The 72089-nt window shown below is 42.5% G+C and overlaps 2 protein-coding genes across 2 annotated transcripts; one reads left to right on the top strand and one right to left on the bottom strand.

Annotated features, from left to right (window-relative positions):
- Positions 1-23950: 23950 nt before the first annotated feature.
- Positions 23951-28942, bottom strand: ALG2 (ALG2 alpha-1,3/1,6-mannosyltransferase). Its single transcript, XM_063082188.1, has 2 exons — positions 28595-28942; positions 23951-26295 (listed from the first exon to the last, which is right to left on the bottom strand). The coding sequence occupies exons 1-2, from the start codon at positions 28940-28942 to the stop codon at positions 25393-25395; spliced, it is 1251 nt and encodes a 416-aa protein (XP_062938258.1). The 3' UTR covers positions 23951-25392.
- A 233-nt stretch (positions 28943-29175) lies between these two features.
- On the top strand, positions 29176-38561 carry SEC61B (SEC61 translocon subunit beta). Its single transcript, XM_063082575.1, has 4 exons — positions 29176-29405; positions 29579-29676; positions 34725-34826; positions 38288-38561. The coding sequence occupies exons 1-4, from the start codon at positions 29403-29405 to the stop codon at positions 38373-38375; spliced, it is 291 nt and encodes a 96-aa protein (XP_062938645.1). The 5' UTR covers positions 29176-29402; the 3' UTR covers positions 38376-38561.
- The last annotated feature ends 33528 nt before the right edge of the window (positions 38562-72089 follow it).

Below are 72089 nucleotides of genomic sequence, written 5' to 3'. Positions count from 1 at the left end.
AGGGGCTGACCTGTAAAAATCTGTCTGTGATGAAAACTCTGATTGCAAATGCTGGAATGGGAAAACAATCTGAATTTGAAGAATTGAATTGGGAGGCAGGGTTGCAGTGTTTAGAAGCTAATATTTTCTGACCACAAATTTGTATGCTGTTCAAACACTTTTAGTCACCAACTCAAATAAATATGATAGAGACTAGGAATTTATATCGACGGTCTATAGCTGTCCAAGTTCTGTAAGTAGGTTGTATGAAATGGAGCAGTTCCATTTTCTAGGATCATTGAGAGAGAGTCCCTTGCTTGCCCTTCCTCTTTCCCCATTAAGGTGAGGAGCAGGTGGGAATACTCTACATGAGGGGCAGAGGCAGCCGTGCAGGCATTCAGAGCCTGGCAAGACTGCAGGGAGGTGGGCAATTCTCACGGAGAGTGCACCACTGTGGGAGTGAAGACCACGTTTGCCTCCCAACTTGTTAGTCCTGTGATTCTTACATATTTGGACCTGGTCGGGCCTCTTTTTGGTTGAGAGCCCATCACAGACTGCCCATGGCTTCCAGAACAAAGTCCAATGCTCATGATCTCTACACGAACACCACAGAAAGGAACATGTTTACTCACTGATGATTGTGGCCTAATCATACATCTAGCTCCAAAGCAGCGGTGACAGAGGAGGCAGCTGGTGGCAGCGGCTGTAGGACAGCGGGTGGCAGCAGTCAGCACAGTGTGGTAGTGGTAGTGATGCAGGCGGCAGGGGGCACCAGACTCTGCTCTTCTTTTAAAACAGCTCAAAGGTCATCTTCTCTCTGAAGCCTTCTCAGTCCCCAGGGAAGAGGTACTTTCTTCTTCTTTCAACTTTCTAGTAAACCTCGAAGATCATTCTCTCCCTCTGTGACTTTGCAGTACACAGAATGAGTATATGTATGAATATGATATATGTCCCCATCTCGCTGGTGTAGGATTTGGCTGAACAACTTGTTTAGACTGGTAGGGTGTGAATCTGAGGCAAGTCCTTAAGTGGCTGCACATTTGCTATGTTCTGTTGCATTTCCTTGATCCTCCATGAGAAGAACAGGTCTTTGGTAGCTGCTGTTCTGAGGGGAATATGGAGTCCTGTGGAGCAAATCTGAACCCAACTCAAAGCTAGAACCAATGCCAGCTGAACTGTAGCCTGAAGAAGAGCTGCCCAGCCTAACCACAGACTTGTAAGAGAAAAATAAATGCTTGCTGCTAGAAGTCACCGAGTTCTGAGGTGGTTGTTATGCAGCATTAGTGTGGCAATAGCTGACCAATGCACCATCGCCTTGGGCCTGAACCTCAGAGAGGAAGTGTATGTAGAAGAAAGCAGGTCCTAAGGCTGGAAGAATTAAAAGCTATTAGGGCTGGTGCTTTGAGCTTCTCAGAGTAGTCTGCCTTTGGTGTGGTGCCATGCCCAGTATGGTATGGAAGTGGTGCAGCAGCACTAGCGAGGCAAAAGGTCTGGAGAGATGGGGCAGAGATGGTGCTCCTGGATTAAGAGCCGATTCTTGGACAGAGATCCAGGAATTCCAACACGCCTGGTGGGAGATGTGGAACCTTTGGGAGAACTATTTGACTAATATAGGGTAGGGGTCAGCATAGGAGAGCTACAAAAAGCCATCCCTGGGACTTTGGGTAATGGAAGGATTTATCTGCCTGATACCCTTCGACCAGCCACCTCACTCCAGCACAGGATGCCCAGAATCCCACAGGACATGGACATAGAGGCCAGTGAAGACCTAGAGGGGAGCATAAGGACCAAAGGTCACTCTTCGCATCACTGTGCTGGTATCATATTGGAAATGAGGCGGTGGGGAGTGGACAAGCTATGAATGGAGAAAACAAGACTTTATGGATTTTGATTTTAAATATACTGAAAACAGATCCAAAATAAACTATTCTAAAGGGGAGGAGACTAAGTTACCCTTACTTAAGAAGTTTAAGTGCCCTGCCCTAGGCTGAGTTCCCCTATAAGAGGAAAGAGTAGAGGCTTGTTATAGATAATAAGGTTATTACTATTATCATTATTTGGACATCTAAGTTGTAGTGAGTAATTGTTGACCCCACTTGCTATGACCTGAATGTTGGTTTCCCTCAAAAATTCATGTGTTGGAACTTTACCCCCAAGGTGATGGTATTAAGAGATGGGCCTTTGGGAAGTGATTAGGTCATGAGGGCTCTGCCCTCATGGATGCAATTAGTGACCTTATAAAAAAGTGCTTGAGGGAGAGATTTTACCCTCTTTTGTCCTTCTCTGAGGACACAGAGAAAGTGCTATCTATGAAGAACAGGCCCTCAGCAGACACCAAATCTCCTGGCACCCTGATCTTGAACTTCCCAGCCTCCAGAATTGTAAGCAATACATTTATGTTTATAGGTTACCCAGTCTAAGGTATTTTGTTACAGCAGCAGAAGCAGACTAAGGTATCACTGTGTGCGCTCTGCATTGCTGGTACTTCGGAGGTTGAAGGAACTGGCGTTCGATGTGGGCTGAAGAGCTGTGGGAAAAGGGCAGCTGTCACATGTCACTGGAGTTGAAAAGTAGAAAACTGGATATTTATGTGACTGAGAAAATGGAAGTCCTTTACCCCTGAAGATCTTTAGTGATATTGGGGAGATTCTCTCTCTCTTATTATATAGAGGTTGAGGGTCAAAGTCATTGTACTTAAACATTAGGGCAATGTACATCAACAGAGGGCTGGAGGACCTGGGGGCTCCCAAGCTGCTGGCTCTTGAGTTTCATGGCATTGAGGAGGAACCCGGGATTAATTTCAACACATCCCTCCAGACAGGGATGGAAGGAAGTGTGTGTGGGGGTGATCCGGGAGAGTCTGAGAGGGATCAGCCTGGGACTGCATTGATCACATGTTTGGAGGAAACTAGCAGGCAATGGGATTGGTTAGTTTCCAAGACTTTTAAGTGTCAGAGTAGGCAGGAGGCCACTCCTGACGGGGGCCTGAAGTATGGGGTGGGGATGACTCAGCAGATTCAGTGAGCCCTGCTCTGCACGTTGCATTAAAAAGCTGCATTGTAAGCTGAATTATGGTCTCCCAAAGATGTCCATATCATAATCCCTGGAACCTGTGAATATATTACCTTACATGGTAAAAGGGTCTTTGCAGATGTGACTAAGGGGAGATTGTCTTGATTTGGAGAGATTATCCTGGATTATCTGGGTGGGCCCAATTTGATCACAAGAGTCTTTATAAGAGGGAGACAGGGGTAGCAGAGAGGAGATCATGGAAGCAGAGATTGAGTCATGCAGTCACATGCTGAGGAATACAGGCAGCCTCTAGAAGCTGGAAGACGCAAGGAACAGATTCTCTCCTGGAGGCTGCAGAAGGAACCAGCCCTGCTGAAACCTTGAATTTAGCCCTGGAAGACTCATGTTAGGTATCTGACTTCCAGAGCTGTAGAAGAATAAATATATGTTGTTTTAAGCCACTAAATTTGTGTCAATTTGTTAGAAGCAGCAACGGAAAATTAATATAAACTGGAAGCAATATAATGATCTAACAGTAGGAGATTGTGTGATAGAACCTTGTTTTCATAAAGCAAAACACATGTGGGGGATAATGTGGAGCTGCAGTTACAAGTTCAGGCTTTTGAGGTGAACAGATGTGGGGATCTGACTCTAGTTCCACCCTTGCTAGCTGTGTAATCATGGGCAAGTGAATTATCCTCTCTAAAGCTTAATTTATTCATCTGTGAAATGTGGATACCTGCCTCATAGCCTTTGGGAGGACTAAACTATGCCTGATGCACAGTGAGCACTCACTAAACAGTAATATCTACTGTCAATATTATTATCATAGAAATGGAATCTGAAAGGACCTACAGCAACATGGCAGACATCTCAGGGTGAGGATGATTTTATTTTTCTTGTCCTCATTTTCTGATTTTTCTAAAACAGATATAAGTACCTTTGGAATAAGAAAAAAGCAATAAAAGATCTGAAAAATCTGAAAACGAATCCGAAAATGTTTAGAGCTTTAAAAAAGTCTTACTCATTCTCAGTCAATGAATGAGAGTCCATTGCTCTGCTTCTTGGGTAATGTTTTCATTACTTCCAGTTTTACAAGTTAGTTGCAAATAAATGTTTGCTATCGCCAATTCTTTTAAATAATTTTTAAAAGTGTACAACATGTATACCATTTTCCATCAAACTGCTTTTGTCCACCTGGTTTGCTCCCAAGGTCTTGGTGTGGAAAGGTCCCCTAGTGAGGGCAGTGGGCACGCAGAACTGTAAAAGGGCGTGCTGGGCGTTCCTGAGGATGGAGGGACCGGCCGGAGCAGGCTGGGGCAGAAAGCAAGTAAGCTCCTGTTCGAAACTTGACTCTGGGAGGAAAAATTGATGTTAAATTGGGATTTTAAACAGATTACGTTTACTTAAGTAATTAGTTGTGGGTATTTCCTTGCAAATGGCTTAAAACCGAGTCTTAGTTATTCAGGTATTAGCAGGTAAAGAGAATTTTATTTTAAATTTTCTTCAACAAACATACTGAGTGCCCACTGTGTGCTGGGCAGACAAGAGGACGGATTTGGGAGGGGAGTGGGAGGTGGATGAAGAGAAACACAAAAATGAATAACTGAAGCTCATTAGTTTCAATGAGCTTATTATCTAGTTTCATATTTTTTTCATATATGCTTTATGTCTCTCCCTATTTCTTTTTAAATTTTTTTTGAAAAATGACTTAAAAGTAATTTTCAGACATCATGACCATCATTCCTATATATTTCAGCATAAATCTCTGCTATGGAATGAATTGTATCTTCCCAAAATTCATATGTTGAAGCCCTAGCCCCCAGTGTGATGGTATTTGGAGATGGGGACTTTGGGCGGCAATTAGATTGGAATGGGGTAATGATGGTGGAACTCTTACGATGGGATCAATGTACTTATAAGAAGAGATGCTAGAGAGCTTTGCATACTCTCTCTTACTCCATCATGTGAGGATAGAGCAAGAAGGCAGCTGTCTGTAAGCCGGGAAGAAAGCCCTCCCCAGAACCCAACTATGCTGGTACCCTGATCTTCCAACCTCTAGAACTGCGAGAAAATAAATGTTGTTTAAGCCACCCAGCCTGTGGTATTTTGTTATGGCAGCCAGAGCAGACTAAGACAATCTCCTAAGATTAAGAGCATACTCCTATAGTTTCATATACTATTATCATTAAAATTAATAATAATCCCATAATATCAAGTCTTAATTCAAATGCCCCAAAATGGGTTTTACAGCTATTTTACACTTGATCTTGGCCAAAAGGCTGAGAAGTGATTACACCTGTTTTATTTCAATCTACTCTGTTTTTGTTGTTGTTGTTTTTAATTATCTGGAGTAAAACTGACCTTTGATCAGTGTTGCCAATGGCATTTCTGTTCACTGTATAGCATTTGCAGGGTCCTGTTTAAAAGAAGTCACCAGACTCTGCAGAGCTTGCGCTGTATATTCTTGTTAAGTGGCATCAAATGCCATGCCTCATAAGAAAAGCTGGACCCTTTGAACTCCCCTTTCTACCTGCACCTAGGAGGAGCTCAGGCTCTCATCTTACAGGCCATCTGCTATCCACTCAGGTAGGATGGAATGGGGTGCAAGAAAGTAGGTTCTTAGGATCTTTCTACAGCTGCCAATTTTGAACTGATACCATTAGATTCAACAAACATTTATTAAGTGTCTACCACGTGCCGGGCCCTATCACACGTTAAATGCTCTCAGAAATACCGCAGAGCAATATAATAGGTATGAGTATCTGTTTAGAACCCCAGGTGTACAAGAAATATTGTTATTCTTTATTTCCTTTAAGTCAGCTTTGGATCTTTGAGTTCTTATTTTACCATTCTGCTTCAGTTATTATTGAGGTCTTCTTCTGCCTTGGGTTGAATGTCCCCTCAACACTTAATTCTCACTGTAATTGTTGAGGGTGGGAAATCCTATTGTGGTAATTGAAAGGGGGGGCCTTGAAGAGGTGATTAGATTGTAGGACCATGCTGTTGTGAATGGATTAATAATGGTGGCCAGGGGTGTGGTTCTGAGGGCTTTAAAGGAGAGCATGTGAGATTCTCTCTCTCTCTGTCTCTTTCTCTCTCTGGCTCTTTCTCTCTCTGTCTGTCTCTCTGTCTCTCTCTCTGCTCCTCAATCTTCTGCCATGTGAGACTCCTGGGTCACTGTCAATACCACCAAGGCCTTCACCAAATGTGTTCCCTGGACTTTGGACTTCCCAGCCTTAGAAACTGTAAGCAATACATTTTGTTTTCTTTATAAATTACCCAGTTCCGTGTATTTTGTTTCAAGCAACAGAAACGGACTAATGTGTATTAGTCTTCCCTGTCTTCTTTCTTCCTTCCTTCTTTTTCCAGCCACTCCCTTTAGTCTCCCCTACCCCTTTCATCTCCCTTTCATCTGTCCTTCTCCACCTCCCACCACACCCCACCAGGTCCCCTCTTTCTCCTGCCCTTCCCTCCCTTCTGCCCTCTCAACCGCACTGAGCTCCCTGAGGATGGGTTCATGGTACTAACTGTAAATTCCCATTTATTGAGTGCTCGCTGCATGCCAAGCATAGGGGTGATTCTAATTAGTGCTCACGACGACACTATGAGACAAGTTTATTGGTTACAATGCTTTAGGCTGCCAGCAACAAAAGCCCAACCAACAGTAGCGTGAACCATGAGGACACCGATCCTTTCCTTAACAGATGGAGGAGGAGGACGTTGCTGGCCTTAGTTTGGCTGTCCAATGGTGGCATCAAGGACTCTGGCCTTCTGCTCTGCCATCCTTCCTCGGGCTTATTCCTTCATGATTGCAGGGTGAAGACTGGGCCCCTCATCTGCATCAAAGACAGGAAGCAGGGCAGAGGCTATGGCTGTGACAGCCTTTCTTTTCCTGTGCTTATCTCTCTTTAGAGAAAAAAATATGTCTTTCCCTAATCTGCCCCCCACCACTCATTGCCCTAAAATCACTTACATGGCCACTACTAGTCACAAGGGAACTGGGGGACTGAGTATTTAGCTTTTTTAACCTCTGTGGTGGTGAGAAGAGAGAAGGGAGCTGGGAATTTCCTATGGTTAGTGCTTTTACACTGTCTGCCTCATTACTGGCCCCACTTTTACAAAGGAAAAACCGAGACTCAGAAGACTTATTACTCACCCCAAGGTCATGGTGCTAATAAGTGGCAGAGAAGAATTTGAATCCACATCTCTTTGACTTCAAGTTCCCAAAAGTTTTCCAATAAGCAATTCTTATTGACCGAGGGCACTCTATAAGGCACAGAGCTCTGTCAATATCCTCGCACACACACCTACAAACATCTCTGAGTGCTACTGTGCACTAGCCCTGGGCTGGTCCAGACATGGATGAGGAAGGCCCAGTCCAGGGGGCTCACGGGCATGTTAACCGATGACTCCAGCAAAGAATGGTCAGTGCTTTCGTGGAGCCTGCGTGTGAGCGTGGATGAAGAGGATTGTGAACAAGTACGGCTCAGAAACATACCTTGCCCAATGTCACCAGATAGAAAGTGGCAGAGCAGGGACCCAAAATCTGAACTGTCTAAGTACAAAACTGGAAATTTCCCTCTCTTCCTTTGCACCTTCTGCTGTGCACAGCAATCAGGGAGTGAGCGACTCTGACATCTAAGCAGACAATGGAACCCAGCTCAGTGCAGTGGTTCGTGAATGATGGTGGGTCTCCTTAAACATTCCAGAGAAAATGATGACATGAGCTCAAAGAAAATAAAAGCACTACCATCTTCAGAATAACTCCCCTTGCAACCCTGTTCAGTGTTTTTACTAAAAAAAAGTTTTGGTCCCATCTAAGTTGGGCTTAGCACAGTATAGATGGCCATCTAGATGTTCATATCCTAGATATTTTTTTTTTCTTCAATGGCATTTTCCCCTTTAACTAAATTCCCTCAGCTGTCCACTTGGCTTTACCTGTGGTTGTAGGCTGTAAGTGAAAGGAATGACAATTTCTTACAACTTGGAGAAAACCCAGCTCAGCCTTCAGTTCCTCCTTGAAGTCTTCTCCACTCCCTAGAAAGATAGTACAGAGTTCTCATATACTGCACACCCAGTTTCCCCCAGTTATTAACAACTTACATTAGTATGGTACATTTATCACAATTAATAAACCATTATTGATACACTATTGTTAACTAAAGCCAAACATTATTCAGATTTCCTTAGTTTTTACCCATTTTACCCAATGTCCTTTTTTGTTGTTGTTGTTGTTGTTGTTGTTCTAGGATCCCATCCAGGACACCACATTACATTTAGTTGTCGTCTCTCCTTAGGCTCCTCTTGGCTGTGAGAGTTTCTGACTTTCCTTGTTTTTGATGTTCTTGACAATTTTGAGGAGTGCTGGTCAGGTACTTTGTAGGATGCCTCTCTACTGGAAGGTGTCTGATGTTTTTCTCATGATTGACTAGGGTTATGGGTTTTAAGGAAGAACACCCCAGAGGCAAAGTATCATTCTCACTTTATGATATCAAGGGTACATCCTATCAATGTGACTTACGATGTTGACCTTGATCACCCGGCTGAGGTAGTGTTTGTCAGGTTGCTCCACTGTAAAGTTACTCTTTTCCTCCCTTTCCATACTCTACTCTTTGGAAGGAAGTCACTATGCACAGTCCAAAATTAGAGCAGGGAATTATGCTCTACCTTCTTGAGGCTGGGGTATTTACAGAATCTGAAATTCTTCTGCATGGAAGATTTGTCTATTCTATTCGCTCCCATTTATTTATTTGTTCAATCATTTATTTATCTCAGTAGGGACCAATGAATATTTATTTTATACTTTGGGTTATACTTGAGTACTACTTTATTTTACTGCTCTTGTGTCCCACTGAAATACTCTCTATCATGTGACCTTTTTTTTTTTTTAAAAGCACTTCCTTATTTTCTGGCATTACAAGATGCCCCAAGCTTATCTTGTATATTTCCTGCACCATCCTAGAATTAGCCAGGGTGTCATTGCTACTGGAGTATCTTCACTTCTAGGCCCTTTCAGCTGACAGAGCAAGAGAATATATACATATCTATGAATATACAGATATAAATATTTCTATGTGTAACCATCTGGATCTATATTGTTAAACATGAGTTCATCCTGATGTCTCCAACTCTAATCCACATGGACCATTCTAGCATCCTCCTCTTTGCTTACCTATAAATTCTCACTCCAACAATGAGAAACCTGGATTCCACCATCTGCCATCCACCTACATAACTGTTCAGTTCTAGAATACACATATACTGGTTTCAGAATTGTTAACCCCCTCCCCCATGGGAAACAACTTTGTCTACTAGAGTACAGTGCTTATGGGCCGTTCCTTGTGCCTTTATTTTGCAGACCTCACTCATTTCCAAAGTTATTTAAGTTGGCACCTTCTTCCCTCTCCCATCTCAGTGAGGATGTTTCATACATTTGTATAAAATTCCTTTTCCAGTCCACACAGAGTCAACCTTGGACAGTCTCCTGGGACCCCTCTTTCTCCTCTCTTCCTCTTTTCTATCCTTCTGCCCTCCTTCCTGAAACCCTGGTGTAGGCCGGGGAACACGTGTTTGGTTTTTATCCTGAGGGAGCAAAGGTGAGTTCCTACAATCAGGTGACGATGCCCCACAGACATCTGGGGGAGCAGGTCTGGGGTCCTGGGTTGCCCAGAACAGAGAACCTATGAAACAAGAAAACCTTTCTATTTCTGATGTTCATGGCCTATCATTATATTACTTATTATTATGATAACTTAACCCCCATCCACAGATACATGGATAGAGGGGAAGAAAGGGGAGTGAATGTGGACAAAGAACACCCTCCTGCCACATGGAAGACTGTGAGGACTGGCCACAGAGCAGGGTGGGACCCAGTCATGCCACGGCCATACCACAGAATATAGATTTTTCAAAATCAAATGATTTCATTTGCCTGAAAACATTTTTCTTCAAATTTCTCTATTATGCGTATTTTTAAAAAATCAGATTATTAGAAGAGTTTGAAAAATCACTTTGAATGGTGATCTAAATAACATTCTCATAGTTATAATAATCCCTGTGGCTCTGGGGTGGGGGGGTCTGAAGCTTCAAGTGACATTCGTCATCAGTTGTCCCTGAGGATGAAGTGGGAGCCTGGCAGCTGATCACTTCCTGCCTCTGATGAGCACCTTTCTTATTCTAATTACACCTTTCCCTGAAGTAACTTTCCCAGCTTCTCCCCCCACTCCGCCCCTCACATCCCTTTTTAAAAGGAGCTTATTCAGGCAGTTTGTGAACAATGACGCTTGGGATGGTTTAATGGGGACAGGAAACCTGTGGAGAGTCTTATCTGGGGTGAGGTCTCAAGTATCCAAGATTATCCCCGTCACCCCTTGACCCATCTCCTTCATGCCACTTTTTAATTTTGGTAGCAATTACGGTGTATATAGATAATGCTCATTAGCATATTCATGGTCATCGCTTCATATTTATTGTCCGCACAACTCATTAATCTTCATCTACTTTGTGTGCTTGACAGCTCAATCTATTTTGCAATCTCTGAGAAACAGCCATAGCCCCCGAAAGCCTTTGTTTCCCTGTAAATAAACTGTGTTGGGGACCAGAGGACAATGGTGCATCCTGTGGTGATTGACACCAGCCGTGGCTCCTAATCAGGATGGGACTTCATCACCAGCTGAGTCGAGTGCATTATGGGGCCATTGTTCCAATGCTGCCAGGGCAAGAACACACACAGCCAGTCACCTTCGCAAGATGGGTCGATTGTTCTTCAAGATTAGACCGAGTTGCCTTATTATCCATCCCAGACAACAAGGCATCTCACCCAAACAGACGCATTTGCAGGAACGGCCAGTACACTGGCCAAATTTGAATTGCTAATGTATAATCTGCCCAGCACAGATGTGCAATGAATATCTGGATGTTGTTCTGCCCATCAGTTGAGGAGGATGAATTGACGAGGTGATGAGGATTCAATGATAGGTCCTGGACGCTGGCCAGCAGGAGAGCTTGAGCACTTGCACAGAAGGCAATCAGATCACCCCCCAAAGTGCCTTTGCCATAGTTCAGTGGCAAATTCTGTGACAGTCCAGCAGGGCATATTTCTGGTTGGTGGAAAGTTCCCTTTCTTTTCTGGTGCAATTAGATGTTTTGCAAACTTGGGAAAGATAGAAATTGCCTTTATTTTGCCCTTACCTGCCAACTCGTGAGGCTATTAGTACCACGGGAGCTAATTGCTTGGGTTTGAATTTGGCTCCGCCATTTTCTAGCTTATTTTCTTAAGCTCTTTGTGCCTCAGTTTCCTAATCTTTTAAAACAGGTAGAAAAATCCTACCAACTGTGTAGAGCTCTTGTGAGGATTACATGAGTTGATATATACAGACTAAGTCCTAGAACAGTGGCTAGTGCATAGTAAGTGCTTGACAAATGTTGCCTATTACCATATTATTGGTCATTTTGCTTTCTCTCAATATTCCTGTGATCAAACAGCTTGGATACACTGGAAATAAAGTTAAGCTGCCTTCATTACCTCAGGATGTCTCATGGCCTCTGTTACGCTACTTTGTTCCATTTCCAATAGAATAGAACCTTTCCTGTGTTTATATGACCACGGAACCCTTTTCCTTGAAGAATTTTTATAGCTTATTTTCCCTCACAACATACTATAGGAAAAGCTGCCTTGGAAGATAACCCAACATTTACAAAGCTTTGTAACATGTGACTCAAGAATTTTATATACAATAAACCTATTTATGTAAAGACAATGGGAATTATGCAAATGCATATATTCTCTCTGAAAAAATGTAACTCAAAGATGCTTTCCACTGGAAGGGAACAGTGAATCTAAGGTAGGAGGAACTCAAGAATGGCAGATAAAAACTGGTAGGAAATGGTGAGCAGCTGATTGTACTGAAATAAGTCCAAACAATTGAAGCAAATATATTGTCAAAATTGAAATCAAAAGATTAAATTGATTAAACTGATCGAAATAGTGGGGTAATGGCATGATACATCAATGGAGATCAAAAGAATGAAGTAAGGGGGAAGGGAAAGCAAGTGTCTTTTTTAAGAAAAAAATGAAGATAGAAAAGATATATATCCATCTATATTCAGGTGTAATAAGAGCAACCCCAGTAGTCTTTATTTTTATTTTTTATTGTCTTTTTGCATTAGCCGGTAAGGGAATACGAACCCTTGACCCTGGTGGTGTAACACTGCACTCTAACCAACTGAGCTAACCGGCCAGCCCAGTAGTCTTTAATAAAGCATTAAAGGCCAAAACTATTAGATACAAGAAAAAACAACAACCTCTAAATACAAGATATCTCTGCTTATTAGACAAACCAAAAAAAAAAAAAAAAATTCAAAATCAAAATATGATTATTCAAATGTGAACAAAGAGAAATTTAGGTCTGGGAATACTAATATCAAGTAGTGCAGAATTATACAAGTCAAAAAGTATTAGACTGTTAATTTCATTTCTTTATCTCTAGTCCCTTGTACATGATAGGACCTTAATATATATTAGTAAGATGCATTGTGGAAGTAGAAGCAATAGGCAAAAGGTATGTGGGAAGGGATGGCTTGCCTGCCAGGGCTCCTTGGGTATAAGTTTTAAGAGATCTCCATTTTGGAATACTGGAGAGGGCACATACTTTGTCTGCCGAACTCACCTTCTTCTGGGAACTGCTTCCTCTTCCTTCCTCAGTACGCTCCCTGTGCGATCTTGGATCCTGGAACAGTTGAGGAATTCAAGATTAGGTTCCTGACCTGAGCCTGACAAACCATAGGACCTTGTCTCTGAGCCTTGCTTTGTTAATTTATGGGAAGGCACCTGAACCAAGAAGGGGCCATCATAGTCCCTTGCTGATGTCTTTTCAAACTCTGAAAAAGAAGGCCAGTTAGAAACAGTAAGATGGGAGGTACTGGCTTGCTATTGGTGCCCATGTTTCCTGCCACAGGGAAGAAACTAGTCTACAATGAAAGAGAATGAAATATAATACAAAAAAAAAAAATGATTTTCTGGTGGCATTTAAATTTCTGGTTCCATTTAAACCTCAAGCCTACCTATGTCCCTGTGCTTCCCCTGGTTCAATTGTGGGACTTTTTCTTGAATTACATGATCTATCCCAGTAGCTTCCTAAAAATTTCCCTTTTCTGCCTAAACTAGAGTTGGGTTTCTGTCACTTGCAATCAAGAGAGTCCTGACTAATACAGTTACCTTGTTAAAAAATTTAAATAGTGTTACATATGTCCTGATATATGCTATTGTATTACTCAATTGAATTGAAGTGTTAAGCCAGGTTTCCAGGTCCCACAGTGCAAAAAGAGCATACAATTTGGCTGAAAGCAAGCTAGTTATCATGGTAATTTGGTTTAAAAGTAATCATTGTGAAGGGGTTTTTCAAGATGGCGGTGGCTGCGGCGGCTGGCGCGGAGTAGCTGAGGTGGAAAAGGTGGCCATTGGGCCTCAGGCAGCCGGGAAACTTGTGGACATTCCTCTCACCATCTCTTAAGGGAGGACCGCTGCTGCTGGTCGGTCGTGGGGGCTGAACGCCACTTTGCTCCTGGCAGGAGAGACTGCCTCACTTACAGGCAACAGCTTTGAAGTGTGGAGCAGGAAAAGAACTGTTTCTTAGCTGCAAAAGCGAGTCTCTAAACAGGGAACACGGCGCCAGGGCTGCTGTGGATGCAGACAGGATCCCGGAGGCCGGGGCCGCGCTGAAGGCGGCCAGCTGCCCTATTCAGGATTCGAGGTTTCACGCCGGCATTAAAGAAGATTCCTGGGAGCGCTCGAGCCGCACCGCGACAGAACAGCCTGAGGCGGCAGCGGCTGAGAACAGGGAAGGTGACAAACCAGAGGCAGAGAGTGAGCGCCCGACCTGGCACAGCACTGTGAGTGACCCCTGGCACAGCTCTGTTCGGGGGGCGGATGCCCACCAGGCTCCTGCCTGCACGACCAGGCCACTCACCGCCCCAGGGCTGCCTCCATTTTCCCAGGTGCGGGCAGCCCCGCCCGGCTCGGCCATCACTGAGCCTTCCCACTTGCTTGGCCCGGCGCGGGGCTTTCTGGAGCCTGCCGGCCGGCCTCCCCTCCCACTCCCTCCACGGTTCTCTGGCGGGGCTGGTGGTGGGGGTCATCCCCGGCCAGTGTCGGGAGGGCAAGGAAGTACAGGCGGGCTGACTGTCACTCCACCACACCCTGGACTCCAGCCCCCGGTAAACTTCCTGTTACTGGGAGGCAGATACCATCTCTGCGGCCACCAGTTTGGAAAAAAGCCTCACCAATTTCTGGTTGGGAATAGTGTGGTAGGAGAGTTCCCAGGTCTGCTTGAACCTGCCGGAGAGCAGGCTGCAGGTGGGCGCTAGACTCGGTTTATACCGGGGGGATACAAAGGTGAACAAGACCCGAGAAAGATCTATATAGTGCTACAAAGGCACCCAGAGAGACCGGTGGTCTGTGCCTAGCAGAAACCTGGTAGACTTCCTGGGCGAGGCGGTGCCGAGCAGGGTCTTGAAGGCCCAGCTGATAGACGAGGGGTGCAGAAGACACGCCCCAGCCCAGCACAGTGTGCACAGAGTGGGGAGACGTGCGGCCAGGGAGGCGGAGACTCGACAGAAACCACACACCCGGTGGGGTCGCCACTGCACGATCTAACAGCCTGGGCTAGAGCACACGGAACAGGGATAAGTCCTGCACAGGAAGTGAAAGCTCAACAGAGATCACACACCCTGTGGTACGTGATCCACCAGCCCAGCAGAGTCCAAGCTGACCAGAAAGGTGGCTCCGTGGAGAAGCCCAAGACCCGAGGCAACCACACACACAAGGCACTAGAGGCCAACTGAGCAGTCACGGAGGGAGCCATACGAAATTGGCAACCACAGCAACATCCTAGTTAGTCATTAGTCTCAAACCGGTGGACTGTGAAACCCCCTGCCACAATGAATAAACACCAAAAAAAAGATACCAGAAATACAAAAAATCAAGAAAGTACACCACCAAAAGTTAATAAATCTCAAACTCTAGATCCTATAGAACAAGAAGCCCGTGAAATAACTGACAAGGAATTTCGAGTGATAATTCTAAGGAAACTGAATGAGATACAAGAAAACTCAGCTAGATATCATGATGAAATGAGGAAAAGTATACAGGACCTGAAAGAGGAAATGTACAAGGAAATCAATGTCCTGAAAAAAAATGTAGCAGAACTTGCTGAACTGAAGAAGTTATTCAACGAAATAAAAAACACAACGGAGAGTTTAACCAGCAGGCTTGTCGAAGTTGAAGAGAGAACCTCTGAACTTGAAGATGGGCTGTTTGAAATAACACACGCAGACAAAAAGAAAGAAAAAAGAATCAAGGACATTGAAGAAAATCTGAGAGAGATATCAGACAACCTTAAGCGATCAAATATCCGAGTCATGGGTATTCCAGAAGGGGAGGAAAATGGAGATTCCATTGAAAACATATTCAACAAAATAGTGGCAGAAAACTTCCCAGGTATAGGAAAAATCACAGATCTTCAGATCCAGGAAGCTCAACGATCTCCAAATGTATTCAACCCAAAAAGACCTTCTCCAAGACATGTCAAATTGGCAAAACTCAGAGACAAAGAGAGAATCTTAAAAGCTGCAAGAGAGAAGCATCAAATCACCTATAAGGGAGCCCCAATCAGGTTAACATCAGACTTTTCATCACAAACCCTAAAAGCTAGAAAGGAATGGGATGATATTTTCAAAATACTAAAAGACAAAGATTGCCAGCCAAGAATACTCTACCCTGCAAGGCTATCCTTCCGAAATGAGGGGCAAATAGTATATTTCTCAGACAAACAAAAACTGCGGGAGTTCACTACCACATGACCACCCTTACAAGAAATCCTCAAGGGAGTACTGGGTTTGGTTCCTGAAAAATAACTACCACTGCCATAAAAACCCAAGAAAAATCTAAACCCGCTAGTATAATAAAAATGGCATTCATGAAGAGAAAACAAGCTAACAAAAACACTATCTACAACCTAAGGAACCAACAAACACAGAAACCAAACAGCAAATCAGAAAGCAAGGAACAAAAGACACCTAAGACAACCAAACAACCAATAAAATGCTAGGAATAAATCAACACATTTTAATAACAACTCTTAATGTAAAAGGCTTAAATTCCCCAATTAAAAGACACAGACTGGCTGACTGGATCAAAAAGCAGGACCCAACTATATGCTGCCTACAAGAGACCCACCTCACCCACAAAGATTCACACAGACTAAGAGTGAAAGGATGGAAAAGGATTTACCATGCAAACAGAAAAGAAAAACGAGCTGGAGTAGCTATTCTTATATCTGACAAAATAGACTTTAAACTAAAAACCATAAAAAGAGACAATGAGGGACACTACTTAATGATAAAAGGACTGATCCATCAAGAAGACATAACAATCATAAATATGTACGCACCCAATGTTGGAGCAGCCAGATTTATAAAACAAACTCTATTAGACCTAAAGAAGGAAATAGACACTAATACCATAATAGCAGGGGACCTGAACACCCCACTGTCAATATCAGACAGATCATCTAGGCAAAGAATCAGTAGAGAAACACAAGATCTAAACAAGACTCTAGACCAATTGGAATTGGCAGATATCTACAGAACATTCCACCCAACAACCTCAGAATATTCATTCTTCTCATCAGCACATGGATCATTCTCCAGGATAGATCACATATTAGGTCACAAATCAAGTCTCAATAAATTCAAAAAAATTGGAATTATCCCATGTATCTTCTCAGACCACAATGGATTAAAACTAGAAATTAATAACAAATGAAACTCTGGAAACTATACAAACACATGGAAATTAAACAGCATTCTACTTAATGACATATGGGTCCAAGAAGAAATCAAGCAGGAAATCAAAAAATTTATTGAAACTAATGAAAACAATGATACATCATACCAAAACCTGTGGGATACTGCAAAAGTAGTATTGAGGGGAAAATTTATCGCATTAAACGCTCACTTCAGAAGAATAGAAAGATGGCAAGTGAACAACCTAACACTTCACCTTAAAGAACTAGAAAAACAAGAACAATCCAAACCTAAAGTTAGCAGACGGAAAGAAATCATTAAGATCAGAGCAGAACTGAATGAAATTGAAAACCAAAAAACAATTCAAAAGATCAACGAATCAAAAAGTTGGTTTTTTGAAAAGATAAATAAAATTGACAAACCATTAGCATGGCTAACAAAAAAAAGAAGAGAGAAGACTCAAATAACAAAAATTAGAAATGAAAAAGGCGATATTACAACTGATTCATCTGAAATACAAGGAATCATTCGAGACTACTATAAACAACTATACGCCAACAAATTTGAAAATCTGGAGGAAATGGATAAATTTCTCGACACACACAAGCTCCCAAAACTGAACCGTGAAGACGTAGAAAATTTGAACAGACCAATAACAATAAAGGAGATTGAAGCTGTTATCAGAAGGCTCCCAACAAAGAAAAGCTCAGGACCAGATGGATTCACAGCAGAATTTTACCAAACATTCAAAGAGGAATTGACACCGATTCTTTAGAAACTATTCCAAAAGATTGAAACAGACGCAAGTCTTCCGAACTCTTTCTATGAAGCAAACATCATCCTGATACCAAAACCAGGTAAAGATATAACCAAAAAAGAAAACTACAGGCCAATATCCTTGATGAATATAGATGCAAAAATCCTCACTAAAATACTAGCAAACAGAATACAGCAACACATACGGAAAATTATTCATCACGATCAAGTGGGATTCATTCCAGGGATGCAAGGTTGGTTCAACATACGCAAATCAATAAATGTGATACACCATATTAATAAACTCAAACACAAGGACCATATGATCATATCTATAGATGCTGAAAAAGCATTTGATAAAGTTCAGCACTCATTCATGACAAAGACCCTCTATAAGTTAGGTATAGAGGGAAAGTATCTCAACATAATTAAAGCCATATATGCCAAACCCACTGCCAATATCATCCTGAATGGGGAAAAGCTGAAAGCTTTTCCTTTAAGAACAGGCACTAGACAAGGATGCCCACTCTCACCACTCCTATTCAACATAGTGTTGGAAGTACTAGCCAGAGCAATCAGAGAAGAGAAGGAAATAAAGGGCATCCAGATTGGAAAAGATGAAGTCAAACTGTCCCTGTTTGCAGATGACATGATCCTATATATCGAACAGCCTAAAACCTCTACAAAAAAACTCTTGGAATTGATAAATGATTTCAGCACAGTAGCAGGATACAAAATCAACACACAAAAATCAGTAGCATTTCTTTTCTCCAATAGTGAACATGCAGAAAGAGAAATCAAGAAAGCCTGCCCATTTACAATAGCCACCAAAAAAAATAAAATACTTAGGAATTGAGTTAACCAAGGAGGTGAGAAATCTCTATAATGAGAACTACAAACCACTGCTGAGAGAAATTAGAGAGGATACAAGAAGATGGAAAGATATCCCATGCTCTTGGATTGGAAGAATCAACATAGTGAAAATGTCCATACTACCCAAAGTGATATACAAATTCAATGCAATCCCCATCAAAATTCCAAAGAGATTTTTCTCAGAAATGGAAAAAACTATTCAGACATTTATATGGAACAATAAAAGACCACGCATAGCCAAAGCAATGCTGAGCAAAAAAAATAAAGCTGGAGGCATAACACTACCTGACTTTAAGCTATACTACAAAGCTATAATAACCAAAACAGTATGGTACTGGCATAAAAACAGACACACTGACCAATGGAATAGAATAGAGAATCCAGAAATCAACCCACACACTTACTGCCATCTGATCTTTGACAAAGGCACCAAGCCTATTCACTGGCGAAGGGACTGCCTCTTTAGCAAATGGTGCTGGGATAACTGGATATCCATATGCAGGAGAATGAAACTAGATCCATACCTCTCACCGTATACTAAAATCAACTCAAAATGGATTAAGGATTTAAATATACACCCTGAAACAATAAAACTTCTTAAAGAAAATATAGGAGAAACACTTCAGGAAATAGGACTGGGCACAGACTTCATGAATACGACCCCAAAAGCATGGGCAACCAAAGGAACAATAAACAAATGGGATTATATCAAACTAAAAAGGTTCTGCACAGCAAAAGAAACAATTAAAAGAGTTAAAAGACAACCAACAGAGTGGGAGAAAATATTTGCAAAATATACATCTGACAAAGGATTAATATCCAGAATATATAAGGAACTCAAACAACTTTACAAGAAGAAAACAAGGAACCCAATTAAAAAATGGGCAAAAGAGCTAAGTAGGCATTTCTCTAAGGAAGATATACAAATGGCCAACAGTTATATGAAAAAATGCTCAACATCACTCAGCATCCGGGAAATGCAAATCAAAACCAAATTGAGATACCATCTAACCCCAGTTAGGATGGCTAAAAGCGGAGAAAAAGGAACTCTCATACATTGTTGGTTGGACTGCAAAATGGTGCAGCCTCTATGGAAAATGGTATGGAGGTTCCTCAAACAATTGCAGATAGATCTACCATACGACCCAGCTATCCCACTGTTGGGAATATACCCAGAGGAATGGAAATCATCAAGTCAAAGGTATACCTGTTCCCCAAAGTTTATCGCAGCACTCTTTACAATAGCCAAGAGTTAGAACCAGCCCAAATGCCCATCATCAGATGAGTGGATACGGAAATTGTGGTACATCTACACAATGGAATACTACTCAGCTATAAAAACGAATGAAATACTGCCATTTGCAACAACATGGATGGACCTTGAGAGAATTATATTAAGTGAAACAAGTCAGGCACAGAAAGAGAAATACCACATGTTCTCACTTATTGGTGGGAGCTAAAAATTAATATATAAATTCACACACACACACACACACACACACACACACACACAAAAACCGGGGGGGGGGGGAGAAGATATAACAACCACAATTATTTGAAGTTGATACGACAAGCAAACAGAAAGGACATTGTTGGGGGGGAGGGGGGGAGGGAGAAGGGAGGGAAGTTTTGGTGATGGGGAGCAATAATCAGCCACAATGTATATCGACAAAATAAAATTAAAAAAAAAAAATAAATAAAAATTCAAAAAAAAATAAAAATAAAAATAAATAAAATAAAAATAAATAAATAAATAAAAGTAATCATTGTGAGTTAGTGATTTTTTATTTTTTGAGAATTGCTACTTTTTTGGTGTACAGCAGTACACTAGGCAGTTTTGCAACCTTTTCACATATCTACTTTTCCCCCCAGATTTTCCTACATTTCTGCTTTTTAAATTTGCTTTTTAAAAATATTTGATTTTAGAATTTAGAGTCAAGTATTTTTCCTCTGGGCTCCTTGTAGAAGCAAAAAGTTGGAGCAATCTCAATACATAAAAATACGGGATTAGTGTAAAAGAACGAACTGTACATCTCAAATAGGGCATTAGCTGGAAACACAAACATCTAATATGTTGTAAAAACATGTAAAAAGTGTTCCGGAGAGAAAAGAAGTCATCAGGTATTAGCTTTTCAGCAGTTAACAACAGCTTTGGCCTTATTAATTCTGATTTCAAAGGAAAGCAGTTTATGCTTTTTAATGAAAGGACCTGTGTTACAGGCAGTTCATACCTCTGTGGCCCAGAGAACACCAGGGAGGTGGCTGCCTATGTCTGATTATAAAACTCTACCCAAAAACTTTCAGTAACTTATTCCATTTTAGTAAACATTTCTTATATTAAACATCTTTTGCTTTTATATCATTCCAGAGAGAAGGGTCTGATCTGATGACCATAGTACAGAAAGTTAAGGATGCCACCTACTGTGGCCCCACAGGAGATATTTTTGAGGAGAATAAGGCCTTTCTACCTGATAGGCTTACTGAAAGTTCTGCAAGTTCCCCACATAGTAAGGTCTTGGGAATTTCCATGGGAAAGCTGTTACAGACTGTTACAGTGTGTTCTAGCACCCCCATTTTGGTAAGGCACCTGCCTCAAATGTTAGCTTTTCTTTTTCCTCAAAGTCTATCCTGATCTTCACAGTCCCAGCCCTCCCATCTAAAAGTGACCTCTCCCTCCTATGAAATCCCTGAGAGCACACATTTTTTTTCCATGCCAGTTCACTGTGTCCCTTTAATTGATTATATCTGCCGGCACCATTGGTAAGCTTGCTTTTATTAGGTCAGTAGAAACCTCTTTTCTTCCTTTCAGTCTGCCCTTTTCTGCTTCATTACTATGGTACTTCATACATCTCTCATAAATTGGTTGAGAAACTAGAACATTTTTAGGGAAGTCACTCAATCTCTCCAGGCCTTGGTTTGCCCATCTGTAAAATGGGAGCTATATCACCTGTCCTCTTTGCCTTTCAGAATTATTATGATGAAAAGGACACATGAAGGTACACTGAGAAGTACAAAGTGCTCCACAGGACAAATGGTCACCCAGACAGAGAGTGAGTGAAAAACCTCAACCCACAGTTAGGCCCTAGAGCTTTTCTGTGCCTCTGATGATAAAGAGTACATTCTACTTTCTATGACAGTTATTCGAAGACATGCATTATGTCTCCTATTAAAGCCTTTCGAAGGTCAGGACCATGTCTGATTCATCTCTGTGTCCTTCATAGTACCTCTCGGTAATAGTAACTAGCACCTCCCAAGGGTTGCTGTTTAATTAAGGGCAGGTTGGAAACTGAGCTCACCATTGGGAAAGCTCCCACCCCTCACTAGCAGGCATGAGACACTGGTGTCTGGATAGAGGCACTCTCACAGGCTACTGGGGGGAGAGCTGCAGAGGGTTGAGGTTAGGGATGAAGGGGTAGGGAGGTCAAAGGAAGTGGCAGGAGATAAGGGGTTTTTGATAAGAGCAGAGGTGGTGTGAGGGGGTTCAGTCCCTCTGTGTGACCTCAGGCAGGTTCCTTCCTCTTTCTGGGCCTCAGTTTCCCCATCTATGTAAGAGCAAATCAGGTTGGGTGACCTCTGGGGTCCCAGTCAGTTCTGACTAGCTTTGATTTTGAAGGTTGGAAATACAAAGAAAGGAGGTCTTAGGACAGTTAATGACCCTGTAGAGGCAGACACAGAAGGGTTGATGATTGTGAACAGGGATGGGGGCAAATACAGAGCAGGGCAGAGAAATGCTCGGGTGCACCATTTTCTTTATGGAGAGAGATGAGGTGGAACAAGTGGAAGTGAGGTTGGCATCTTGGGCAGGTTAGAAGGTGGTGAAGCTTTGGCAGAAGAGGCATTAGTAGTACAATTCAAAGAACTGTAGAACACAATGGAATACTACTCAGCTATAAAAACGAATGAAATACTGCCATTTGCAACAACATGGATGGACCTCGAGAGAATTATATTAAGTGAAACAAGTCAGGCACAGAAAGAGAAATACCACATGTTCTCACTTATTGGTGGGAGCTAAAAATTAATATATAAATTCACACACACACACACACACACACACACACACACACACACACACACACAAACCGGGGGGGGGGGAGAAGATTTTTGGTGATGGGGAGCAATAATCAGCCACAATGTATATCGACAAAATAAAATTAAAAAAAAACAAAAAAACAAAAACAAAGAACTGTAGAACTGCAGTTGGACAGACCTGGGTTTGAATTATAGCTCCACTGCTTCCTCGCTGTAAGCCTCAGATTGTCCACCTGTAATAATGTCTACAATAATTACCTGGAAGGGTGCTGTGCAGAGCAAATGAGACACCCAGTAATAGCTTTGCAAACCCTGAAGGCTGTCAAATAGGGGTTCAATAGTCACTGGATCATTGTCAAACAGGAACTACAAACTCCCATGGCCCATCGTGTGTGCGTGCGTGTGTGTGCGTGTATGAAGGATGTGATATTTATGTGAATCAAAGGGAAGCAGACTGAGAAATTCCAGTATGTGCAGAGTCCTGGCTGGATCAGGCACCATGGGTTGAAAGCCGGCTTAGTCACTTTTCAACTGCATGCCCTAGGGCAAGTCTTTCACCTCTCTAAGATTATTTGTGTATAAAATGAGGATGAGGGATAATCATACCCACCTCACAAGATTGCACCTAAGATGAAAAGGGAAAGTGAATAGCAAAGCCTTTCTAAATCTGCGGACCCATACAAGTGAACTGCAATGCTGCAGGGAGAGTTGCACTGAAAAACACCGCAAGGAGTTTGCTTAGGGCCAAGGCAGAGTGAAGAATGGTAAATAAAGTGGTTGGACTTTAGAATCAGAGAGCCTTGAGACTGCCCATCCTTCAAGGCTGTGACACAGGCAAGTTGCTTAACCACACTCATCTATGAAAGCAAGAATATCTACACCTCACAAAACTGTTGTGAGGATTAAATGAGTTGTCTGCTATGCACCTCATATCAACCCTGCACACAGTAAGCGCTAGAAGAATTGCTATTGATAAGGTCCCCAACAATTCACCTTCAATGTTCTATGCTTATATTTTCCTTAACATCAGCTTAGTTTTGTAAGCTGTGAACACCTCCCAGGTCAAGGAGCCAGGAGTTAATGTGTCAGAAGCTGGAAGCTCATGGCAGGCAGGGCTCTGCATCCCTCCCAGACCTGTGAAGTCTTTCTGTGACCAGCTGGGGCTTAGGACAATGAAGAGAAGTTAAACTAAAGGCCCATGAACCATGTAGTCCACGTAGAAGGACCTGCATAAAAATGGTCAAATAAGCAAAAGTTTTAGTGCTTGTGTAAGCATCCAGTTATGGATCAGAGCATGACCAAGTCTGTCTGTGCTAAACCCAGAGGTCAGAGCCATCAGGCCTTTCTGGAAAGGCTGCAGTTCCTAGAAACACATGAGCCAAGCCACAAAATGGGGATGACCTACTTTACTGTACAGTAAGCTTTCACAATGCCAAACAAAACCAAACTCAACAAAACTTTTCATTCCATAAGACTCAATATATTTGACACCCTCATTTCATAGCACTCTTTTTCACAGTCATTTTGATAACATGCTCCTGTGATACAGAGGCACATGATAAATAACAAACTGAAATTTCCTCCTCTGTAAAGCTTCCCAGAAGAAAGATAAAGTAGTGTGGCATGAACCCACATGAACTCCTATGGTAATTTTCAATATCCCCAAATTGCAAAATAGTAATAGCTAACATTTACATACTACCTGCTCAGTACTGTTCTCAGAGTACTTTACATATATTATTGCAATCTGTCATAAGCACACTAAGAGGAAAGTAGTATATACAATTATCCCACTTTACAGATGAAGAAACTGAAGTGCAGACTAATTTGTCCAAGGTCATTTAAGCCGACAGGCTCTCAACTTGATTAATGTGGAGGCTTTGGCTAGTAATCTTTGCTATTTTTAATTTAAATGAACTTAGCTTTAGAGGTATGTTGAAGACTGCTTTATTATTTGTACTACACCAACAGGTAAGTAATGAACTCTAAGATTGGTCAGTGCCTTGACACGGCTAGAGTATACAGAAGGGAAAGATCACTTCCAGTTTGGGAGGTGGATGGATGGTCAAGGCAGGCTTCACAGCAATGGCATCTGAGCCAGGCCTTGAAAGATAAAAAACATTGTGTCCTATACTTAGGAGCTCAGTCAATACAACGCAAATATTAACAAAGCTGAGACAACTGAGATGACAATAAAAAACATGTCCTAAACAAGATGCACACCGTATATGTGACACTTTTTCCTCTTCATCCCAACACCCACTTTAATTTAGTTTTCTGACTTCAGGTCTGGCTCTCGTACCTATGTTCCAAATACAAAAATAGATCATGGAGACCAAAGTCTAATTTTTTTTTGTCTCTTTCTATGATAAATATCTTTTATTGTCATGTCTCAGTAAGAATAAATCATCTTTGTAAAAAAAAAAAAAAAAAATAGAGCAGTCTTGCTATGAATCCAGGCAAAGGTATGACTAACAAAATTTCCTAACAGAAGACAGTGAACACTGTGGCAGATTAATTCTGGAACTACAATAACCCTGATCTCATTATGCTATGAAGTCAAATTAATCAACTTTGATAATTATGCACCTAAACTATCAAAACCAATTAAGGCAAAATATCGTTCAAAATTTAGACAGAGCAACAATAATCCAGATTATTAAAGTACTCTGCTGAACGTGGAATTGTACCATATTTATAACTCAACACTGGTAAGAGTTGGAATGATTACAGCATAAAAGACATTCTTTTTCTGATAAAGTAGACAGGGACGTGTGGCATACAGGAAGGTGGCTCAGATTCAAGACTCAAGTTTATTTTTAAAAAATCTCTTCTGCACTAGGTTCCAGGTTTCTTTTTTGGTTTCAAAACTGGTCTACAACCCATAAAAATGGCATTAATGAATGTAGCATGAAGACCTCAAAAAGAATTTGGTTATTCTGGCAGTTTGGTGACATATGAGTAGAGCTGTTCTGTAAATGCTTCAGAAGAAAATTTTTCCTTCACTCTGGCTCTTCCAGCCAGGCCCATTCTGGCTTTTAAGGAAGGTTCACGGATGAACTTTTCTATTGCTTCTGAGAAGTGCAGTGGGTCAGGCTCACACAGAAACCCTGTGATGCTGTGGACGACGGACTCCAAGGGCCCACCCGAATTAACAGCAATGACAGGGCACTGCATGTACATGGCCTCCAAAGGAACAATACCAAAGTGCTCATTGCTCGGTGTGTAAAGCACACATGTGCAGCCATGCAGGAGTGAGATTTTCTGTTCGTCCGAGAAAGACCGCAGGAAGGTCACATATTGGTCAAGGTTATACTGCTGGACCATTTTCTTCAATTCCTGATAGTGTTCCACATTCTCCAGGACTCTCTCGTCATAACCACCTGCTATGATCAGATGAACTCTCTCCCAATCTTGGGATGTCAATCTTCCACGCAGCTGTACTAGGGCTTCCAGTGCCAAAGTCAGATTTTTCTTCCTTTCATATCTGTTGATGGAAAGGAACAGGAATTTTTTTCCCTCAGGGACTAAGTCATCAAGCTTTTCAGGAACAGCTGAGTCAAAGCTGGTGACATTCAGAGATGGGTAGAGGATGTCAGGATCTATGTGAGACAGAGACTTGAAGGTTTTCTTAAAAATGGCAGCTGTGAACCGGCTGTTGACCACAATGCAGTCTGCCATGCCTGTGGTGTATTCCTCTATCCAGTCAATTGGGGCCCTGTACAGCCGTTTAAGAAAAGAATCTCTCTTGGTGAGAAGCAGATCTGGAAAGTGACAGTAAAACAGAATCTTCTTACGCCGTCTGGCCAGCCTGAGCACTGGTATACAGGCAGATACCTAGTCAAAGCAAAAATCAACAGCAGATAAAGTGACTGGTGAATTCAGCTTCAACCAAACCAAAAGCACAGAGACCCATCCTGCCTGCTAGTCTGTGGGCTTCTCATGGACAATGTCTCATCCTGCTTTGTTTTCCCTGACTCTCACCCAGTACAATGCCCGGTGTATAGAAGGCTAGTAGACGTTTGCTGGATGTGTTCTAAACATTTAAAGCTTCAAGTCCAATGGTTTTCTCTTGAATAATGCTGTCCAACAGAAATAAAATAAAAACCTAGTAACATTAACAAATTTTTTAAGGGTGAAATTAATATATTTTACTTATCCAAAATACTATCATTACAAAATGTAATCAATACTAAAAAATTTTAATGAGATACTTTACATTTTCCTTTTTTCAGATTAAATCTTCAAAATCAGGTTTGTGTTTTACATTTTAGCACATCTCAGTTCAGACTAGCCACATTTCAAGGGCTCAAAAGCTTGTGGCTGGTGGCTAACATATTGGACAGTGCAGTTCTCGGATCTTTCTTCTCCTAAGGAACTGAAATGAATAAACTATAGTAGTTAAGAGCATGGGCTCTGGAGTCAAGATTGCCAAGGTTTGAATCTCAACTCTACTGTGACCAGGATCAAATAATTCATCCCTCTCTGGGCCTCAGTTTCCTCTCTGTAACACGGTGACAGTTATAATTCAAAAAAATCTATATGGTTGTTGTGATTATTTAATGCACTGATAAATGTAAAATGCTTAGAGTTTAGTACATAGTATGTGCTCAATAAATATTAACCATAATCACTGCTGAGCAAAAACTACATGCTTGCATTACTAGAGACTGTCTTGTTGAGTAATCTCTACAAGTCGCTTAATCCCCAGCTCACTTAATTAATACCTCAAGAAGGTCAGTTTTAGGCATATTGTGAAACTTATCCAAGGCTACTTAGCTAAAGCGGCAGATATGGAACTCGAATCCAGGTCTCCTACTTCCAAGCCCAGAATTTCTTCTCTACACTACAGTCTCAGCTGCCTTGTGCCTACACAAGTAGGATGTTTGATAAATGTCCATATTTCTTAAAAACAAACAGCTCCCACACAAGCAAACATGATCAAAAGTAGCTCAGGAGACACAATTAAAGAAACACAAATACAAATGTGGTGCCATTTCTACCTATCAGTTTGGCAAAGATGAAAATGGTTGACAATATTCCATGTGTACAAGAGCGTGGAGTAACAGGCTCTGTCACACACTGCAAAAGAATAAATTGACCCACCAACGTTATTTCTAGAAATTTACTCAAAAGACATGCTTGCAAGAAAAAAAACAAAAACAAAAACAGATATTCATTACAATACTGATCTATTCAGAAAAAACTGATCACAATGTTAGCGTCCTTTAATAAAAGAATATATAAATCAAGGTACATTCACACAAAAGTGAATTTTAGCCACTACACAGAATGAAGTGAATCTCTAATACTAACATATAAGCATGTCCCAAAGAGAAATCTTTGCTGAAAAAAAGCCAGGTGCCCAATGGTTAAATATGTCATAATCCCAATTATGTACAAATAAGATATTTCTGTAAACGACACACATATGCTGTGTAGCCACAGACAACTTCTGGAAGGATACAGGAGAAACTGTTAATAGCGGCTATTTTCAGGGAGAGAAATGGGATGGGACTTTTATATTATACCCCTTTATATTATTTTAATTTTTAGGGCTGAGCGAATGTTACTTTTTGAAATACATTTTTCTGGGGGGTGGGGGGAACATAAGAAGAGTCTAAAATAGCACACCCATGTGGATGTTATTTACCAAGGTAAAGAACGTGGACTTTTCTCCAAAGACCAGTGGGAAGCCCTGCTAAAGTTTTAATGGGGGCAAGTCATATTTAGCTTGGTTTTTAAACACATGTCACTGTTTAGAATCAGAGTGGCCTGGCTGGAAGTAGAATTAACAGAAATAATAGAGAAAAGCGAAGACAATACAAGAATTATTTTTAGAACGAGCCCCAAGGCCTGTTTGCTTCAGAATCATCCGACGACCCAGTTAAAATGCAGATTTCTGGGCCCCCCTCAGGGATCCAGGATGAAAACTTCCCGGAGCATGGGGCCCTGCAATGTGCACCTTTAAGGGGCCCACACTTAAGGTGCAGAACCAGTCTCACTCCCAGCTCTGACTTCTTAGGTCAGTTCCAAGCTTTCCGAACCGCAGACGGCAGAGGTCCTCCCTTAGAGGCCATGCGTGTCCTCCACAGTGAGGCCAACACTCGCGCGGCCGGCCCGGCGACCGCCTCACCTGGTCGCACACGACCACGTCGAACTCCTCGTCGGCGAGGAACAGCACGTAGAGCGCCAGGAAGACCATGCGCACGTAGGCACAGACGGCGGCGCCGCGGCCGCCCCAGCCCAGGCTGCGCGGCAGCCAGTCCCCGGCGCAGTGCACCGGCAGCTCGCGGCTCTCGGCGAAGCAGTGGCGTGGATCGTAGTGCGCTGTCCAGATCTTCACGCTACATCCGCGAGCCTGCAGCGCCAGTGCCGCGTCCAGCACCAACCGCTCGGCGCCGCCCACGCCGAGGTCTGGGTGCAGGAACAGCACCGACGGGCTGGGACCCGGCTCCAAGTTCTCCTCCTGCTTCTCCTCCATGGCCCAGGAGCTGCGCCTGCGCCCTGCGCGCAGAGAGGGCTTCCGCGCAAGCTCCGCCCCCTGGCTCCCAGCTGGCACCTGCGGGTCGACCCCGCCCTGCCGCGCGTGCGTCATTTAGGCCACATCAGCGCAAATCAGTGGGCGCCTAATAACCGCCAGAGAAAGTTTCTCGTCTGACCTTGGCTATATCCTTTCTTTGGTAGGAATTGGAGACTGTTAAGGACTCTGTAATTCAAAATAAGGAGAAGGAAGGTCTGTACTTCCCACACTGCAGCTAACCAAGTCGCTTGTAGAAGACTTTCTACAGGCATATCGTGGGACAACCCAGGCGTCCCTGGAGTCAGCGAGGACCTTGCCCGCAGGTCTGGGGGCGGAGCCCGACCCATTCTCTCCAGCTGCAGGACCTTTGGTGGCTCCCAACTTACTGAGCGTCAGCGCCTGCCACCCTCCGGCCTCCAGCATGGTATGGCGGCCCTAGCTTCCTCTTCTTGGTCCCTGCCTCTTCCCGGCGCCCTGACTCCTGCCTTACTCCTTGTCCTTCTCTGTGGCTCCCTTGCTTTCCCCAGCGTCCGGTGCGGGTGTCGGTCTCGGGTGCGGGTCCGTGGCGCTCACCCGTCTGTCTGTCTCTCTCTACAGCCTGGTCCGACCCCCAGTGGCACTAACGTGGGCTCCTCTGGACGCTCTCCCAGCAAGGCAGTGGCTGCCCGGGCGGCGGGATCTACTGTCCGGCAGAGGTAAGGATCCCTGCGGCCTGCTCGGTTGCGAACTCGGAGAGTTGGGGCCCAGGAGTAATCTAGTTCTGGAAAGGAGACCCTAGCATTTGAAGATTCGCAAGGGAAAAATGAACTTCAGATGACGTGGCCATGGGAGTAGATACAGGCCTTTTGGGAAGGAGGCGAATTATTTCTCGTTACTCAGTTTCGCGCATCACTTTTAAAAAAGGAAAGTTAAACTGGAATAGGGTCAGAGACCACTTTGAGAAAACTGATGTCATTGAACTGGTGTCGCTGGACCTGAGCTCTGCACTCTCATTTCCATCTGGAGTTCCCACACAGTTATTAAACTATCTAACATAACTTGTCCGACACAAAACTCAGTCTCTCCATTGACCCTACCCTCCTCCGTCCGCAATTATTTCTCTATGTGGCACTGCTATACACTCGTTTACCCAAAGCCAGAAACTTCAGCGTCATCTTGGGTTTTTCTTATGCTATCTGGCTATCCAGTCATCTACCAGACTTTAAATTCTACATGAAAACCTTCTCATCAGTTCTTTCTTCCTCCATTTCTACTGCCCCAGCTTAGCCCTCAACCTCTCTCGTCTACTTATGCGTTTGTTACCTATCTCTTCTCTCTCCACTTCAATTCCAGTTTATTCTCCACTTTGCTCTTACTCTTCTGCTTAGTTTTTCCAGTTAGTTTCTTGTTGTTAACTTTAAAAAAAAGGGCAGGAGGGATTACCAAGGCTCTTGATGGTCTTTTCAAACTAACTCTCTCTTCCCTCTCCTGTGGTCCAGCAACAGTGAAGTTATTGCTGTTTTCTGAAATCAGTACCCCTTCCAACTCAAGGCAAAATTTTATTTGTTTTTCAAGACTAAGCCCAGGGATTATTTCACTTGTGGCCTTCTCTGTATTTGCGAGCAACAGTAGCTATTAGCTTTCCCTTTTGCTCCCATAGCATTTTGTGCATATCATCATAAGACCATTTATGTTTCCATATTCCTTCTTTCCTAGACTTTGACAGAGAACCTGCCCAAGTCATTTCTATTTGTAGCCATAAGGCCTGACACAATAAATGATGAATTAATGAAGGAATCAAGCAACCTTGTTGTCTTAGAATTTTTGAAGGAACTAGTGGAGTTTTGTCTAGAGAGGGAAAGGCCTCGAAGGGATGCATGAAATCTTTTCTTAAGGATGTGAAGAGGGATGAGACTTTTCTTGTTGGCTGCAATAGGTAAATCTAAAACTGATGATTTGAACTTACATGAAACAGATTTCAGCTCAGAGCAAAGAAATTCTGATAGAACTGTTGGAAATGGTAAAATCCTGAACGATTGTCGGTTCCTGTCACTGAACTGTTCAAGAGAAGTGTATTAAGCTGTCGTTTAGTTTATATAGGCTTGGAGTGTTTTCTCATTTTCACCCTAGAATTTGGAGATTCTTTGTACAGGAATGGAAAACATGTCCTGTAGGTACATCTTCTTCAGGAATTGGCCTGGTTAATGAGCATTGGTAGTACTGTGGCAGGAAAGTTTGGCCATCTGAGTATTTTTAAAGAAAAAAGGAGAAGCTCATACTCACCAAATGTGAATTTGATGATAAAATAACTTAGTTAATAAACAAAAATGAAATAACTGATGCACAAGTGAAATGGAGAACTTAAACATTTGGGACCACATGCAGCTTTTAAAGTTATGGGTGTTGTCATTTTTTAGGATTCAGTATGATGGGGCCAGTGTAACTAGACAGACCATAATTGTATGTATTGAGAGACCCAACAATGTTCCCTTTTAGAATTTTGGCACTGGTTAAGTATTATTTCACGAGTGTAACGTAATACGTATTGGTTGTCTAAGAATATATCCTTCATAAGTCTTTAAGAAAACGTTGAAGCTAATGATTAATATGCTTTGGATTACGTAGTATGCATATTTGCATTCTCCATGCTCAATGAGGTAATAGAGTTAGTACCTTGGAGAAGAAGTGGTATGGGATTTAAGGTTAGACCGGGGTTGGAGTCTTTGCTCTGCTTAATACAATGTAGAAGGAAGTTGCTGTGAGGATGAAAGGAGCAGTAATGCTCTGTAAACTGTAAAACTGTGAAGGGCTACACAGCGTTCAAGGAAGATTAATGGAACTCAGTGATATTAAGATGGTGGAAGAGCCAGGGATGTGAGGATGGTTATCAAATAGTTATTGAGGGTCTTCTACATGCCAACTGCTGTGTCAGCTCTGAGGATTTATTTGTGAACAAGAAAAGCAGGGTTTGTCCTCATGAACCTTATATTCCAGTGTGGGAGACCATAAGCAAAACAAATAAGTAAATAACTTAAATTCAGGCAATAAGGGCTATGAAGAGAAATAAAGCTGGGTGGAAGATAGAGAGTGGTGGAGTAGGGTGAGGGTGGATAGTTGTTTTATGTACGGTGTTCAGAGTAGGTGACATTTGAGTAGAGACCTGAAAGAAGGAGGGGAGACAATCATGCAGTGATCTCAGGAGGAATAGGCTTCATAGGCAAGAGGAATGGTTAAGTGTAAAGATTCCAAGGGCAGTGAGCTTGGCTTCTTCAAGAACAGCCAGAAGACCATCCTGTTAGAACAGAGTATGTAAATGGTTAGGAAAACCATTGTGTTAAGATATTGGAAGGGGAAAGCAGTAATACAGTGGCCAGAAAGAAGGTAAAATAGATCCAAATAGAAATTTAAGAGATGAAAGTGGGCTCTGTTACTGCTACCTAATTTCACAGTGAGGGACTAGGAGGTATTTTGAGTACATTTTTGTATTTCTAGGCCCCCCCCCCTTTTTTTTTAAATCCTCTGCTATGTCTTGTGTGCCAAGAGAAGTAAGAAATCTTGAGAGGCCAACCTGATTCCTCTGGGGGCTGCTTTAATTCCAGGAGACTTTGAAGATAGGAACTGGGAGTCAGGAGTCCTTGTCCTGCCTCAGCTGATGACTTATCATGACCACACTGGGTTTATTTTCTAACACAAGTTCCTTTTTATGAACAAGGAGGAACATTTGAGATACCTACCCCACAGATTAAATGATGTCTATCTGTATGTGTGAACGTTTTCTAAGTGCATGAATTACTCTGTAAATCCCTATACGATTATGTTTGCTATTTACAATTAGTTTTCCCGTAGAAACAGTCATATGATGGAGTTATAAGCTCCCAGGCTATCACACAGCCCGTAGTTAACATGTCTGGAATATAATCCTTGTAGTACAATAGACCCAAATCATTGTTTGACACTGATTGCTGTCAAAGTTCCAGCATGAATACAGCTCTTCTGCTGGAATGCCACTGGAACTAGGACTCCACTGTTACACTCCATCAGGAAGCAGAGCAATCTCCCTGAGCTATAGGCAGTGCTGCTTACATTCAGAGTGTGGTGGAAAGGCCTTGACTGGGTGATGTGGGCATTAGGACCAGGGCTGGGAGGAAGGCAAGAGAAGATGGTGGGGATCAGGTTTTCACTTCTCTGTTTCTTCTCTGTATGCCCTTTCCTTTTTCAAAAACCCAGAATCAGCAGCCCACAGATACTGGAATGGGATTTTAAGGAAGGATATACTGGGATTTGGTTAATGGAGGGAAGTGATGAGACAGAGCTTTCCCTTTCTCCTCTTCCTTTCCGCACACATGGGACTTCTGAGTTGGTGAGAAATGGGCTGAAAAAGATTCCTTCTGATCTTTCCTCTCACCACTTACCCCATGTTGTAGCACTACCACTGGGGTGAGATGAGCAGCTGAGACTGGGGTAGTACTGTGTGGCAGGATAGTTGCTGGGTGGGGTTCCCCTGGGACTGAGGGCTTCTCCCAGAGAGGAGGGAGAGGATTCCCTGTGCCTGTTCCTGGTCAGTGCTGTGTTGTTAGGCTGCTTCTGTTTGCTAGGGCTGCGTGTATCAAATAGCTCATTTCACAAGCTGTCTTAGTCCATTTGTGCTGCTAAAACAAAATACCCGAGACTGGGTAATTTATAAAGAACAGAGATTTATTTCTCAGAGTGCTGGAGGCTGGGGAGTCCAAGATCGAGGGTTCCACATCTGGCAAGGGCCTTCATGCTGCATCATCCCATGGAGGAAGGCAGAAGGGCAGGAGAGCACGAGAGAGCAAGAGATTGAACTTGCAGCCTCAAGCCCTTTTATAATTGGCATTAATCCATTCTTGAGGACAGAGCCCTCATGTCCTAAACACCTCACATTAGGCCCCTCCTCCCAACACTTGCATTGGGGATTACTTTTCCAGCACATTTTTTGGGGGGACACATTGCAAACCATAGCACAGCCTTGATCTCCCTGTGAGAGAAAAGTTCTGGTTGGGTCTTTTCTGCAGTTTTTCACATCCAACCTCTCTGTCCAAGGTCTGTGATCAGTATATCAAAATAGTGAAATGAGATTACAAAGTAATTTTCCGTAAAACATATATTCCATTTTGGGATCTGGATACAATTAAAGTTTAGTGTTTTTTGTCTCTTTTGCAGTAAATACATAATTTTAAAACATATCTTTTAAAGTGGTCATTTTAAGATCAGATTATATGGATTCAGGACATTTTTTAATGGGTTTGTTACTTGGCTTCACAAAAGTACATGTGAAGAGAAACTGAAATGCACTGTCTGAATGAGGCAGCAGGATGCTGTGGGCAAGTGGATGGGCTCTGGAGTCAGAACCAGGTCCACGTCCCAGCCACCTGCTGGCAGTGTGGTCTTGGGCATTCTGCTTAAGCTTTTCTGAGACTAATTTTCCTCTTTTATAAAATGGAAACAGTAACTATTTTTCAGGGTTATTGTATGCATTGGCATATGGCAGATACTCGGCATATGGCAGGTACTCAGTTCATCGTGGTTACCATGATCAGAGTAATAAAAGCAAGAATTTGGGTGGGTACTAGCAAAGAAGCAACTTGGTTTTTTTTAAATTGGTTCTTTAACAATGTAATGGTAACATATGTTACCGTATGATGCTATTATGAGGATATGATGCTACATATATACATATGACACTATTATAAGGATTTCCCCCCCCAAAAAAGGTCATTTGTAACATTTTCTTCTCTTACAGGAAAAATGCCAGCTGTGGAACAAGGAGCACAGGCCGCACGACCTCGGCAGGCACCGGAGGGATGTGGCGATTCTACACAGAAGATTCACCTGGCCTCAAAGTGTAAGTCTTGGGAACAGACCTTGTGTTTCTAGTGTCACCAGGGCAGTGCTGTCTGTCTCTGCCACCAGGGGTGCTTGCTTTGATGAGATTTACAGTACATAGCAGCTTCATTTGTGCCAGGTGGGCTGGGTTTGGTTTGCCCATTTATCAACCGATTAGACAGTTTAGGGCCTGGAATGACATCTCTTCATGGAGGGAGTGAGAGGAAGGGATGATCTTCATGTAGCTATGTCAGAATAAATGATGGGAACAGAAAGAACTGGAGGGAAAACCACTTAATTAGATGAAATTGCTCTTCATTTGGTGTTCTTGCCCCACACTGAGAAATAGGAGTAATCATTTGAATAGGAATTGGGTGATTTTTCAAAGTTTTCCTGGAGGCATAAGCTGATCCTATTACAACCTAATGGAAGTTTTTCCATTAGGCTGTGTTACCAAAAGTTCCTTGGCCTCCTTGCCTTTGGTGGGTGGTGAGTAGACGTGGGTGAACTTATCACTTTTCAAGTTCTTAGGCCTGGGAGTGCTCATTACGTGATGGAAATGGGCATCAAGGGGACCCCTGTCCCCATGCCTTGCTCACCTCACTTGCCAGGATTTCTGGTGCTATGTGGCAGACCCGATCCCACAGCTTTCTGACCAGAGTAGGCTCTAGAACACCACTGCTTACAGCTGTTCCCTGACTATACCCAGTGGATGAGGAATTGGACTAGTGATAGCAATTCATTTGCATAGGACTTGATGCTTTGCAAAGAACTTTCAATGTCTATTTTCTGGTTTGATCTGCTCAAGCAATCCTGTGAGATGGGAGGTGTTGCCATTTTGCAGATGGGATTCAGAGAGGTGAAGTGACATGCTTGAAGACAAACAGCAAGAGATGGAACCAGATATTCTGACTGTTAAATCCTGTCTGGTAGGAAAGAGGCAAAATTGGATTAATTTGGATTGGTTTAATTAATTTGACCAGCAGCTTGACTTGGATCACAAATTTAGTTTATTAAGGCTTCTCTGGAATTCTTGAGATTTGGTTTTTTTTTTTATTGATCCCCCCCGTTATATTGGAGACATATATGGTAAGGCAAGAATCTGTTTAGGAAGTAATTCTTTGGGGATATGTGAGTTGACAGCATTCTGACTGACAACTTTTTGGTCTTTGTTAGAGGCAAATTTTCTGAGAATTTCAGAGAGAAATTTTGAAGCTCCTTGCTCTTCAAAGTATCCAAGGGACTCATTTTAAACCCTTTTTCAGAAGGTAGTAAAAACCTGTTCCCCTGTGGGTGAGTCTGGCTTGTGTTTGCTCTGGGCTTCCTGCTGTTGTACAGTCAGACTTGCTTGCTGCTACAGCTTGAGTGTTCCAGGAATCAATAGAAGCTATTCCTGAAAGTGTCATAAACCACACTCTCTTCACATCAGAGATAGGTGTTTTTGGTGAAGGGATACAGTTGGGAATTATTATCTACAAATCCATGCCTGAGAGCAATCAAACAATATCTTGGAGTTTGCTTTTGGCTCTTTCTAGGAGTTTAGAATTCTTTTTCAGGTTGATAATAGAATTTCCCAAGAGTGTACTATAAGCCTGTGTTTATTGTGTATTAATTTATTTAGTACTTAAGCAACCCTGTGAAATAGGTACTATGATTATCCCCACTTTACAGATGAGAAAACTGAAGCCTGGAAAAGGTAAGTATATTCATCTATTTCTGTTGCTTATGACAGAATACCTGAAACTGGGTAATTTATAAAGAAATGAAATTTCTGGGTAATTTATAAAGAAATGAAATTTATTTCTTATAGTTTTGGAGGCTAGGAAGTCCAAAGTCCAGGGAACTCATCTGTTGAGGGTCTTCTTCTTACAATGACATAGGGTGTCACATTGTCAATAGCGTGAGCAAGAATGAGCTAAACTTCTCACTTGCTGTCCTTATAAAACCATCATAACCACACCTGTGACCACCCATTAAACCATAAATGTATTAATCCATTCACGAGGATACAGTCCTCACAATCTAATCACCTCTTACATTACAGGTCCTTTCAATTACCATAATATTTCCCACCCTCTTAACACTGTTACAATGGAAATTAAGTTTCTAATACATGAACTTCTGGGGGACACATTTAACCCATAGCAGTAAGTAATGGGGCTAGTCAGTCACAGCTTGTAAGTGACAGTTGGTTTCCAAACCCTGGCAATGTAACTCCGAGAGGTGTACTCTCAGCTTTATGCTGTATGGCTGGTGTTACTCTAAGGTTGCCTGTAGGGGAATGTGATCAAGGGCAGTGTGGTGATGGTCTCTTCCCATGTACTTTTAAATTTGTTTATTCCCTTAGTTGTACAAATTTTGGAGGAACAAAATAGGAGTGTAGCAAGGACTTTGATCTCTGTGCATTATTTAGTGTTCAGCTGTGGTCTCTGTTACCCTGGCTGCTTCACCGGGTTACTTCCACTGCCTTGATGATTATAAAGATTCCTTTTCTGTGGTCTTTTCAATTCTCTACTCCCCAGTCGTATCTGGGAGGTGAAGTGAGACATCTTGAATTCTCCAAAACAGGTGTTGGCAGGAGAGTCAAAGAGGTGCAACCTGTAATGTTTCACTAAAGTAGACATTCACAGGTTTTGTAAAATCTAGGAGTTCTCCCTTTAAGAAACTCATATGCTAATTCTCAGCCTGAAAGACATTTGATTTAAGAAAGGGCTGATGAGTAAAATTTCTTTCCTATAATAAACTCATGAATATAAATCAAACTTAGTACATGTTGCCTAGAATATTTGCTCTTTGAAGGTGGAAACCTTGAGGCAGTAAAATGAGCAGTATGTGTGGAATCAGAAAACCTGAGTTCAAATCCCTTTCCATTCTGGTTGTGTGTTTGTAGGCAAGTAATAATTAATCTCATTGAGCCTCAGTTTTCCTTATTTATAAAATGAGATTAATACTTGTCTCACCTGTGTCATGAATGTGTTTTACAGGTCAAATGGGATCTTATTTTTGAAAACACACTGTAAATTACTTAACGTGGTATTCATCTTTGTATATCTAATACGTTGTAGTTAGACAAAGAAAGTGGTCTTTAAATAAATCTTAATTTGAAAAAAATAGTTTGGTGATTAAATCACTTCACTTAAAGACTTTGGGAAATTTTTCTTCTTTTTATTTTGGAAAATATCAAATACATGAAATTAGACTAGTGTCTCCAAGACATCAGATCATTTTATTTGTAATGTTTTGGTATGTTTCACTAAAAGATAAGGGCGCCTCCTTTCTAAGCACTACCACAATGCCATCATCAAAATATCCACAATAATAATTTTGGGAATATTTTTAAATAATGTAAATTATGTTCCTGGATGACTCTTAAGAGCTTTCCTCCCTTCCCCCCACTACTTCCCTAGGCAATCTTTAATATTACAAATGTGATGATAAATTATTACTAAAAGTAAGCTTGCCTTCTCTTCTTATTTCTAGTGGCCCTGTTCCAGTATTGGTTATGAGTCTTCTGTTCATCGCTTCTGTGTTTATGTTGCACATTTGGGGCAAGTACACTCGTTCATAGATTCAGCTACATCCATCTGTCATCTGAAGAAGAAGGAAAAAACCCAACATATCTTGGACCAAAGTATAGTGATTTTCTGTTCATGAGAAAAATTTTCTGTAAGCTTACTGTTTTACAAGGAACTTAACAGGAATTGATTTTGAGGAATCAGTTTTTTTCTATAGCTAATAAACTTTTTAATTCATTTATACTGGGTCTGATTGCTAATGCCTTACTGCTAGGGCCCTTAGTCTCTTGACCTTTAGATTTACAAGTAAATATGTAGAAAATATGTATTGTGGAGATTGTGTTCTTTGTTGGATTGACAGTTCCTTATATGACCATGTGGTCATTCAAACCCAAGATACGGTAGTTGGCTTTGGCTTGTTTTCTTCTAGGTATTTCTGTCCTGGTGATTGTCATTTTGGGTATTCTGCAATTTTCAAAGAGTATGCCTGTGACTCCTTCAGGCAGATCTGTGTTCAAAGGCATCTGGTACCCAGGGAAACAGTCAAAGAAATCAGAAACTGGAAATCTTGGATGAAATGTTTGCTCGTTCTGTTCTTTGTCTCTAAAACCATAGATAATATTTTGCGTCTTCTTTCTCTCTAGTTCTTAATTCCATGCACGTAGACCGGGGGTTTCCACCCATTTATCTTATTGCTAAAACTATTTTGAAAGAATTAATTTGGTAAATTGGATTTATCAAATAAAATTTTGTTTTCATTTGGATTAAAATTAAAGACCTTTCTAATCAGAGTGAAATACTAGCATTTCAACACTGAGTTAATATAATTCCAACCAAAAAAAGTTTTGGAAGTTTAACTTAGCTTTTGCTGCCATACTGGATATAAGCATTCAATTTCTCATAGGCCCTAGGAAATACCGAGGATTTCTCAAAGGTAGCACACTCCAGGAGCCTAGGACTCCAAGCCAGAATTTCTGAAGAGTAAGTGAACCCTGTGAAATGCCCTAGTTTTCCAGCAGAATCACAAAATGATGAACAGGTGTATTAGTTAAAAAATAGATAATTTAAAAAACATCTTTTTCATAGATTAAGCTTATTTAAAAAATTATTTGAACAGTTAAGCGATTTCATAAGTGTTTTTTAAAATTCTAGCTGTAAAATAGTTTTCAGTCCAAAGCGTCAAATTTAAATGATGAAAGTATGTATTTTTAAAAAAGATTTCCTAGGGCAGTATAATGGTGAGTGTGCTCTTGTAAATCCTAACAAATGGCATTTCATTGGGAAAAAGTTGATGAAAAACTGGTTTCCTTGGATCCTGTGAATTGCTTATTACATGAAACAGGTGTCTTTATTTTTGAAATGCAGGGAAAAAAGTCTCAGTTTTGTTTGGAAGAAATTAAAGATGATAATATCTATAATGAATTTTTCCGATAGGTTCATGGTACCAATAACAGCTAAAAGTTATGCCTCTGATTTGGAAAAGAAATCTGTTCCTCTGTCCAGGGGGATCTGTTTCTTCTGGGGGAGGTGCTGCAGGCACACGGGGGATCTATTTGGTTATGAGGGGTGCATTCTCTTCCTTGCACCCATCTGCCTAGCCATGGCCTCTAGTGGACTGGTAGCTGAAAGTCACTGAATCTTCTGAGCTAGCAATTTATAAGAAAATGTTAATCTTCAGGGGCAGAACAAGGAGATGCTTCATTCAGCAGAAGGAGGAGAAGGAAAATTGGGGGCTGGGTATAAAGATTTACAACTACTATGTAGCTCCTTTTGGCTCTGATGATACAATGCTAATACCATAGCTGAGAATCTTCGTGTTCAAGCTGTTCCTTTTTTTTTTTTCCCAATTTTTTTATTGTGATATAAAATACACATCAAATTTACCACCCTGACCATTTTTAAGTATGTGAGTCAGTGATATTAAATACATTCACATTGTTGTGCCACCATCACCACCGTCCACCTTCAGAATTCTCTTCATCTTGCAAAACTGAAACTCAATACCGACTAAACCATCACCACCCTTCCCCCAGCAACTGACAACCCCTGTCCTATCTTCTCTATGATTTCGACTTTTCTATGTACCTCATGATTGTATAAGTGGAATAACACAGTAGTTGTCTTTTTGTGACTGTCTTATTTCACTTAGCATAATGTCCTCAAGATTTATCCATGTTCTAGCATATGTCAGAATTTCCTTTTTAAGGCTGAAAAGTAATTACATTATATGTATATACCACATTTTGTACTCCTTTCTTCTTAAATAGATATTCCTGGACTGTTGTTTCCTGAGCCTTTTATAGTAATTCTAAAAGCCTAACAAATTAGATCTTTACCTGAGTTAAGTCTACCTTAGCCCAATGAATCCTCAAGCTTCCTTGACTACAGGCTATAATTCCAACCACTTCTTCGTGGATACATAAGCCAGCATATGCTGAGTGGAAGCTCTAAGTGATTAAGCAAAAGTTGAAAAATGAGTTATGTTATAACTGCAGTTTGGGCTGAGCCTTTTAAGTCATTGGGGAAAAACCATGTTGGGGAAAGGGCTCAAAGAGTTCCTGGGTCTAGTGGGGCATGGGAAGACTAGGATCTCTGGGCCGTAGTATTACTCTGAACACATTCCAGTGAAACTGGATGAGGATAGAGCTGTTCCTGGGGGGGCTAAATACACTGTAGCCTGTTTTCACACCTGTCCTAGTCTTGTCTTGTTTTTCCCAGGTGCTAGTGCCTCCACAGGAAGAATCAAAAAAGACATTTTGAAATCATGCAAATGTTGGCATCAAGTAAAAATAGATGGAAATGTCTATGAAGCTGGCCTCATTCAACAGAAAATACTGTACAGCATGTGGGGCTCCTATGTGCATAGGGCCATGCTCTTGATTCCCACAAAACTGCCTCCTGGGAGTTCCAGATCCATTGTCCCTCCCCTCGAATGCTGAAGGAAGAAGGTTCAGGCCAGGACCAAGTTTGTTTGATCCTTTGGGTGCATGACTAGGACTTGAAAACTTATTGCACCTACTTCATCTTGTGGGCTTGGAAGTGTTCCTTACTGGTTCAACTGCTGGCCCTGCAATTTACCAGTTGTGAGATATTGGGTAACTTCCCTTCTCTGGGTCTCATTTTTCTTATGTATAAATGAGTATGGTTATGATAATTCCTACCAAATAGGAAGATTAGACTAGAAGAAAGATGTGAGAGTGCTTTGTTAATTAGCTAACAGTTAACAAGTGCTTATTCTCAGTTTTGAAGATATAGTTTCTTATTTAAGCGGCAATCTAATGAGGAGTTTTCTGTTTGTCCAGTCTTATACAGGAGGAAACTGAAGCTTAAGCCATTCAGCTGATAAGTGGAAGAGCTGGGTTTAAGTCTAGATATTTGACCTACTGGCCAGAGTCACCCAGATGGGGTTCTTAAGTATTTGGACAGAGGTTGAGGGGAGGGTGTCATAACAACAGAGCTTCATTGATAGCACTTTTAAAAATAACACAATTCTGAGGAAGTGCCATACCATTATTTGATGTACTTCAGGCATTAAATAGCTTTAGTTTGAGGTTTAGGTTCTGTAGAAGGAACTGGTTTCTCTATTTCAGTCTTTCTGAGCTTTGTTCATCCTATGGAGCTTTTGTGGTCGTAGAGAAAGCATAGTGTTTATTCATTTAACATGTTTACTGAGGACTGTGTGCCAAGCCCTTTTATTAGGGTTTTAGAAATGATCCGATGAGGTAGTTCATAGTTTAAAAGGGCTGAGCATTTGGATGCTAGGATCCTAGTCCCATCTGGGGCTAAAAGTTACAAATATGGGATTACAGAGAAACCAGACAGGGAGCTCTCTCAAGGCTCCTGGCTATTGGTGAAGTCAATAGTTTGGCCCACAGTATAAGAACTAGTATGCTTATGGTGTGTGGCAGTGTGGTGCCAGGGATTGCAAAACTGGCACTGCCCCAGGACATCCATAGTGTATGGTCACATGTCCAACAGAAGAAAACCAGAGAACCCTGGAATGTCCTAGCTGGAAAGGCTGAATGTTCATTGTGTCCTCACCATTGTACAAAGAGGATATGGGCCCTGAGAGTGGTAGGGACTTGACCGAGATTGTGCAGCAAGTCTGTAGCAGAGCAAAGGCCAGGCTTTCTGCTTCCAGACCAGGGATTCTTCTCAGTACTATACTATGAGCCCTGTTTTGAGCCTTTGCATAAGCCAGCTGACCTCTTTATAGGATAGGCTTTGGGAGTAGATAAACTGAGTGGTGGGCCTTGAATAGTTAGCAGTGTTAATCAAAGGGGGCACAGTGAAGACAGCAAGCTTAGCTAGTAAAAATAAAATGAATTATGTTGGTAAATCTAGGAGAATGTCAATAGGTTCATGAGACTTTATGAAGAGAGAAAACAGGGAGAAGCAGCTAGCAGAACTGCAACGTTTTGCATTCTTGTGACTACAAGTTTAGGTGAGCCAAGAACACAGTGAAATTGACCAAGTAAGGTTAAGGTTTGAGTAAAGGCTAAACTGTTTCAATGCTATTCCTGGTCACTCTGGCAACTGGATCTCTTTCTCACGCTAAAGACATTAAAATAAGATAAAACAAGCAAGTGAACTAAACAGGAATCAAAGGTGTAGTCATACATAGTCTGGATCACTGTATTTTAAGGAAAGGTCTAGTTTATTCTCCAGAAAGCAAATGGAAGACATGAGGGGAAGAACTTGAATTACATATGAAAGGGTTAAATTAATCCTGCAAACAAACTTGTTTTTCTTTCCATCAACTGGTCATAGGCAATGTAGATAATAAATCATGTAGTTGCATGCCCCTATTGTCTCACTTTTTCTACTCAGTAATACAAGTGTACTTCAAAAAGTTCACGGAAAGATTCGTGTTATCTTTCAATCCTATTTTTCCATGAATATGCTGAAGTTCCCTTGTATAGATGGCAATAGGAAAACAGCTGCTCATTGTTCTAAGGCCCTATTTAAATTGGTTTGGGGTAGAGCTTAGATCAGCGGTTCTTAGACTTTAGCTTGCGTTAGGATCACCTGGAGGGAAGGTACTGCTGCTACATAGCAGATTTTGAGAGCACCTGACTGGGAGTCCCACTCTCTACAGTAGGATTCCAAAGCAGGAGTCACAAGGTGGGGCTGGTGTCGCTGCACCTGTCCTTTATTCCAGGCCAACCACCCATACAAGTGTGTTGTTTGTCTCCCTATCTCTTCTTTGAAGCTTTATCACGGTACTATTTGTTTTGCATTCTCTGCACTGCATCTGGGAAATTCAGCATGCCTTTCGTGAGTTTGCATTTTGTGAATTAGTAACCTGGTATTATGCATGGTCACATAGCTGTGGAGCTAGGAGGCCCTGAGAGGCCGCAGAGCCGACTCTCCCTCCGTCCTGTCTTTTGGCTCAGTAGCAGTGCCTCCTTCTATGGAGGACATGCTGCTGAATGAACAGCACACTTGTCAGACTTCCTTTTGCCTCCTTTTTCCTCTCTCTGTAGGCCATCATAGGTTCACTGCACTGACACCTTCAGTCAGCGCCAGGAAGAAGTAAGAAATGAAAGGGGCAAGTGTGTAATGATTGTGCTGGGCAAGAATTTCCTTACTGTGTGGACTGTCAAATACTGCTGTGGCACTGACCCGTCCCCCCAGTACCCCCACTGCAGTGGCATGAGAGGCAGGAAGCCATGGTTCTGTGCTACTCTACTGCAGATTCTTCACTGCGGGAGAGCTGCTAAATCCATCAGACTTGGAGTACACCTCTGTGATACACTAGGGAAGGTAGCAGAGGGCCATAAAACATTGTATTTATGCCGTGCACATCTTTGCACTGCTCATCTGTGGGTTTGGTAGTAAACCAAAATTAAAGCTGATTTAGGTGAGTGGTGAGTTGTCATTTGCACCAATCTCTGAACCTGGTGCGGGCGTGACGTTCTGACCTAGCTCTGTGCTCTTCCTTTTTCTTCTCCTCCTTCCCCTTCTCCTCCTTCTTCTTTTCTCCTTTTGTTCTTACTCCTCTTCCTGCAGACCCTCCTCCCCTTCTACCCTTCCATTACTCTCTTCCGTTCTTTCATTTATTAACTCTATAACTTAAATATTCCTGTGCTATTATCTGTACAAAGTTGTGTGCAAAGAAACAGTCTTCCAACAAAAGTTATTAAAAATTAAATATGATCTTCACTTTTATTTTTCCAAGTTGTTATGGGTCAAATTCCTCAAAATTCATATGTTGAAGTCTTGACCCCTAGTATCTCAGAATGTGACCTTATTTGGAAGTAGGGTCTCTACAGAGGTGATCAAGTTAAATTGAAGTAATTAGGGTGGGTCCTAATCCAGTACAACTGTTGGCATCATAGAAGGGGAAATTTGGACATAACCACACAGGGAGAACAGCATATGAACTTAAGGCAGCCACCTCCAAGCCCAGGAGAGAGGCCCGGAGGAGCAGCTCTTTCCCTGTGAGGCCCTTGGAAGGAACCAAACCTGCCAGCACCTTGACTTTGGACTTCTAACCTCCAGAACTGTGAGACAATATGTTTCTGTTGTTTAAGCCACCCCATTTGTGGTACTTTATTATAGTAGCCCCAGCAAACTAATACACAAATGTACTAAAGGGGCAGCTAATCCATAACTCCCAGCAATGGTTCTAACAATCCCTGTTTCTGTCTTCCTGCTATGTAGCCTCCTGACCTCTAAACCCCCAAAACTTCCCCACCACTAGCCTGAATGACATATTTTTCTAACACCTTCCCTTGGGGAGCAAGAAATCCATCATTCTGATTCATTGCTCTCAAAGCAACTTTTTTTTTTTTTTTTTTTAAAGATGACCGGTAACGGGATCTTAACCCTTGACTTGGTGTTGTCAGCACCACGCTCACCCAGTGAGCTAACTGGCCATCCCTATATAGGATCCGAACCCGTGGCCTTGGTGTTATCAGCACCACACTCTCCCGAGTGAGCCATGGGCTGGCCCTCAAAGCAACTTTTTGATGATTGATTTTGCTTTCCAGATATCCTACTCTTGAGAAAAGTGGTACCCCAGTTTCGAAACAAGCATTTTGGATCATTGGAAGTGTCCATCCCCCATTGTGAATAAAAAGCTGGTCTCTGTTTATGCACAGAAGTGAGCACTATTTCTGTTTGGTTTGAAGACTTGTTCATCTCCATGTAAGCTGAGAAAAATCCAGTGTTCTGACTCAAAAGACCAAGAAGACCTTGCTTGATAACAAATACTTAGCAGGGAATTTAGTAGTGACCATTTTGCTTAGCAGAGTAGATGGGATTCATACCACCACCAATAGAGCTTGGGCCAGTGCAGGCCTACCATGGCCAGCTGGGATTTGATGGTATAGTATACACAGCAGCTTGGGGAGCCAGATTCGAGTTATCATTTATGTATATTATTCTTGCATTCCTAGAATGAACTTCACTTGGTCACTGTGCGGAGAAGATTTATCATAGCTGGCTGGATGCTGCTATTTTTAGGAAGGTCTGTTTGCAAGGTTGGCCCTTGGCTGGTGTCTGGAAAGTTGGCATGTGAACCATTCCCTAACTGATAAGGCTATTTAACAATGTAATTTATCCTGTACACCAGCTTTCCTTGTGAGTGTCTGGAATTTTGGTCATTGCCAGGCAAAAGAGGCCTGTGTGACTAGCTACCAATAAAAACCTTGGATGCTGAGTATCTAACGGGCTTCCTGGGTATAAGCATTGCACACAATGCATTTTTGCTGCTGGAGAAAGGAAGATGCTTGTTGTTTCCCTCACAGGAGGGAGAGGATATAGGAAGCCCATGAATGTATTTCTCCACTCCACCTGTCATTTTCCTCTGATGATTCTATTGTGTGTCCTTCTACTGTAATGAACCTTAGATGTGAGTACAACTGCATACTGAGTTCTGCGAGTCATTCTAGAAAATCATTGAATAGATGGTGGTCTTGGGGACCCCCAAAAGAGTCATGATGTATTATTTTTCAATGGCCATTGGATTGTGTTTGCTAATATTTGATGTTTTCTTTATCAGCTCTCATTTATTAAGCTTTTACTTCTTGCACACTGCTCTAGACATCTTGACATATAGCAACTTCTATAATCTTTTGAGGTACTCATGACAAGCTCATTTACAGGTGAGAAAACTGATGCCCACAGAGGTGGAGTGCCTCACTCAAGTCACATAGCTACTGGCTGAATAGCAGAGCTGGGAACCAGGACTGTGTGCCTCCGAGGTAGGTTGACCAACCGTCCTGGTTTGCCCTGAACTGAGGGGTTTTCCTCAGACTGAGGGGTTTCCTGGGATAGTACTGAGCAAACTGGAACAGTTCGTCCCTACTTAGGTCTAAGCTTTATACATACATACATACATATACACATACACACACTTTATATACACTTTATCCAACTGGATGTTTTATTTTTCTAAAGGAGAGCTTGTCCCATTAGGATCTGGTATATTTAGATACAGATTGGAAGTGCCAACACCTGGTCTCTCAAGGAGAACAATTTCCGAATTCCTTTTGTTTGTACCAAACTCTGCACCTCCCAGCCAGTTTGCTTTGCTCTTTGCTCTTCCCTCTTCTCCAACAACCCTCCCCACTGCCCAACTCTGCCCACCACATTTTTCAGCATTACTGGTTTTAATTTCCTTTACTATCCCCTTTGCAAAACTTCTTTTCTGATTTAATTACTGTTTCTCTTAATTGAATTTCATTCTCTTGATTGTCGTTAAACTCCTAAAGTTAAAGAATTTAATGGCTGGGCCCTGTGCTTAGAGATTAATTGTCGTTATTTTGCCTTCAAACACAGGTACTTTCTTACTTCTCTTCAATTATCTTTGGGAGAGAGAAAAGTGAACATCCTTCTTTGCAGGGCCTTTCTGAGAACAAACACTGCTGGGGGCTGCCTTTTGAGTGAGAGAAAGCCAAGCTGCTTAAATTTTTCTTCCACCTCTTACTGACTCTAATCGCAGCATCTGAGAATAGCCAAAGAACCCTAGGCTCCTCAGGCAGGCTCGGGCCATGAGTGGGTCGGGGTGTTCTACAGACAGCAGCCCGGGCTTGAGAAATGGTAGTTTTCTGCTGGGGATGGGGGGTGGACAGTGGGAAGGGAGGGAGGTTTGGGACGGTGAGGAGGGGGAATGGGCTGCTCTGGCCTCAAGTGTCCTGCCCAGCCAAGGTCCCCCAGAGGAACTAAGACTGTGGCTTAAAGGAACAGACACACTTTTGACTTGAATTTCCCTTCCCGGGAATCTTCCTCTTAGGGAACCAAAATATCCTACCCTCTGAGCATTTTTCTCATGTCCTCAGCACAGCAGCCCTCTGACCTTTAAGAGACCTCTCCCCACCGCCTCAAACTTTATTTCCCCCAGCTCTATCACCCTGAATCTCCTTAGTCTTCATGTACAGACCCTTGAGAAACGGATGCCAGAGGAGGAGGGAAGAATTCCAGGCTGGGGCTCTGATCGGCTCCCTTTATGATCCAGACTCTGTAACCCTGCCCCTTTGAGGGTGAAGCTCCCTTGAGGGGTAGAAAGCACAGGCCCTGGGGACCTCAGACCCTGCCTGGTTCATAATGAGCCCTGTGATCTCATGGTCAGCTGCCCCTGAGCCTTAGTTCCCTCATGTGGATAACCAGATATAGTACTGTATAGAAGGAATATAGGGCTGATTTTTATTCTACATGAGGGTTAAATGAGAGAATTGAAGTATTCAGCACAGTTCCTGGCACATGGTAAGTCTTAAATAACAAGTTTTATTGGCACCAAGTAGCATTTGGTCCTGTATAAGTCATTGAATCTCCAACTTATAGGACTGAGAAGGAAATTGAAATCCTTCAGGCTACCCTTCCCTCCCCACTTCCAGTATGATGAAGCAAATCTATTTGGCCTTTGACCCTGCTTGGCTACCGCCTGTGATGGGGAGCTCACTGCTCCTGGGGAATCCCTGCCTTCTTTGGGCCACCCTATAAATGTCAAACAGGAGCTCTTTTTATAGGTAGGATGTATTTAGACTGCTTTCCATTTGCAGGGAACAGGAAGCCTTTCCCTATTCAACTATAATAATGTGGGCTGCCAGGAGCAGAACAGATAATTGTTTGGAGGAGAATTCAGCACATAACACAATGACATACAGGTGAGGGATCCAGGCTCCAGACTGTCTCCTCTTACCCAGAGCTTGGAAGTGCAGCAGAGCTGAAGACGAGGTAGTGGGACGAAGAGGAACCCAGCTAACCCAGGCACATTTTATAGACAAGGCCCCAAACATCCCACAGGAACCTTTGAAATCACCCTTTTCCTGGGTTCATGAGGACTCATAAATGCTACCATCCCTCCCTGGTTATTCGTGCTTGTTAAATGCCAGAATAAAGAGATTAGCGTTCACAAGAGGCTCCATCCCCATTACTTTGTGGCTATTTGGTTGCGTTTATGATGAGAAGGCCCTGGGGTGTTTAATAAACTACCTGATTTGTCTAATAAAATCCTCCCATGGCCCTGCTGATGTTACTAGCTTCGTGTCACATGCTCTTGTGCTACTGGGACACTATCAGAATGTATTTTAAATTCCCATTGTGTCTATTTAATTTTTATTTGGGAGAAATGATTTTCCAGGTTTAAAGCAGATTTTCTAATGTAAATGTACTTAGGTACCTAGGTATGAAGAGTTAGAAATGTGCTGTCCTATTTATCAAAACAAGAATGGAATGATTTAAGGATAATAGGAATAAACAATTTTGCATTCTTGGCTGATCTAATTGTAGATCCATACTGTTCTCCTAAGAATTGCAATTTGTGAAATAATGGATTCTCATAGTCATGTAGCATATATTTATATAAAGCTGAATTCTCACTTAGCACTTGATCTTACTTTTATCTTACTTTAATGACATATTTTATGTATGTTACTAAAAGGTTAGAGCAGGATTAGAGCTTAATTTGGCCAGTTACTTCCAGATACTGATGAAAAAATTGAGACTCAGAGTTGTTAAGGGTTTTGCCCAAGATCACAAAGGTAGTAAATGCAGGACTGGGTTTCAAACCCAGATTTTTAAACTTCAAATGTGGCATTCTTCCTAATATAATAAGAAGCCCATAACATACCTGTGTGTGTCTAGCTTTCATATACATACCTACACGAGAGGGAGGCAACATGTACACACAAACATGCTTATGATAAGGGAATCCATGATAACATTTGTCATCACTGGCCGCTGGGATTCACATGGCTCATCTGGTTGCTGAAGTGACTGTTCTCTTTCCTTCCTCACTGCTCCTCTTGAACCCCAGGTGCAGCTGTGGCATAATAAAAAACAGACCAACCTTATTATTGGAACAGCCGACTTTCAAGCCAGCTGTCATATCACCTCTCTGGCCCTCGGTTTTCTCATTTGAAAAATGGGGTTACTTTTTGTAATCCTGATGCTAACTGCATTATCTGTCCTATGGGATGCAAATGGAACTGGCTCAAAACCCACCCCAGTATACTGAGACAAGCTTCTCTAGCAGACCCTTAGGGCATAAAAAGGAAGGGGATATCCATTAATGTTTTCTTGTCTCCTCCAGCTCGAGGTCCTGTTTATTTTGAATAAATGTGGTGGATGGATAAATTTGTTGTCCCAGTCACACCACATTGATGAGGAATGGCAACTGCTTTTCCCTGATCTTCCCTCTTGTACACAAAAGGCATCTACATATGTATAGCTGACTTTATAGAAGACTTGAGGAAACAGGTTTGCATCACGGTGTTGCATGTTTCCTTTTCTTTTTAGAGCACTCTTCTGCAGAGTTCATCCCAGAAATTCTCTGTCCTTTACTTCAAAATGCAGAAAACTTAGCTCATCAATCCTCTGTCATTTAGGAACTATGCATTGATGCAACAGAGACCTGTAAAGCAATGCCCTAAACAAGGTTTATATTTTTTCTCCCACGTAAAAATACATCTAGAGGTCGGCATTTTTCTTAATTCATTTTCTGATACCATAACAGAATACCACAGACTTAGTAATTTATAAAGAACAGAAATTTGTTTCTCACAGTTCTGGAGGCTGTGAAGTCCAAGATAAAGGCACCAGCAGGTTTAGGTTTAGTTGTCTGGCAAGGCTGACAAAAAAAAAAAAAAAAAGGCAGAATGCTGTGTCCTCAATGGCAGAAGAGATGAAGAGCAAGCTAGCTGAATGCTATGTGAATCCTCTTTTAAAAGCACTTTAATTCTATATAGAGGGAGAAGCCCTCATGACCTAATTCTTCTTAAATGCCCTTACCTCCTAATACTATCACATTGGCAACACCTGAATATTGGAGGGGACACAATTAAACTGTAGCAGCATTCTTGGACTGTCGTGATAGTCCTACAGTCTCATCAATGTCCTAATCTCCTCCTGTCTTTCTGTTTTTACTGTCCTTAGTGCAAGCCTGCTGTCCTCAATCAAGGTTACCTCATGACTGCAAAATGGCTGCTGCAGCACCAGTCATTAAATCCATAGTTCAGGCAGAGGAGGAAGGAAGGCTGACAAGTGTCCTGCCAGCCGAGTCAGTCCCCCTTTTATGGAGCATTTCCAGAAGACCTATACAATAATTTCTTCCTTCATTCCGTTGGCCAGAAGTCAGTCATATGACTACTCTTATCTGGAAGGGAGGCTAATAAATCTAATTTTTCCACTCCCAACAAAGTCAGAACCCTGAGTAAGTAGAAAGAAGAATAAATTTTGGATAGGCAACCAGCAGTGTCTGCCACAGCCCCCAGCTCAGCTCTGGACCTATCTTTGTATAGCCAAAGGCTCATTTTTCTATTAAAACAAAGAGGCCATCATACTGGGGAGGGAGCTTGAGGAGAAGAAATGGCTGAATCTTTCATCGCTGCTTTCACTAACAGTCTCTGAAAGCAGAAGGGGCAGCAAAGAGATCTATTTTCCCACTGATAGGAAATTTACCACCCTCCTCAGAAGGCAGAAGCGGTTACAGTTGCCTTTTATTTTCCTGTTACTACGTTGTTGTGGGAATCAAAAGACAGATATGAGAAAGCATGTTATAAACTATAAAATGCTATTCGATGGCAGAAATGTCATTTATCATGAGTGTTGTCATGTCTCCTAAAGCTGCCTGCTCAGTTGAGAGAAAGTAATTTCTGAGAAAGAGCAAGAGTGAGAACCAAAGAGAAAAAGAGAGAGAAGGAGGAGAGGGAGACAGACAGACAGAAAAGAAATAGAATGAGAAGAAAAGGGGGGGGTGGAGAGAAGGAAGGTGTAGGGAGGAAGGGAGCAAGAGAAAGAAAAGAGGGGAGAAAGGAGAGTAGAGGCCCTTTTTCAATCAAAGACAGTGTAGAAATATATGGACATAATTGAATCCCGTGACTGACCACAAGCATACATACACCTCTCTGGTAGACAGCATCAGGTATCTCTGATCATTAAAAATATCTTCCTCATTTTTAAAGCAATAAATGTATAACTGACATACTATAAACTGCGCATATTTAAAGTGTGCATAATTTGAGACATTTTAACATAACTGTACACCGTGAAACCATCAGTTTAATCAATAAATATAATGAACATATCTGTCACCCCCAGCAGCTTCCTCATGCCCCTTTATAACGCTTCCCTCCTGCCCCTTGCTGGCCCTGCCCTCCCCCCGAGGCAACCACTCTAGATTAGTTTGCATTTTCTAGAATTTTATACAAATGGAATATCAAATTCCATATATAATGTATGTACTCTTTTTTTTTCTTGGCCTGGCTTCTTTCATTCAGCAGAGTCATTTGAAGAGAAAATGACAGAGCAGTATAATTAATGATATAACATAGATCTGGCAGAATTAGAACAGTTGCCATTCAGGCATGTTTGCTTTAGCTTTCCTCCTCTTTTTCTTTAGTAAAAAGAAGTTTAAAAATATTTGTGCACTTTAGTGAATAATTATAAAGCGAACCCCAGTGTAACTACCACCCAGGTCAGGAAATAGAGCCTTGCAGGCACCCCATCACCTCCTCATGTCCACTCCGTGGTAATTGCCCCTTCTGTCCTCTCCACAGGGCATCACCATCCTCACCTTAGTGAGAATCATATTCTTGCTTTTCTTTTTGGTTTTACGACTTATGTATGCATCTGAGTCTGATAGAATTGAGTTACCAGTTTGTGAATTATATGAATGAACTCTTCTTTGTGACTTGCATTTCTAACAGTAAGCCCTAGTTTATCTCAGTCCCTGTAAGTATAAAGTGTGGTTAGTGGATGGAGGTACCACGGGGCCTCTACTTATCACTCCTGAATCCTGACACCTGCAAGGCAACTCTTTGGTTCAAGGTTTCGATATTAAATCTTTAATATCGAAACCTAGATGTGATGTGGTATATTAGATTGGAACCTGGAACGGAATAAGGGCATTAATGGAAAATCTGGCAAAACATGAATGAAGTCTGTAGTTTTGTTCATAGTAGCATACCAATATTGATTTTGACAAATGCACTACCGTTATGTAAGACGTTAACATCAGGGGAAACTGAGTGAGGGGTATACAAGAAATCTCTGTGCTATGTTTGTAACTTTTCTGCAAATCTAAAATTATTCCAAAATAAAACATTCTAAAAATATTCTTCTAAAATAAGTGAGTTGTACGCTCATGATATGTATACTTATCCGTAGGTTACTTCACTTAAGCAAAACATTTTTAAAAATGTAAAACATGCACACACGCAAACCAAAACCCCTTTAAGTAAGAACACCACTGAGAGGACAAAGCCTTCCCTAGCTGCAACCCACCAGCCTTTGAGGGCGCGAAAGGGGAGTGTGGGAAGAGTGAACACTCAAGTGGAGCTGGTCCATTTTCATTTGACATTGTCCCACAGTTCACTGATGCTCTTCTTACTTTTAAAAGTTTTTTTTTCCTCTCTCTCTCTTTCATTTTGGATAGATTCTATTGCTATGCCTTCAACTTCACTAAGCTTTTTTTTCTGCACCGTCTAATCTATTGTTAATCCAATTACTGTATTTTTCATCTTGGATTTTGAAGTTTCCATTTCTAGAAGTATGATTTTGGTCTTTTGCATATGTTCCATGTTTCTACATAACTTTTCCAACATTTGGAGTACAATTAAAATAACTAACATTCTTCTCTGCTGATTCTAACATTGGTGTTAGTTTTGAGTTGGTTTTGATTGAATGATTTGTCCCATTATGGGTCACATTTTCCTGCCTTTTTGGCCTGGTAATCTTTGATTGTATATTGGATATTGAGAATTTTACCTTGTTGGGTGTTAGATATTTTGTATTTTCATAAATTTTGAGTTTTGTTCTGGGATGCAGTTAAGTACGTAGAAACAGTGATTCCTTCAGGTCTCACTTTCATGATTTGCTAGACATGTCTAGAGCAGTGCAGTCTAGGGCTAGTTGTTCCTCACAGCTGAGGCAAGACATTCCTAAGTACTTTACCCTGTGCCCTTTGAGTTATAGTTTTTCCAGTCTGGCTGGTGCTCCAGGCACTGTTCCCAGCCCTGTGTGAGCACTAGGCTCTGTTCCTTCTTACCCTTTCAGGTGGTTCTTTCCTCCACCACAGGTAGTTTCCTCACATGCATGCATTGCTGATGAGTGCACAGGGGGATCCTATGCAGACTCCTGAGTCTCTCTGTCTGGAACTCTCCTCTCTGGTGCTCTGTACCATAAACTCTGGCAACCTTGGTTCCCTTGGACTCTCAGATCCATCTCTCTCTTCAACTCAGGGAGTCTGCCATGCTGTGCCTCAGTTCCCTTCATGTGCCATAGCCTGAAAACTCTCATAAGGCAGTGAGTTGGGGCAACTGCAGGGTCCACTTTGTCTGTTTCCTGTCTCTCAGGGATTGCTGTCTGCTGATGGGTGATGTCCAGTGTCTTGAAAACCATTGTTTTATGTATTTTTGTTGTTGTTTCATTCTTTCTTTTCTGGTCATTTCAGAATAGAAGGTAGATCAGTTCCTATTGCTCCATCTTGGTTGGAAGCAGAAGTCCCACATTCTTTTTTTTTTGTTTCCCATATTTAAATGAGATGTGCCTTCTTGGTTTGTTTATGGAGGTTTCTATGGTGAGGACAAAGATGAACAGTATAGCTTACCCAGTTCCAAAGCTCAAGGGCTCCCTCCTCTATTGTTACCATGAAAAACTCAGAATATGGCCTCCGGGTAGCCTCTTCTCTGTCTCTCAGAGCTAAGCTTTCTGCCTCCATTCTGTTTCCTAGACCTCTTACAGGCTTTACCTTCCCCAGAGGACAGGGAGCAAGTCTTTTAGCACAGAGAAAGCAATAGATCATGTTTAAGGGGAAGCCCATTCATGGAATAGCAGGGCAGATGCAGAGGCTGGGTGGAGGCAGAGGCCACTGCCAGGCAGGTGAGGATGCACAGCTGGGGTAGGACACAGGGCCATGAATATGAAGAGTCTGTGCCGTGGATCGAATGTCCCCGCAGAACTCACTGATGCTAGATCCCCACTGTAACTGTTGAGAGTGGGAAATCCTATTATGGTAATTGACAGGTGGGGCCTTGAAGAGGATTGTGAATGGATTGATCCGTTCATGGAGTAATGGGCATGGTTCTGATGGCTTTAAAAGGAGGCAAGTGAGAAGCTTAGTTCTCTCTTGCTCAGCCATCTGCCGTGTCACCCTGAATTTCTGTGAAGAGTCACCACCAACAAGAAGACCCCTACCAGATTTGTTCCCTGGATTGTGGACTTCCCAGCCTTCAAAACTGTAAGGAATAAATTTTATTTCTTTATAAATTACCTAGTTTCAGGTATTCTTTTGTAAGCAACAGAAACTGACTAATACAGTCTGTGAGCTTTATTTAAGGAAAAGTTCACTCATTCACATACACAATGTCCAGTGCAAGGGCAGGTACAGAATGTAAGTTTGCCAAAATAAAGAAGACAGCTGTGTACAGGAAAAGGCCCACACATATATGTAAGATATTGAACATTTGAGAAGTGCTTGGTGTCTGCAACACATATGTAGCAGAGATGGCTGGCTGCTCACTGAAGAGAAGTGTTTCCTTCCACAGGGTCCCCAGAACTGTCACTGGGGAGAGGCTGCCTACTCAGAGACTATGTTCCCAGTTCCCTTTATAGACAGGCATGTGACTTACAGCCAGGCTATGGAATGTGAGTGCCAGTCTTGCACACCTCCCTCTTGGCCACGTCCATATTCTACTCCCCTTCCAGTGGCTTGATTGGAGATAACCCCCAGGGCAATTCTTTAAGTCAACTGGTGATGGTGGCAGAGCCTGCATTATCTTGGGGCCAGCTTTGCCTAACTAGGGCATGAACAATTTTGCTATCATCATGCTGAAACTACATCAAGTTAAGAGCATTCTCAGTAATTCTGTGACTTAATCATTTGGCAAATTGATATTTCTGGCAAATTGACTTTGATAATCTAATTTTCAGCCAATCCTTCTTTAAGGACATACATATTTTTTTTTTTTTACCTGGCTTGCTTCCTTTGGGAAGACCAAGTGGTGCTTCGTGTAGAATAGCACACCAATTTGAGCTAAGAGGCAGCTGATTTTACTCATTTATTTATTTGGTAGATTTTTTTACCCCGAGGTTAGGTGGAGAAAGACTTGCCTTTGTTTTCCTCCTTCCATCCACAGATGGCACAGTCCCATGCAAAACTCCCCTTCTTCATAAAAGGAAGAAAACCTGGGTCCTGAGAGGCAAGCAGAAGTATTAATGTATGAGTCAGGGTTCTCCAGAGAGACAAAACCCATAGGAGATATATATATAGATGTATGAAAGGGGCTTTATTAGGGGAATTGGCTCACGCAATTATGGAGGCTGAGAAGTCTGCAAGCTAAACACCCTGGGATGCCAATAGCCTGAGGACTTAGACCCGGGGAAGCTGATGGTGTAACTCTCAGTCTGAGGCTGGAGGCCTGAGAACCCCGGGGGCACTGGTGTGAGTCCTGGAGTCCAAAGGCTGGAGAGCCAGGAGTTCTCTTATTCAGGCACAGTGTATCCCAGCTCCAGCAGATAGAGTGACACATTTGCCTTTTCTCTGTTTTTGTCCTCTCTGGGCCCCCAGCTGATTGAATGGGCCCTGCCCACATTGAGGGCAGGTCTTTCCCACCTAGTCCACCCAGGCTCACATGCTAATCTTCTCTGGAAACATCCTCACGGACACACCCCAAAATAGTTCTTACCAGTTTTCTAAGTATTCCTTAATCCAGTCAAGTTGACATCTAAAATTAACCATCACAGTTAAGAAACCAAGGGAGCCGGAGAGAGGGAGAGAAGGGAGACCACAGAGGAGATATTCACTTAAAGTTAGCAAAGCTAGACTAAGTGCAGACCAGTAAGACTCAAGTGAGAAGTAAACATTTTTCTCATCCTCTGGATCATGTGTGTGCATGCTTGCTTGTCTAATTATTAAAATGTGTCTGGTAATTTGTGTACCCTCCTGCCCCCCCCCTTTTTTAAGGCAAGTCAAGTGAAGCAATGGGAGTGTTGAAGTGGCAAAGAAATCTGTAACTGGTTATGATCAATTAGTTGTAAACAGCACTGCACTTGGACCAGCCCCTCCTGCCCTTCTTAATGTGAGGGTCATATCAATGGAGTTATAGGTCTAACTCCTTCATTTTATAGATGGGCACACTGAGACCCATGTAGAGACATGGGGCTGCCCAAGGTCACCTGTTCAGCAGTCACAGAACTGGGATTCCCCATATTTACTTGATTCAAAGATGTCACCGAGGCCCCTCCTGCTCTTCATGCCTGGATGCACATTTGAGCAGCTGACTTGCCTCCCTGCAGTTGGTGAAAACCACAGGGGGGGAAGCCTGCAGGGAAGCAAGTCCCCCATTGTCTTTGAGGCCCACCCAAACATGCACAGTGCAGGGAGAATAACTGGACAGAGAGGAGCTTCATGCCCAAGGCCCCACCAACGCGTCTGCTTCTGGTTTCATTCTTTCTCTTTTTCTCTCAGCAGAATCAAAGTTTCCAGGGGAATCCCTCTTGCCTTCAGTGGATGGCCCCATGAGGCAAGTGGCTTGAGTCACTCTCACCACAGCACTGGGTTGGTGACCACAAGGCTGGGGACCTGGGGCTGTCTGGAAGGTAGTTTCCCTTTTCCTGTCTGTCTAGAGGTGGTGTGACCCATCTCCTTGGTCCCACCCACCCTCCCCATTTTCCTCCCAGCTTGACTGTTCAAAGCCACAGCTGTGACCATGTCATTCCCCCAGAGCCTACAGAGTGGTGTCCAAACTCCCTAGCAGAGCACTCAGGGAACTTCTCCAGCCTTTTGTGGCCACCCTTGCCTCCGTGTGCCTTACACAATGGGATGCCTTCGTACCTCTGTGCTTTTGCACAAGCTGTTTCTTCTGTCTAGATTTTTCTCCCCTACCTGAACTGCTTGGAACACTCCCTCCTCATTCTTTTTTTTTTTAAAAAAATTATTTTTTGGGGGGGCTGGTTAGTTAGCTCAGTTGGTTAGAACACAGTGTTATAATACCTAGGTCAAGGTTTTGGGTTTGGCCAGCTGCCTAAATGAAACAAAACATAATAAAAATTATTTGTTTAAAAAAATTGTGGTAAGATATACATAACATAATATTTAACATTTTAATTAATTTTTAGTTTGCAGTTCAGTGGCATTAAGTTCATGTTGTTTTGCAGCCATCACCATCATCCATCCACAGAATTTTTCTTATATTTCAAAACTAAAATTCTGAACCCGCTAAACAATAACCCCCATATCCCCATCTCTTCAGCCCCTGGCAATTACCATTTTACTTTCTGCCTCTATAAATTTGACTACCTCAAGCATCTAATAGAGTGGAATCACACAGTATTTGTCTCTTTGTGACTGACTAATTTCAATTAGGATAATGTCTTCATGGTTCATCCATGTTGTAGCATGTGTCACAATTTCCTTTTTTAAAGGCTGAATAATACTCCATTGTATGTATATACCACATTTTGTTTATCCATTCGTCCATTGATAGACATTTGGGTTGATTTCACCTTTTGGCTATTGTGACTCAACTTGTCACCTGACATACGGTCTACCTAGGAGAATGTGCCATATGCACTTGAGAAGAAAGTGTATGCTGTTGTTGAGTAGAGTGTTCTGTGCATGTCTGTTAGATCTAGTTGTTTTATTGTGTTGTTCAAGTCTTCTGTCTCCTGCCTAATCTTATGTCTGGTTGTTCTATCCATTATTAAGAGTGGGGTATTGAAGTCTCCAACTGTTATTGTGGAACTGTCTATTTCTCCCTTAAATTTAGTCAGTTTTTGCTTCATATATTTTGATGATTTGTTATTAGGTACATGAATGTTCTTCCTCATTCTTAAAGACTATTCAAATGTCATTTCTCCTAGTGCCCTTCGCCTCACTCCAGCCCAGGCACAGTATCTTCTGGGCTTTCACTGTAACTTGTACACACCTCTGTGTACCACATTCTGCTTTAGTGAAGAATTTACTGGCTGTCTTCCCAGTTTGTCTCAGAAGACACAGAATTTTGTCGTACTTATTCTCACATCTTTAGAATCTGGGACAGTTTCTGGCTCATAGTAAGTGCCCAGTGAATATTGGTCGAATGGACATTTGTTATGGGATACAAATGTTGTGTCACCCCTGTTCTTTCTGGGATAAAAATAACTATAGTGAGAAATCCTCAACACATTCTTGCTTTTTATAAAAGTTCCTTATGGCCTCCAAGGTACTTGCTCTCCTTCCTCCTCTGATCTTTGCCACAACGCTATGAAGAGGTAGGGCAGGATTTACAGCTCCATTTTACAGATAAGAAAACCGAGATTCAGAGAGAGGCTGAGTGTCTTGCTAAAGACCAAGATGGTAACAGGCAGAGCTGGGACTCTGGCCAAGGTTAATCTGGCTCCTGAGCAAGGCTCTTTTTTTCTGTCCTCACTGTCATTGTAAGCTCTGTTCTCTGTGGCTGCCCTGGATGACACCACAACCTCTGTCTAGAGGGTAAGGCTGAGACTAGGACATGTGAATTCTCCTCTTTTTTTTTTTTTTTAAGAGAATTTCAGGTTTGCCTTTGGATGTGCCATAAGAAGTTTCAAGTGGGTCTGTGAGATGCATGTCACTACATCCATTTTAGAGATGATGGATATTGAGTCACTTGTTCAATATGGTGCACACAGGAGCTGGGGCTCCAGTGTGTGCCTCTTGACTCTAACTATGTCATGCTTGCCATTTGGTCTGAAGCATCCTGGCTGTCTTGAAATACTTCTGCCCATCAAGGAGTTTTTCCTTATTTTGAATTAAAATCTGCCCCTTATGACCACTCCTCCCCCTCCTACCTCTGTCCTCTGGAGCCCCACAGAATGAATCTGCTCTCCGCTCCTGACAACCTCCCAGGGCTGTTGGTGACATTGGCTGCATTCCCCTGAGTTTCTTCTTCCTCACCTGAATGACCCCAGCACCTTCAACCTTCTCAACTGCCTTTCCAGAGGCATGGAGTCCAGACCTCTCCATATGGGGCCACCTCCCTCAGGCATGCTCCCATCTGTCCATCAGCTGGAGCTGAGTGGCAGGGAGGGCATGCATCCACAAAGGCATTGCACGCTGGTAGGAGGAAGACTGGGGAGGGCTCTAATGCAGCTTCCTCAAATGGATGGTGTAAAGAAAGTAGAAAAAGTTTAGTCAGGCGCTCTCACCTCATATCTGTTACAAATGGGCAAGATTCAGCACATTCACTAGAAACAAGTTATAAAAGTAGTATAACTGCGCATGTGTACCCATTTACTGATTCAGCATGATTGTTGTAATTATGTCATGCTTGGCTTGTGGCTGCTATTGTGTACTAAGAGTATAAAGGTAACTGCTCTGAACTTCTGGTCAGTGGAGCATGGAGAGAACGGCAGAACACGGAGGGTTGACAGAGCTCATGTCTGAGGATAAAGCATGTCTGTGAAGTTCACTTCTGAAGAATAAAGTATGTCTATCTTGTATAAAGCTGAGAGAATCTTCTTTCAGTTACCGGACTCATGGCCTGCACAGGAAGGGGTAGAAGGATCTGAGAGTCAGCACTACAGACGGGCAGCTGGTTTGGGGGCAGAGAGGAGGAGGAGGAGACAAAGCCCTAATGTCTGAGATGGGACAAAAAGAGGGGCTGAGTTACTGTGGGCCTGCTTCTTCCTAGCACGTGCTCACCAGGAGGCAGCGGTTCAGACCAGCCTCCTGGCTCTGCACTGATCGCAGAGTGAGCCATGTGGGGAGTTGGGGAGTTGGGGTGTTGGACATTTCCAGGCTGTTCTACTTCAGTGGTGGGAGAGGGGTTTCAGATGGTGTTTTGCAGGGAGTGCATATTCTGGTACTTGAGACCTTGGTTACTGGAATTCTGCTTACAGCTCCCTTGCCTCCTGTTTCAGGTGTCCTCTAGAGAAGGCTGGCATTGCCGGTGGATGGTTGGCTTTGACAGAGCAGGGGGAAAACGAGTACAAGGAATGGCTAGCGAGGGTCCCATAAGGGCCTTCTTGTGTATTTTCATGTAAAATAATAATGATTTCACTGATACGAGGGGTCTTCAAAAAGTTCATGGAAAGATTCGTATTACCTTTTTTTTCCTACCTTGTATCTATCAACTTTGTATTATCTTTTATTGTACTTTTCTATGATCATTTTGAAGTACCCTCGTAGAACTGTTAAAAGTATTAAAGAAGGTAACGCCTAAGTGCTTTGTGCAGTGCCTGCTTCTGTAAAGGGCACTGCTCTTATTATTCACCCTGCAAGGGCACCTGGTGGCTCCTAGAGCTGTTCTCCTCGGGACGCTGTGGGGGTCGGAGCGAGGTTTGTCACTCCATGCTCTGAAACCTTTTGTGGGAGGAGAACAGCACTGGACAGCAGGGCTGGATTCCAGTCCTGGCTCTAAGTTGCTATGTGACCTAGGGCAAGCTCCTTCCCCTCTCTGGGCCTTTGATTTCCCTTCTGAACCATCAAGAATAAGGGATAGAAGATCTTTGAGGTCCTTTGGCCCACAGAAGCTGGGGATCTGGGACACATCCTTGCCTTTTTCTGGGGAAGGGCATCTCCTGTGTGCTGGTCTGGTCTGCTGGTTTTCTAGACAGGCCTCACCAGCCAGGCATGTGTTGGAGACAGGTCTGGAACTGGGGGTTCTGAGGCTAAGACTGTCTGTTCCCTCTTACACGAGGGCAGGAGCTGGGACCACTGCCACCCTGCTGTGTGCCCTGAAGACACCCTCAGGAAGGGGATGCTGCCTGGATTATTCTCAGATTCTCTCCCTGCCTGCCCCGGGCAGCCTGACCCACGTCCTCAAGTCACGGGTAGAGTTCAGCATGTCCTTCTGTGACATGTGGTGAGAGGGCAGTTAAACCCCAGCTCTCCTGGAGGGCGGGTGATACTCACAGACCAGCCAGGCCTAACAGCCTTGTCTGCCAGCCCTGAGCCAGCTGCTCCCTGAACCACCACTACTCAGAAGTCACGCCGCAGAGGATGGCATCAGGTGGGGGAAAAGGGTCCTATTACCAGCCCAGACAGTGAGTGTGTCCCTGGCTCTGGGACCAAGGAGAGGAATGCAATATCAGTCTGGCAACAACCAGCCTAAGAGAACAGCTGACTCTGCAGGAAAGCTGAGATGAAGCCCAAGTTCAGAGCTGGCCATTAGTCTCAGGACAGGGATTGCTGACGGTCTGACCCAGTGCCAAGGAGAGAGCTGGCCCCGACCTCTGAGGGCTCAATGTGAAGCTATTTAGAGAACACATTTTGGGGTGTCATTACTTAAAATTTTAGGGCGCTGTTCCTTCAGTCTTTATTGCAGATGTTGCTCTGAGGGGTATATGACTTGTTATCTGCTGGATTACATGTTCTCCCTTTTTCACTGCAGCCCCCCAGCCTCACCATGTGCTAAGGTGAGCCCACTCTCCCATTTTCTAAAAGGAAAATAGCCTTCATTCTGGATTTCAGGAAATGAAAAACTAGACTTTTTAGGGTTAGTTGGAAGAGGTTTAGACTGACCAAGGAGACTGTGTTTCTTGGTTCAGCTCTATGGTGGGGGGAGAGGGGGTCTTGAGCAATTCTCTTCCCCCTCCAGGCCTCAGTTTCCCTCAGAAGCATGAGGTATTTGGGTCAGGCGATCTCAAAACTTCCTTCCAGCTTTGACTCAAAGTCTCTAATTTCCCTTTGGAAATTTAACTTTTTTTCCTCCCGTGTGTCTCACAAATGGATGAAATGGGAACAACTGAGAAGTGAAACAAATTTGCAATAGACCAGCTCAGAGGTACAATGACACCCCTAACCTCTAATGCAGAAAACTGTTAGAAAAATGCAGCTCCCCCATTTGTTAAAAAAAAAAAAAAAGGGTACTTAATGTTCATCTCTCCCCTGAGGTGGAGGATTGTACGAGTGGTCATAAGCATGCACACTGCATGTGCATGTACACACATGCCCGGGAGGAGGGCTGGGTAAGCAGGAGCTTTTGCAAGGTACTTGTCCCTGAATGAAAGCCAGGCAGAAAAGTGTCCTTGGCACCAGGCTTGCTGGGATTACCTTCATGGTAGAGCCATGATTTATTTCCCACAGACCTCGGGATTGTATGACAGGATTCCAGAAGCTTCATGTGAGCAGTGAGTACCCAGGGGCTGCCTGCCAGTAAGGCGACCTCTCCATGTCTGTCACCACCACCTGCTGATTGGGAACTGGCTGCGGCCCGGGGCCCTCAAAGCACCCCGGTCATGTGAGAGACTTGGCAAGCACTGGGGCTCACTGATTCTGGCATGTGGGTGGGAACCTCTACATGGAGTGTCGGTATGGCTTGGCTGTGGCAGTGAGCTCACCTGCGTGTGCCAGCAGCCCTCCTGGCTGTCCCATTGCCCTGCAGTGGCTGACAGAGGTCCCCACAGCCACATGGCTCACCCGTGCTGCTGATAGCCCAGCCCTTAGGTTGCTTCTGGAGGAACCCTACATTGAGCGGTGAGCAGGACAGGAGGAAGAGCTTCCCGGGGGCAGTTGGTCGGTGTGGAGATCTAAACTCTCGACCTTTATTTCATCAACACCATGCTCCGACCAACTTACCTAACCGGCCAGCCCTGAGTCATAGAAAATTTAAATACTACAAAGTAGACCAGTTTGCCTGGAATAGATCAAAGATTTCTACCTGCCTGACCACAGACCTGTGATGACTCATGAATGTTCATCATTCCACAGCAAAGAGAGAAAAATAAAGCCAGTAGAATGAATCTCATAAAACTAATGTGACTTGGGGAACAGTTCTTTATTTTTGGATGATATCCTTGCTACTTTTAAATATTAAGATTTTTTTTTCTCTTGTAAAATGATGTTGATATTAGATGGTAGTTGGTTTTCAAAATGTACCTACCTGAAAACCCTTATGTTCTTTCTCTGTCATTAAAAAACTTATTTTTACAAATCCATGAATTCCAAAAATATAGGAATCACTGCTCTCTCAGAGGACTCATGGATGGAGGGTGATGGGAGAAGGGGCAGAAGAAAGGCAAGCTAGATGGTGGAAACCTTGATCTGTAAGTTCCATGAGAGCAGAGGACCGTGTCTATTTTGCTAACACGGTATCTCTAGCACCTAGCACATGGGTCAGTAAACTTTTTCTGTAAATGAATTAGTGTGGCTGTGTTCCAATAAAACTTTATTTAGAAAAACAGATGGTGGGCCTGATTTGCCTAGAGGTTGTAGTAGACTGACCCCAATCTAGCACAATGCCTGACACCTAGCAGGTGTTCCATAAGCATATGAATTGATATGAATTGTTTCTAGTGGACGTAGAGAAGACATTGGAGGGATCTGAGGTAGGATTTGAGAAAGATCACTGTGATGGGCTATGTAAGATGGATGGTAGCATGGGGCAGAGCCAGGGAACTTGGGGAGGAGTCGTTACAACAACCCTGGACTGGTAGCAAGAGCTCAGCCTGGAGCAGCGCAGGTGGGAAGGAGCGGAGATGTGGGAGTGGCCAAGCCAATGTGATGGGGATATAGTTAAAGGGAGAAGAAGCTGTGAATGGCTGGAATAAAGAGACCAATTCCTCAGGCTCTGCTTTTCCTGCCCCAAACCATGCTTCTAGAACCAAGAGCCCTATTCTGTTTGAAAATGCCTGGCTTTTCCAAACCAGAATCTTGGCTTTCAAAACTGCTTTTGCTATGAATTTCAAAACACTTTGAATTTGATTCTTGGCTTTCTCTTTACATTTCAGCGATGCCAACTTTGCTTGGAGGCAACAAGTCCTGAATGTCTAGCCTCTGATTTTGTTTTAATGGGAAAAAGGTTGTGTGTTTGGGGAAAAAAAATGACAATGAAATATACTTGTTAGCTTTTCAAAATATTTTGCTGCTGTACTTAGTACTAATAGGAGGCAGGGAAGCCTGGAGAGGGAGCTGCCCTTGGTGAAGGCACGGTGCGTTGGACATCTGTAGGGATGGGGCATGTTCAGTTGGGATGTCTGGTGGTGCTCAGAACTGCCACCCAGTTCATTCAAGCAATGAGTCTGGCTGGAGGGTCTCTGGAGTGAGCTGGGAGAGTTGGGAACTCTCTAACAGTGAGAAGAGTCAGACAAGCTGAGGTTTAAGCTTTGAAAAATGCCCATGTTGATGGGGCAGAAGACAGAGGTCAAGGCAGTAGACAGGCCCCAGCAATTGGCATCAAGCTTGGGGAATGTCACCAAAATTAAGGAAAGAGAAACTCTCAGGGGAAGGGCTTGGTTAGAAGCATCAAATCCTGTGGTTTCTTCCTTTGGTTCACTCATTCCTTCACCAAACATTAAGAACTCCCTTCTCTGTGTTTGGCCCTATTTCAGGAAATGGAGATATAAAACCAAACGCGGCTTCTGCTCTTAGAAACACTTCCTCTAGTGGGGGAAAGATGTGCGAACACAACCGGGGTTCATTTTAAGCCCTCCCACAGAGGTCTGGTTTAAGTATGCATCCTAAGTCTCCCTTCCTAAAGAGAAAGCGAAAGGGAGATGGGCTTCTGTGGCCCACAGAAGTGCTCACAGATGGGGGGGGGGGTTGGAGGAATCGAGTTCCCTGCCATCAAGGGTGTGCCAGGGCTGCTGGATGGGAATACTAAAAAGGGGAGGTCAGCCTCAGTTACAGCCTTTCTTCCAACCCTGAGACTAGAAAAGGAACATTCTGATTCCACTGCTCTTTCTCTGTTTCTCTAGGTAGGCTCGGGCAGCGTGAGTATGAATTCTGCTTGAGGGATGTGGAAAGGCACTAGGAATAGCACTGTGTGGTGAGAGGGACACTGAGGCCAGCAGGCAGAGCCTTGTGTTCTGGTAGCAGCTCTGTCGTCGACTCACTGTGAGACCCTGGACAAATCCTTCCCCTCTCTGGGCCTTAATGTCCCTTTCTGTACCATGGGGAGAGGGGGGATGGCAGGCTCGGTGTTCTCTGTGGTCTATTTCAGTGCTTTTCACATTGACTCTGAGGAAGAGCCATCTTTTCGGTTACAGTTTTATTGAGATATAACTCACATACCACACAACTCACCCATTTAAAGTGTACAATTCAATGGTTTCTAGTATGTTCACGGAGTTGTGCAACCATCACCATAATCAATTTTAGAACATTTTCATCATCTCCAAAAGAAATTCTATACCCTTTAGCCATCAACTCCCAATCCCCCTCTCCCCCCAGCCCTAGGCTACTTTCTATCTATATAGATTTGCCTATTCTAGACCTTTCACATAAATGGAATCATGCCATATGTGTTTTTCTTGCCTGGCTTCTTTTATTTAGCGCATGTTTCCAGGGTTTATCCATGTTGTAGCGTGTATCAGTTCTTCACTTTTATTGCCAAATGCTGAATAATATTTTGTTGTATAGATATACCACATTTCATTTATCCATTCATCTGTTGATGGACAGTTCGGTTTTCTCCCTTTTTTGGCTATGATGAGTAATTCTGCGATGAGCAATTCAAATTTTCATGTGCAGATGTGTTTTCAATTCTAGGAGTGGAACTGCTGGATGATAATTACTTCTCTGATCTTTCATCCTGCACACCCCTTCACACTCCCTATGCTCCAGCCACAGGGGGGCACGATCTATCGCTACCCCCACCTCCAGTGCCCCAGACCATGCTTTCAGGACTCCATACTTTTGCCCACACTGCTGTTTCTTCTGAGAAGCTCTTCTCCTACATCACTTTGTGTCCAAATCTTACATGTTACCAAAGGCCCAGCTCAACTGTAACTTCTTCCACAAAACCTTTCTCCAGTGCTGCCTCTTGCGGAATCTGTAAAACCCCATGTGCCCAATTTATAACTAGGTCATTTCTGCCATGGCTTGCAGTTACTTTGTGCCAAGGGCTTGTTGCCCCTCCTAAGACAATACCCCTCCTGGCTTCATCTGGGCTGCTTTTTGAGTTTACTTTTAAATTCCCAGTGCTTTGCACACAGCAGACCTTGCATAAATGTTTGAATAGCAAGCATTTGATATGCTGTTATTTAAGTATTTTAAGATGCTACCTCTACACCCTATATGGCTATCAGGATTGTGACAGCTCTTTGCATCTTCTCAAAATGAAAACACTTCCAGGCAGCACTTGGGGATAAGGCTGAGCTGCCTTCTGTTCTTCTGGCCCATTCCCCTCATCTCCAGTCTGACACAGGCATCTCAGCCTCTTCCTCACATTTCCAGTTAAAATCTAATGAATTACTCTGAAAAACAAGATTATGTGTTTTGGATCCTGACTTCTTTGAGCATTGCTCATGACTTTGAAATTTATAAACATTGACAGCTGTCTTCCAAGATGACCTACCAAATCATATTCCCCTAGAAAGCAGAGCTCAATGAGATGTCTAAAGCATCAGATAGTGCAATGGGCTAGATGACTTCCTGCCCTGTGCGGGGTAGGAGGAAGCTTTGACAAATGGTCATCTGGTCTTAGACTGAACATTTCCAATAGCAAGCAAATACCTTCCTCCCAAGCCCCCTTGAAGGGTAAGAAAGTTCTTTACATTGAACTAAAATCTTCCATCCTGTAGCTCTCAACCGTGGTGCCTGGCTCAGCCCCTGGGGACCTCAGACCACCCCACTTCCTTGTTCCAGCACAGTCTTCCAAGTTTTGAAAACAGGACTGTGGCTTCTGCATTTGTTCTTTTTTTTTTTTTTTTTTTTTTTTTAAATTTTATTTTGTCGATATACATTGTAGCTGATTAATGCTCCCCATCACCAAAACCTCCCTCCCTTCTCCCTCCCCCCTCCCCCCCAACCATGTCCTTTCTGTTTGTTTGTTGTATCAACTTCAAATAATTGTGGTTGTTATATCTTCTTCCCCCCCCTGCATTTGTTCTTAATCAGAGAGTGGAGCCCCAGTTCCTTCAGTAAGTTCTCTATAGTTAATAAAAAAAACAGTAAAAAAAAAAAAAGTAAAGAATCAATTATTAGTAAGTAATACTTTTGAGTAAGAAAAAGACCAGTAATGTTACAATAAACAAGTGACAGTATTAAAATCATAGTCTTTAATATCTAATTAGCAAGCATTTAGCATGTGCCAGGCATTGTGCCAAGCACCTAACGTGGACTAACTCTTTTCACTCTCATGACAACTGTATGAGGTAAGGACTGCTATCGTTCCCGACTGACATAAGGAAACTGAGACTTGGAAAGAATAAGTAATTCAACAAAACTCACGTAGTGGTTGGTAGAGGTGGGTTTTGAGTGCAAGCACGTCTTCTTCTTGAGTTCACGGGCTAACTTCTATGTGTGTAGCCTTACTAATGGGCCCTGCCGGGTGAATGTGACCCTTTCCAGAGGGCTGGTTGCAAGGTGGCTGGCCTTGCTCTTCCATGGTTCAGCAGAAGGAGCATGGGGCTGAGAGTCAGGAGAAATGGGTTCCAGTGTGGATGCTCCTAACTTGGGATTGAATCTGCTCGAGGTCCCCTCCTTGCCTGCATCTCAGTAACTTCACCTGTAAAACAAGCAGGCTGACCTAGGTGGTTTGTAGGTTGCTCCTGGCCTGTGATTTGAACATTCCAGCCTTCCCTGAATGCACCATACATTTTCATACCTTTGGGACTTTGAGCCTCTGGTCCCATTGGCTAGAAGTTTTCTCCATCTTCTACTTCTGGACCCATCTTTAGTAATAACTCATCTTTTAAGAGTTGGTTTGAATAGCACTTCCTCTATGTAGCCTTCCCTGAACCCCAGGTAAGGTCAGCCTTGCTCCTCTTTGTTTCCTAAACACTTGCAGATATCTCTGCTCTAGAGCCTGTGATTGTCTCCCAAGATGGTCTGTGAACTTCTCAAGGGCAGAGACTTGCTTGTTCATCTAGTGACCTTAACTTTTAGCATGGTGCTATGAGTTAAATACTTTTTGTCCCCCAAAAGTTCATGTATTGGAAACTTAATCTCCATTGCAACAGTATTAAGAGGGTGAGAAATCCTATTGTCATTGAAAAGTAGGGCCTTTAAGAGGTGATTAGACTGTGAGGACTGCGCCCTTGTGAATGGATTGATCTATTGATGATGTAATGGGTGGTCGTGGGAGTGGTAATGATGGCTTTTAAGGAGAGTGAGTGAGAAGTTTAGTTTAGGTTCACTCTTGCTCAGCCCATTCACCATGTGATACCCTGGCCACTGGGGACCCTGTAGAGAGTTTCCTCCAAGAAGAAGGCCCTCACCAGATGTGTTCCCTGGACTTTGGACTTCCCAGCCTCCAAAACTGTAAGCAATAAATTTTATTTCTTTGTAAATTACCCATTTTCAGGCATCTTGCTATAAGCAGCAGAAACAGACTAATCACATGGTGCTGACCAAGTGGGTCCTTGTCTTTTGAAGGTCTCAAGGACCTCTGGGTGGTTATGATGTCATTTCACCCTCTCATCTGCTAGATGGCGCTGCAGCCCATGGGAATGAAGCCTCTGGTCTACAGGTCCTGTCAACAGGGGCGCAAGCTTCAGATTAGTTGGCCAGCAGCCCTGGAAAAGTAGCAGTTTCCATTTTCTTCTCATCTACTCAGTTTTGATTGCTGGGATTGAACTATTTATTTTTCCCTTTTCTTGAGGTCTAGGGAGGTGGAGGCCTCTCCCTTCTTCCTTCCTCTGCTCCTTCATAGTGGGAGAATTTAGACCATTCCTTTCCTCTGTCTTTGGACTGTTCCAGGTTTATTGTCCAATGTATGATCTGCTGATTTTTGTCACATGTTACCCTCACCTATTCCTCTGAAAGAAGGAGAGGAAAGATACATTTCAGCACTTCGTGGCAATATTTCTGACCCAAATGAATTCTTGCCATTTCTGATCCCTTTACTGTGTGTGTGTCTGCTTTGTTTCCATTTTTCTAAATCTTCTTCTTTCCACTCTCTTTGGTCTCACACACCCTGTACTTCTGCTCCCTGGCAGAAGGAAGGCAGTATGGTGTAGTGGTCAAGGGCACTGGAGCCAGACTGCCTGGGCTTGAATCTACCTTTGCTACTTACTGGTTATATGACCTTGGGCAAATTTCATAAGTTTCTTGGTGACTTAGTTTCCTCGTTTGTAAAATAGCAATAACAATAGTACCAACCTAAAAGGTTGCTGTGGGAATTAGTAAGTCCATATTGCTTTACTATACAAGGGGCCAGTAAACACTCAGTGTTACAAAGTCCTTACTGTGGAACTTACAATTGGATTTCATTAATTATGTGTTCAACACACCTCTTATGTTATGCAGTCATTAATTGATGGCTTCTGTGGAATAGTTAATGATGTGGGAAAACATTCCTAATATAAACTGAAGTGACAGAAAGTAATCTGCAGAACCGGGCGTATGGAATGGGCACCTTGCTTACCCTTCTGGTTCTAACTTCCTTATCTCTAAAATTAAGATAATAATAGTGCCTAACTCATAGGATTGTCACAAGGTTTAAAAAGCACTTTTTAAAAATTTAAAGTATTTTATTAGTCCTGGGCCTGGGAATAAGGGCTCAATAAATGTTAGCTACTGTCATAAAACATATATCAGGAAAACAAGACTGAAAGGAAATACAGCAGAGTGTTAATGGTAGTTAATCTCAGGTGGTAAGATTACAAGAGTTTCAATTTTTAAAAAAAATAAAGTATGTATAAAGCAGCTAGTGCAGTGCTGGACCATAGTAGGTACTCAATAAAAAGTGCTAGTGTTATTCTATTTTTAAATTTTTCTCTCTCCCTCTAATTTTTTTTTTTTTAATTTTTTAATTTTTTGACCAGTGAGGGGATCACAACCCTCGGCACAGTGTGGTCTGCACCATGCTAAGCCAGTGAGCGCACCAGCCATCCATATATAGGATCCAAACCCGCGGCCCCGGCGCTACCAGCACCGCACTCTCCCGAGTGAGCCACGGGGCCAGCCCATCTCTCCCTCTAATTTTTAATAATGAGCATGTATTTTTAAAAGTAGGGGTGGTGATTGGCTCGGTTGGTTAGAGCACATCCTTATAACACCAAGGTCACAGGTTCGGATCCCCTTACCAGCCAGCTGCCAAAAAAAAATAAGTTATTTAATATAGCAATAATGTCAGTTCTCTGTATTTGTTAATTATCAACAAACCCTAACATAGCATGCACTCTAGGCCAGGTTTTATGCCAGTCGCTTAGGCTATATGGCAAGGAGGACTGACTGTAGACCTCTTCCCTTCAGCTGGGAGCCTAGTAGAACTAACTTAATTCTGTTTGCATCATCTTTTTAAGACTCTCCTAAATATTCCTTCCCTAGGGCCATTCCTAACTTTTTTTTTTAAATAACATGTTCCTTCTATGACTCAGTAGTTTTCTCTTTGCCATTTATTCCTCAGACTTTCCTTTTTCATAACAAATTCCATGACTATTTTAACTGCCTTCTTCTGATTTTATCCCACACCACACTCTCCTTTCTCATCCAAAACAAATAACAATTCATCTCTCCCCTGCAAAAGAAGTCAAGATTGTTGATAATAATCATTTCTATCTCTTTTAAGTTCAAATAAAAATTAAGCATATGAGTAATTTGGGTTTACAAACCAGAGAGGAAAGGATGACTAATTTGATGAAAGATATTGGGAAATTTGGCCAACTATTTTGGAAAAAAGAAATGAGACTTTTATGGCATACCACACAACAAAATAATTCCAGATGGATTAAAGAATCATAGCTAGGAAAACCTGAAGAAGACACTGGTGAATATCTCATCTCAGGGTGAGGAAAATATTTCTAAAGACTTATGATAAAACATACACAAAGGTATATGTACCTAAAACATAAATTCTCCTCTAAACAAATGAACTCCAAAACAAAATGGAAAATAAAAATATCTGTAAGATTTGTAAAAAAAGTAGATATCCTTAAGATAGAAAAAGTCTTTACAGATCAATGAGAAAACTTGAATAAGTCATTAGAAAAATGAGCCAAGATAAGCAAAGTTAAAAGATAAGTGACAGACCAGGAAAGTATTTTTGTAGCATGTAAAACAGATAAAACATTAATAAAACATTATATAAGCAGCTCCTCCAAAAAAGACAGCTCAAAAGAAAAACCAGCAGAGATGTGAACAGACAAGTCACAGAAGAAGAAATAAAAATGGCCAACAAAGATGTAAAAAGATGCTCAACCTCTCCAATGATCAGGGAAATGCAATTTTTTTTAAAGCCCCCTTTCCACTTAACAATCTGGAAAAAATAAAAAGTTAAAAATAATCAGAGTGATAGTGGGTATGAGGGATGCAGGAGCTCTCATATATTCTCATAGGTGAGAACATATAAACTGGTCAGGTCTTTTGGAGGGCAATTTGGCAGTAAATTAAAAAAATATTCATTCCCTTTGGCCCAGCAATTCTGCTTCAAGGAATATATCCTCAGAAGTACTCCTATATATGCACAGAGATGTGTGCA

The sequence above is a fragment of the Cynocephalus volans genome, chromosome 17 (assembly GCF_027409185.1).
Source record: "Cynocephalus volans isolate mCynVol1 chromosome 17, mCynVol1.pri, whole genome shotgun sequence".
Lineage (NCBI taxonomy): Eukaryota > Metazoa > Chordata > Mammalia > Dermoptera > Cynocephalidae > Cynocephalus > Cynocephalus volans.
This window is presented reverse-complemented; position numbering and strand designations above follow the sequence as displayed.

Excerpts from the sequence above, each read along its gene's own strand:
- ALG2 (XM_063082188.1), bottom strand. The coding sequence starts at position 28,942 with ATGGAGGAGAAGCAGGAGGAGAACTTGGAGCCGGGTCCCAGCCCGTCG. Across the intron at positions 26,296-28,594 it reads ACGTGGTCGTGTGCGACCAG|GTATCTGCCTGTATACCAGT; the intron begins GTGAGGCGGTCG and ends TGCTTTGACTAG.
- SEC61B (XM_063082575.1), top strand. Across the intron at positions 29,677-34,724 it reads GGATCTACTGTCCGGCAGAG|GAAAAATGCCAGCTGTGGAA; the intron begins GTAAGGATCCCT and ends CTTCTCTTACAG. Across the intron at positions 34,827-38,287 it reads GATTCACCTGGCCTCAAAGT|TGGCCCTGTTCCAGTATTGG; the intron begins GTAAGTCTTGGG and ends TCTTATTTCTAG.